General features: G+C 35.6%; 1 protein-coding gene across 1 annotated transcript; it reads left to right on the top strand.

Annotated features, from left to right (window-relative positions):
- The first annotated feature begins 10,302 nt into the window (after positions 1 to 10,302).
- On the top strand, positions 10,303 to 47,591 carry LOC131166639 (uncharacterized). Its single transcript, XM_058125220.1, has 5 exons — positions 10,303 to 10,458; positions 10,987 to 11,150; positions 11,217 to 11,275; positions 19,263 to 19,507; positions 46,888 to 47,591. The coding sequence occupies exons 1-5, from the start codon at positions 10,303 to 10,305 to the stop codon at positions 47,089 to 47,091; spliced, it is 828 nt and encodes a 275-aa protein (XP_057981203.1). The 3' UTR covers positions 47,092 to 47,591.
- Positions 47,592 to 58,805: the final 11,214 nt, after the last annotated feature.

Below are 58,805 nucleotides of genomic sequence, written 5' to 3'. Positions count from 1 at the left end.
TGAACAATATTTTGATCCTATACATCATTAATATTTGACTTTTACATATTTTTAATCATATTAAAATAAATTTTATTTTTAATAACATTTAATATAAAAAGAAAATACAATGGAAAATGAGTTCTCTCATCTTTTTTCTTTACTTTCTTTTTTTCAAGTAAAATTCTTGACCAAAACACAGCCTAAAATTCTTAAATATAGAAGAAATGAAACTAAGAAGAATGAAAGGGAAAGGTAGAATAATACAATTAATAACCTTGTTTCCTTCCAAATCATCCAATATGGAGGTTTTTATTTGGAGTTTTGGGTGCAATAGAAGGAAATAAAAAACATCTAAATCTATTTTTCCTCTTGAAAAATAAAACTAAATAAATAGAGATGGCAAGAGAAGATATTATTAAGCTCCCCTGCCTTTCCTTTCATTCCCCTTTTGCTAAATATAGCTTGAGAGTATTTTTTTTATCATTAATTTTGTAGATTGTAATGCCTGATGAGCTAGTTTTTAACATAGAGTAATAGCATCATTTTGAAGGCAGAAGATCCTCAAAGTGATTGAATCGTCACCAAAACTAATCAAATTATCCTTGATATGACCTAAAATCATATGGAACTCATTTGGTGGAAGATTATATATAAGTTGGGTGGAGTGGATTATTATGCTTTATCTAAATTTAATATTATCCTATATCTAAATTTACGGTGGCTAAAATTATGTTTTTATAAACTTGAAAGCCATTAAAAAAACATATTTATGCATACTTTCTCTTTATGTCAATCTCCATTTCAAACACAAGACGAAAAAAAAAGTCAAATTTTATGGTAGGTCACTATTAATGTTTAGAGTTAAGACTTCAAGATCTTTTAACTTTTCAAAACAAATACAAACATGACCTTAAAAAAATGTTCTTCTTTAACTATAGTTGCTTGTCAAATATATTCTTTTTCAAGCATATAATTTTCCTTTTTTATCATTCAACAAAGAGGGATTGAAAATAATTAAAATAAAAATTTTAATATAAAATGTGAATTATAATGTCATCCTTTTATTTGTGCACATTTGTGTGTCTATATGTGTGTGTGTGTGTGTGTGTGAGAGAGAGAGAGAGAGAGAGAGAGAGAGAGAGAGAGAGAGAGAGAGGATTGTTTGTACAATGTTGATAATTTTATGAGTTAGCAATAACATTAGGAGTGTGCAATCGGTCAGTTCAGCCAATTCGGCCAATTAATCAATTTTTTTTTTTTTTGGTTAAGCTTACCTCATTACTGAACCGACCAAATTGAGCTTTTCAATCGAAACGTACTTGACCGAACCAAATTGTCGGGTAATTCGGTTAACCGAATAAAATTAAAATTAATTATAGGAAAAAAATATGAATGTATAATTTATATGCCGAAATGGGAATGGCCGAATGAGAAGGGAATTTGGGAATGACCGAATTGAATATTGGGAGTTTTAAACCCTAGCCTAAAATCATATAATTTAATAATTTATATTTAATTATTAATTAATTAAAATTTTGGTAATTCAGTTAATTGAATTACATTTTTCTCATAATCAAACTTAAAACCGAATACTCGAATTTACCCCACTCTGAAACCGAACTAAACTGAACTGAGCTATAAATTAACCGAATCGAATCGATCGAATTTGGTCAGTTAATTCAATTAAAACCGAATTATGCTCACCCCTAAGTAACATAGTAAATGGTGCACTTAGTCTTCTCAAGGCTCCTTAATATGGTGTTCCTACAATAGCTCACTCAAGGGAAATTTTCAAATACAATTTTTTTTAAATAAAGAATTATGATCTAAAATTAAAATATATTCGTACTCAAATTACTAAGTAGAAGAAGATATTATAAAATGATATAGGTAATTTCATAAAAAAAAAATAGTTTCAAATAAATAAAACTCGAACAAAGGCTATTTATGCTTTTGAGATAACATATAACACTACTAAACATCTGTTAAATTATCATAGTATTATTTAAAATTTAAATGCTTAAATTTATCTAAATAAAGAAATATATTTTATGAAACAATTTTTTTTTAAAACTTTTGTTGAAATTATGAAACCGTCAAAGTCTTTATCTAAATTTTACAAAATTTTTATTGCATTTCTTTACAGGTTGTTTTGGGGCGTCGCAAAGTGAATTAAACATATAATAATGTAATTAATTTTTGTTGTTAACCTAATATATTTTAATTTTATTTTTTTTGCATTTTGATTGTTCTTGTAAAACTTATTAATTATTATTTAATTCAATAATAAATACTTGTTTAATTGCTTCATTAGGTTGCATTACGCTTAAGAAAATCTAAACCTAAGGAGAGGGGGGGGGGGGGGTTAAGGAACTCAATTCGAAAAGACTATTCCAATGATTGACTCACAATTAAACAAATACTCAAAAAAAATTTCATTAGGAAAATTATTTGCTAAATTTTTAAGCAAGCAATATTATGTGGTGTTCACTGCATAGATTAAATGAGGTTGAATGAGAAACATCCCTAATTTTTTAATGCATGTCATCAAGATTGACTGAATTTTTCCATGTCTATTGTTAATGTTCAAAATTTTACAATGATGACAAAATAAAAAATTATAATAAAATTGTTTGCAGCTCTATTACATGTTCTTTGCTTTGGTTTATGCTTAATTCAACGAGAACCAAAAAAATAAATTTATTAAATCAAAATTTAATATATTCAACTTCCACATTAGAGTCGAATTTAGTGTTGGTAATGGAATTAAAGTCAATCTGATTACAAGATTAAGTTTATTAAATTTAATTTCAAGATATATGGGTCCGCATGGAAGCTGAAGGATGTCAGATGAATTCCAGACCTGAGAAAGAAGTAAATCTCAATTGAACAACTGGCAGATGAGGGATACACCACAACATTCACTGGTGATGAATGGAAGATTTCAAATGATGCGCTAACGATTGCACGAGTTAAGAAAAGTGGAACACTTTATGTGACTTCTAATGCGTGTTGGTCTATTTCAATTGTTACAAAAAATGATGATAATGTAGAGACTCGGAAAATTTATTTATGGAAAATAATAAAGAAATGAAGAAAGGGAAAATTTTTAAAAAAGAAACAACAGTAGGCTTCGTTGATGAATCCCCTATTTTCATCGATGAAGGTCCTTCTGTGGTTCGTCGATGAAGTTCAAGCGTTGTTGACAAAGAAATCCCGAACGATAGAAATTTCGGGATTAGGGTTCGTCGACAAACATTCTTCTGCAACTTGTCGATGAAGACTATATTTCGTCAACGAGGTTGGCCAAGTCAATGACTTATAAATTGAATTTCTTATTTCTTACTAATTAAGAAACCTAAATTCCTATCTTTTTATCTCTCTAAAAACGACGTTTCTCACCCACTCTCTCTCTCTCTCTCTCTCTCTCTCTCTCTCTCTCTCTCCCTCTCTCTCTTCGATTTTGTCATCGTTCATCGCCTGATTCGACGATTGGAAATCTCTACGAGGATCTAGGAGCAATTCTCTATAAGTCTGGCGGAGTGGATTTTTGAACGGGATCTTTCTAGGCATCACCCCAAAGTTGAGGTAAGGGTAGAAATGAACTGTTTGTCTAGTATATGATTATTTAAAAGAGGTGTATGAACTTGGGGATGTTTAATAATTGTTGATTTAGGGTTTGAGCTGATAAACTAAGGTTTTTGAATCAGGATTTGAGTGAGCGCCGCAGGCATCGATTTGGGGTCCTTGCCTATGTAGTTCAGGAAACCAGGTAAGGGGAATAGATTAAGCCAATAAATTTGTAAATTTTACCGGTTAAAATGGAAATTATTTGCGTATTTATATGATTATCTTACAAGTATTGAAAGCCAATCGTTTAAACTAAGATTTCTGAGTCTAGGGTTGTGTTATAAGTTATTATTTATGAAAATGGAATGATTAAAGTAATGATGTGTATTTTTTAGTAAAACAAATGATGAATCTGGGTTGCATATTATTTTAAATGATATAATTATGCGCATTATTTAAATGTGTGGCATGAGTAAAATGAAAATATTGAGTTGAGTTGTGATATATATATATATATATATATATATATATATATGACATGTTGGAAATAATGAAATGTATTGGGTTTATACTACATGTGAATTGTTTAATCAGAGTAGAATGTGAATATTAAATTGCAATGTATGATTTGAGAACTTTTGTGGACTATAGTAGGCACAATACTGTTGCGCGTGATTTCTACAGAGCTTAGTGCACCTACATGTCTTAGAGAGAGTGTGGAGATGAGATGGTCAATTGGGCTAAGAAGGGTAGAGTCCCCCTGGAGTGTAACGACCTGCTTAATCTCCATATATATATATATATAACATAATATTCTACATGCTCTGATACCATATAGGGGTAAACCCAATCATTAACCTAAGTAGTGAGAAGTAGAAATCAAATAAATATAACCATAGGTAAATATATATATAATACCAATACCATACAATACCATAGTGCTACCATATTTCCCTAAAATATACACATATATCAATTTCCCAAAATACCCTCAACTATATTGAGATATACCAAAAATCCTCCACAAACATACCCACTATCTACTGGCAAGGCACTACTGAAGCCCCTCTATCTGTGAGCCTGGTCTGTTCACCTACTTGGATCACCTAAAAAATGATTCAACACTGGGATGAGTCAATGCTTAGTAAGACGAAATATGCTATTACTAGTGTGTGGCAAATGAGCTACAATATTATGAAAATCTGTTTTCATATAAACATGTATAACTGAATATGTAAATACAGCATAAGTAATAAAATTCACCCCCTTTTCATGTTGCTTAACATAACAGTATTATAGGTTACTATTCAAAATACTTCTATTATACATAAGTATGTTCTCTATTTCTGTAAATCTGTACATACGTAATAGTAACTGAAAACTTTCCCTGTGGATAACTGTGTGTCATGATTTAACCCCTCATGACAGGGTTGTGCGGCCGTAGGCGGGATTTACCCTGGCTGGCCAACCAGGAATAATCACTATACTCCATTGGTCTGATCTGCCTACCTTAACCCATATCTGATGGGGAGCCTGTCCACGTCAAGGGCCTAGGTGATCGACCTACTACCATGTATTATCTAAATAGGTGGTTCCACTCATAACATAACATAATATCTGTAGCAACGGTACCGTACTCTGTAACTGCATAGTCCAACAGGGTCTGATACTATATAATATATTTTTATATACAACTATCTGATTTTCCATGATTCTGAAATAACTGTAATAACCATGATGTTGCATAAACTGTAACTGTAATTCATACGTCATAATACTGAGAACTGTATAATCATAACACTGATAACTGCATAATCATAGTACTGAAATTTGTACATGAAACTGAGATTCGTATAATCATAGTACTAGAATTCGTATAAACATGATATTAAAATTCATAAAATCATGATACTGAAATTCATAAAACATATCTCCGTACTATATTCATATTCTCAAGCCACACCATACTTTAATACATAATTTTCATAATTTAATAAACTATATAATATTTCAAAATTTCCTAGCATAGCATATTTCCCTTACCTGACTACTGGAAAGCCCTTATGGTTTACTGGCCTAACACCCGCAGGGGCTCTTACATAACACCCTAAAAACAACATTTTCCAGAATAGAATATCAGTATTTTTTTGCCTACATCATTTCTTATAATTGTCAGAAGGCCAAAAATGGGCTAAAAGACCTTACCTTGAATTTGGGATGAAATCTAACTTCATTTCACCAACGATCCACTCGGTAGACTTGCAGAGAACTTCGCCAGGAGCGTCGTGGTGACTTCAGATTGTCGATCCGACGACTGGTGGGGCCAAAATCGAAGAGAGAAGTGAGAGAGACCGTAGAGGAGAGAGAGAGAGAGAACACTGAAATTTGAATAAAAATCCAAGTTTGCTATATTTATAGGGCCAAATTCGTCGATGAGACACGTCACCTCGTCAACGAGTCCTTCAGTAAATTCGTCGACGAACCCCTGTATTCGTCAACAAAATTCAGAGTAGCCCAAAATTGTCTCTCGGTATTTTTTCGTCGACGAAACCCTGTATTGGTCGACGAAACCCTGTATTCGTCGATGAATTTCTTTATGCACTCGTTGACGAACCCCTGTATTCATCGACGAGTCATGGAAATTCCTTAAAATTATTATTATTATTATTATCTCTAAAATGCGATGTCGTCGACGAACACGGAGCGTTCGTCGACGAAGTCTACGTCCTACTTCTGTTCCTGTTTCCATTTTCCTCCCTCTTTATTATTAAAATATTATTATTCTTCGGGTCACTACATGGAGTCTAGACCAGTATGGGAACAACCAATTTGACTTACAAACTGAAGAGATTGTTATTGATTTAACTTTGGTGGGCCAACCAGAGTTAAATCCAGCCTACAGGCTGCACAATCCGTCATGGGGGGAAGCATGACAGTGGTTGTCCATCAGACAGTGAGTTCTAAATGCAAAATTGTTTAATTTAACTAATGTATAACATGAGAACAGCGTATGTGAAATATTTGCGAATACTAAGTATGTGAAGACAAGAGATGTGAAATGCAAAATGAATTTATGTGATGTGAAATAATGTGAAATGTGGGAACTGAGATCATGATGAGAGGAGTGTAACATAAATATCAGATTTAGAGTAAAGTATAAATGTATTATATATTATAGTATTATATTTATTTGGGGCGAGGTAAACTCTTAACCTGAGGGCTTACTGAGAAAGGTGAGTGCCCTAATAGGTATCAGATGTAGTCATATCAGGCTACATAACATATTAGAGTAGAAGGAAGCTACTTGTATGAGTGGGTAATCTTCCCTATTCTCGAGAACCTTCACTGATAAATAATTGTGTGAATGTGTGTGAATACGAGACAAATTGTTCACTTGAGGGCTTACTGAGTAAGGTAAGTGCCCTGATAAGTGTTAGTTGTAGCCATACCCAATTGCATAAGGTATCGAAGCAGAGGGGTGCTACTTGTATGAGCGGGTAATCACCCTAATCCTTGGGAAACTCTCATTAATAAAATACGTTGCATGTGTGTGAGTAGGGATAAAGAATGATTTCATAATTGTGGATTAATTTGTAAATAATGATTATATTTTGTACACAAACCTCATGATAGCCACACATTGATATTAATCTATTTCGTCTTACTGAAATGTGTCTCACCCGATATGAATTTCATCATTTTCAGGATCCTGCATGATTGAGCTCAGTGAACTCGGGGCGTGGCGTAGCATTTTTGAGAGAGAGAGAGAGAGAAGGTATAGACTTTTGATGTATATTTTTGGGTTTCGTTTAAGTTTTCAGAGATGTATATATTTGTGAATATTTGATGTTAGAGAATACTACTTTGGGATATATATATATATATATATATATATATATATATGTATGTATATAGAACTCTGGTATGTTATAAAGGATGTGTTGGCCTTACAATGCTTAAAATCTTGTTATCTTATTTTGATGCTAACAAACAAGTGAAATTTAATGTATTTGTGTGAGTAGTGATATTTCAGGGTTCATATATGTAAAAGTAAGGTCAAAGTGCTCACAAGGATCAAATGAAACTTAAATGAGTCAAAACATGGATTTAAAGATGATATATTAAACCTTGAAGATTATGAGGACATGAATGAGTTGTTGAAAGCCAAGGAATATTAAAGTCAAAAGAGCCAAAGAAAGGCAAAGTGAGAAAGCTCAAAGAATATGGAAGTTTGAAGAAAAGATGGACTCAATCCAAGGACAAAGTATGAAAACTCAAGAACCTAGAATGAGAAAAATTTTAGAAGTCTTTATGTAAGTTTTTTAATGTTTAAAATATCGTTTGAAATTTTATAAAGCTCTTAGGTTAAATTCTTAGACCTAGATACCTTTTAAAATATTTGGAAAATATTTTTATAAATTCAAAAATTATTTTAAAAATGTTAGAATCATTTTTGGAATGAAAAACATCAAAAAGAGTTTTTCCAAATGCTGTCAGTTTTTATACCTCCGCCTTGAGGTGCATTTTTATCTATTTAAAACCCCTTATTTTAAAGTATGTTCAACATGAAAGTTGTATTATTTTCTATTAGCTTTCTTTTTACACCAAGAACACCTAATTTGGAGCTATACAGAAAAAGTTATGGCCAAAAAACTGAAACGGGGTCATTGCTGTCAAACATCTGAACACTGTTCACGGGAGGGACTTCAGCTGTCTGAACAACACAAAGAACCACTTCAGATGTCTGAACTCGATACCTCAGGAGTCTGAAGATTTTTTGAAAAAAAAATATAAAGAGGCAGTAGCTTTTCAGACGTCTGAACCCTACTTCAGACATCTGACCCTGTGTCTAGTTCATTTTTTAAGGGGTTTCAAAAACTTCAGATGACTGAACTTGAATCTTCAGATATCTGAACATTGTTCAACGAAATTTTATTTTTCAAATTCTAATTTTTTAAAATATAATCGTTTGAACTCCAAACTTTCTAAAAATTTGGGAAACTCTCTAAGGAAACTTTTGCAACATGGAAATAAGTTTGAAAGCCTATAAATACATGGTTTTGCAAATCAAAATATATCTAAGAATTGAAAAATCTATTTGTAAAGCTGAAAGCACTCTTGTTCTTACAAATTCTCTTGCTCACTCATTGCAAAACTCTTTTGCTAAGATATTCTGAAGTGCTAATCCTTCCTCCTCTGAATTCCTACTGCTTAATCCTCGTCTAAGAAGGATATTGGTGAATTATACACTTGAGCTTCATTCTATTTCATATTGATATTTTTACATTGAAGTATATAGACCTGAACTTGTACTAACTTGCTCTTTCTAGAGAGTGTTTCTTGTACACAGCTATTCTTTTTATTTTTCTTGAAGATTGACGATTCCAAGGATTGTTTGGATCGTTGGCTAAGCAAAGGGATATTGCTTAGAAAGGCAGGCTCTAGCCTAGTTAAGGAGTGACCGGACGAGGGGATATCATTTGGAGAAGGCGGGCTCTAGCCTTAACAAAGGAGTGTTGTAATCAGGTTTTGTTCCACCCGTTAACAAGTTTAGTGAATCCTTTGGTGGTTTGTTAAAGTCGAGGACGTAGGCTGGGTATAAGCCGAACCTCGTAAAAATCTCTATCTCATTCTCTCTTTCCCTTACTATTTATTTTCAGCATATTTAAATTGCGTGGATGGTTTATTTGATATTCATATATACTACGTAATATTTGGAAATCAAACAAACTTAAGGTTTAATTTTGATTTGGGTTGCGGAAACTGAAAGGGAGTACATTGGTTACACCATATCTTGCAAAAACCTTATGGGAGTATGTTACTTGGTTAACATCCCAAAGATAAATTTACCAAGAGTTTATTTGAGTTCTAAATATTTAGAAATAGTGATTTGATTCATCTATACAGGGCTTTACATCAGCAAGCATAAATTCTCATTCACCACAGGGCTTGGTTCAAATTCGGCAAATATAAACAAACAACCATCTTGAGTTGTTATATTACCAAAGTGTTGAATATTTTATATCTTGGTTTGGTTGTTTGTTGTTTATCTTGTACTTGGCAAATAAATTGATTGTTTGGTTTGAAGATTGTGTTTAATTAATTGGTTGTTTAATTGTGTTATTGATTGGATAAAAGAATTAAGTTCTTGATTGATTAAAGAATTAAAAAAAAAACAAGTCAAGAATTGGTTAAAAGAAATAAAAGAAGTTTAAGGTATTTTAAAAGGAATCAAAAGAAATTTTTTTTAGAATCCAATTCACCCCCTTCTAGGGAAGCTATTCCTAATTTCCAGATGTTAGTTTAATTTTTCCGCTATGTAATTGATGTTAAAGTATCAGATATAGGTAAATGGGAACACGTGGCACTCGGGTCCCACTTGGTGGCTTCAGGGCGTCACAAGGTGGTATCAGAGCATTACGTTTTAGGTTCTGTAGACTTAGGATGATTAATAGCAGAGTATAGGAGCAAATGACAATGAGGATAGGAAATGGGTAGGTTAGGTGCTGAGAGTTATAAGATTTTATCTTGTAACTTGGAAGCGGAAGTACGTCGATGACTTACTGTGATTTTTCTGAAGCAGTTGATGATTTCAGAAAAACCACGACAAACCTTAGATGATTCTGTTTCTAAGCTGTAGGATTGGTCCTTAAGTTGAGAATTTGGATGTATATTGGATTTTAGTTTAATGATTGTTTTAAGTAGGTTATGATAATGGAATTCTTAACTCTTTTTTGTCCTATTTTCAAGATGGATCCTAGGGGTAATGATGTAGATATTGGAGAAGGAACTTATGACTCAGAAGCATCTAGTGAGGAGGACTTTGATACTTCCACGATGCTGAGGGGTATAGCCCGTCAAGTTAGGGCAGATACTTCCACGATGCTGAGGGGTATAGCCCATCAGGTTAGGGCATAAATGAGGAAGGATCATAGAGAGCATAAATGCCCATTTGTAGACCAAGGCTATAGCATCAAGGAGTTCATGAGATTGAACCTTTCGACTTTTGCGGGAGGACCTGATCCAGTGGTTGCAGAGAATTAGGTTTAGGAAATTAAGGAGATAATGGAAGTACTTGGCTGCACAAACGAGCAGAAGGTCCGTTACACCACGTTTAAGATGACAAGAGATGCGAAACATTGGTGGCTTTTGGTGAAACTGTTAGAAGGACAGAGACTGGTAAAGGTGACACTGACATGAGATTGATTCAAGGAGCTATTCTTTGATAGGTATTTTTCCTTGTCTACCAGAGAAGAAAAGGTTGAAGAATTTACCAATCTGACCTAGGGGAATTTGACTGTTGGGGAGTATGCAACGAAATTTGTGGAACTATCTCACTTCGCACCATTTATGATCCCGAATAAGGCGAGAAAGTCCAGAATGTTCGAAAAAGGCCTGAGACCAAATATCTTTTAGCTTGTGGTGGGGTTCCAGTTCCAAAACTTCTTGGACTTGGTAGATAAGGCCTCGATACTAGAGAAGAGCTTGCAGGGCAGTACAGAGCCGTTAGAGCAAAGAAAGAGGCCTGCACCTCCCAATTTTCAAGCTGAGGCTAGTCAGGGATCGTGGAAGAGAGGAAGGGATACTGTGGGCTCGAGGTAGGAGACGAGGGATCGAGGTTATCCTAGTGATCAGGGTGATTCATCTTATCCTGTATGCCATAGATGTAATATGAGACATAGGAGTGACTATCGAATTGGGGGTCCCAGCTACTATAGGTGCGGTAAATCAAGGCACATTGCGAGGAATTTTTGCAAACTACTGCCTAATGCACTTTCACCGAATCAGATCTGGGAAACCAACACGTACCCCGAGGTGGAGGTGGTCCAACACGTGTGTACATGATGATCCCGACCGAGGCAAATATTGCCAAGGGGGCAAGTACAAGTTTATGTTTAAGATAATGAAGGTTTTATTTAATTTTAGTTAATACAAAAATTTAGATTGTGCTATATACTGAATTGTATGAGATATAGTGAGTTAATAAATTATAGAAATGTGGAAATGAGTGAGTAGCAAAATTTTGAGGACAAAATTTTTATAAAGAGGGGAGAATGTAGAGACCCTAAAAATTTATTTATGGAAAATAATAAAGGAATGAAGAAAGGGAAAATTTTTAAAAAGTAAACAGTAGGCTTCGTCGGCGAATTCCCTATTTTCGTCGATGAATGTCTTTCTGTGGTTCGTCGACGAAGTTCAGACATCATAAGCAAAGAGATCCCGAACGACATAAATTTCAGGATTAGGGTTCGTCGATGAAGTCCTTCTTTTGTCGACGAACGTTCTTCTGCAACTCATCGACGAAGACTATATTTCATCGACGAGGTTGACCGAGTCAACGACTTATAAATTGAATTTCTTATTTCTTACTCATTAAGAAACCTAAATTACTCACTTTTTTTTTCTCTAAAAATGGTGTTTCTCATACTCTCTCTCTTCGATTTTCCTGCCGTTCGTCACCTGATTCAACGATCGGAAGCCGTTACGAGGATCTAGGAGGAATTATTTTTGAACGGGATCTTTCCAAGCATCACCCTAAAGTTGAGGTAACGGTAGAAATGAGCCTTTTGTCTAGTATATAATTATTTAAAAGGGGTGTATGGGCTTGGAGATGTTTAATAATTGTTGATCTGGGGTTTGAGTTGATAAACTAGGGTTATTGAATCAGGGTTCAGGTAAGCGCCGTAGGCATCGTTTTGGGGTCCTTGTCGGCGTAGTTCAGGAAACCAAGTAAGGGGAATGGATTAAGCCAGTAGATTTGTAAATTTCATTGGTTAAAATGGAAATTATTTGCGTATTTATATGATTATCCTGTGAGTATTGAAAGCCAATCGTTTAAATTTAAATTTTTGAGCCTAGGGTTGTGTTATTAGTTATTACTTGTGAAAATGGAATGATTAAAGTAATGATGTGTATTTTTCAGTAAAACAGATGATGAATCTGGGTTGGCTTATTATTTTAAATGATATAATTATGCGTATTATTTAAATGTGTGGCACGAGTAAAATGAAAATACCGAGTTGAGTTGTGATATATATATGACATGTTGGAAATACTAAAATGTATTAGGTTTATACTGCACGTGAATTGTTTAATCAGATCAGAATGTAAATGTTAAATTGTAATGTATGATTTGAGAACTCCTGTGGACTATAGTAGGCACAATGTTGTTGCGCTTGATTTCTACAGAGCTTAGTGCAGCCACATGTCTTAGAGAGAGTGTGGAGATGGGATGGTCGATTGGACTGAGAAGGGTAGAGTCCCCTTGGAGTCCCAATATGGGAACAACCAATCTGACTTACAGACTAAAGAGGTTGTTATTAATTTAACTTTGGTGGGCTGACCAAGGTTAAGTCCAGCCTACGGGTCGCACAACCCATCACGGAGGAAGCATGATAGTGATTATCCATCTGACAGTGAGTTCTAAATGCATAATTGTTTAATTTAACCAATGTATAACATGAGAATGATGTATGTGAAATATTTGCGAATACTGAGTATGTGAAGACAGGAGATGTGAAATGTGAAATGAATTAATGTGATGTGAAATAATGTGAAATGTGGGAGCTGAGATCATGATGAGATAAATGTAATAGAGATAGCAGATTCAGAGTAAAGTATAAATGTATTATATATTGTAGTATTATATTTATTTGGGGCGAGGTAAACTCTCTGCTCGAGGGCTTGCTGAGAAAGATAAGTGCCCTAATAGGTTTTAGATGTAGCCATATTGGGCTGCATAACATATTAGGGCAGAGGGAAGCTACTTGTATGGGTGGGTAATCTTTCCTATTCTCGGGAACCTTCGCTGATAAATAATTGTGTGAATGCATGTGAATACGAGACAAACTGTCAACTTGAGGGCTTACTGAGTAAGGTTAGTGCGCTGATGAGCGATTGTTGTAGCCATACCTGGTTGCATAAGGTATCGAAGTAGTGGGGTGCTACTTGTATGAGCGGGTAATCACCTCAATCCTTGGAAAACTCTCATTAATAAAATACATTGCATGTGTGTGAGTAGGGATAGAGAATGATTTCATAATTGTGGATTATTTTGTAAATGATGATTACATTTTGTACAAAAACCTCATGATAGCCACACACTGGTATTATTCTATTCTTTCTTACTAAGATGTGTCTCACCCGATATGAATTTCATCATTTTCAGGACCTCCGCGTGTTTAAGCTCAGTGAGCTCCGGGCTTGGCATAACATTTTTTAGAGAGAGAGGGTATAGAATTTTGATATATATTTTTGGGTTTCGTTTAAGTTTTCAGAGATGTATATATTTGTGAATATTGGATGTCAGAGAATACAACTTTGGGATATATATATATATATATATATATATATATATATATATATATAGAACTCTGGTATGTTATAATGGATGTTAGTTTAATTTTTCCGCTACGTAATTGATGTTAGAGTATGAGATACAGGTAAATGGAAACACGTGGAACCCGGGCCCCACTTGGCAGGTTTGAGGCATCACAGATGGCAATATTTAGCATCAACGACTCAATCACATGAGTGAGAAAAGACTTAAGGTGATGCACTCAAAGTGAAAGTTGAGTGATTTATGCTCAGTAGAGATTGACATGTGCAAGGATTCCATACTTAGGAAACAGAAGAGGGTTAGTTTCTAGACATACACCAGTACCCCAAAGAAGGAGAGACTTGAACTAGTCCATTCAAATGGATGGGGACCGACGACCGTCTCATCCACAGGTGGAAGGAATTATTTCGTGACATTTATTGACGATCATTCTCAGAAGTTATAAGTTTACTTTCTGAAATATAAATATGATGTCTTTGATGCTTTCAAGATTTGGAAAGCAATGGTTGAAAATGAAACTGGTTTAAAAATCAAGAAGCTGTCAACCGACAACGCTAGTGAGTATAAAGACACTAGGTTCAAAAAATTCTGCTATGAGCATAGTATTGGGATGGAAAGAACTGTGTCAAGTACGCTTCAGCACAACGACGTAGCTGAGTGGATGAACCAATCATTGACTAAAAAAGCTGGAAGCATGTGTATGCAGTTAAACTTACCAAAACAGTTTATGGCAAAAGCAGTCAACACAACAACATACTTGATTATCAGGAGTCCATCGATATCATTGGACCATAGTCTACTAGAAAAATTATGGAGTAGAAAAGAGGTGAGACTTTCACATTTGAAAGTTTTTGGTTGTGTAGCAAATGTGCATGTTAGTGATCATCTCAAAAATGAGCTTGATCCAAAGTCTCGGAAATGCAGCTTTGTTGGTTACGGTGAAGATAAGTATAAGTATCACATTTAGGACGATGAAAACAAGAAAGTGATTAGAAGCAGAGATGTGATCTTCAATAAAAAGGTGATGTACAAAAACAAACACACAACAGAACCCACAAAACCAGTTTAGAATGAAACAACCTATGTAAACTTGGATGATGCCCTAGAAGGTGTCGGGACACAACAGAGAAACACCGAGAATCCTTAGGTGGAGGAGACACAACATCAAAACACTGAAAATCCTTAGGCGGAGGAACCTGTGGAGTAGATCGTCGCACCACTGCCTCCTACTCTAACTCAAGAGCTTAGGAGATCTTCTCGACTGCATGTACCAAATAAGAGGTATATGAATTATTTACTTCTTACGGATGGAGGAGAACTTGGATGCTATGATGAAGCATGTTAGGCGGGAGATTCGAGAAAATGGGAGCTTGTGATGAAGGATGAGATGAAGTCCCTCACCTCCAATAAAATGTGGGAACTATCTAAATTGCCCAAAGGTAAGAAGACTCTTCACAACAAGTGAGTGTACATGATCAAAGAGGAGTATGATGGATCTAGGAGGTACAAAACCCGATTGGTAGTCAAAGGCTTCGAGCAGAAGGAAGGAATTGACTACACTGACATCTTTACACCAGTTGTGAAGCTAACAACCATCAGATCTGTCTTGAGCATTGTTGCCTCGGAGGACCTACATATCGAGCAGTTGGATGTGAAGATGACATTTCTTCACGGTGATCTTGATGAGGAGATTTACATGCAACAACCAGAAGGATTCTCAGTAAAAGGTAAAGATGATCTTATGTGTAGATTGAAGAAGAACTTATATGGTCTCAAATAAGATCCCAGGCAATGGTACAAACAATTTGACAACTTTATGTGTAGGAAATATTTTTAGAAGTGCAATGCCAACCACTATTGCTACTTCAAGAGTTATCAGTCTAGTTATATCATTCTATTGCTATATGTCGATGACATGTTAGTCGCAGGACCAAATATAGAAGAGATTAGGAAATTGAAGTAGCAAATGTCAAAAGAGTTTGATATGAAGGACTTGGGTTCAAAAAAATAGATACTTGGGATGCGGATTGTAATGTCCTCAATTTCCTTATATAAAATGTAACATAATAAATGGAAAAGTCACCCGTGGGTAACGGGGACACCTGTCACTCATAGCGGAAACCTAAGCAGCAGTAAACATAAAATCTCAACATCCAACCATAAGACATAATACCAGAGTTATCAACATTCCTATAATACTGTATTTATTTACATTCTTCTAAAATATTTCAAAATACATCTAGGATCGCATAACCAAAATAATTCTGATCCTAGTACATTGCTTACTCTCCTAACGGGGTAACTTAGTAAACTCAATGGTGGTCACGACCCGCCGGTCACTCAGGGTCTCCTGAAAGATATATTAAGTTTGGGGGTGAGACACTTCTCAGTAAGGAAAAATAAACTAAATACAGCTGTGTGGCAACATCAACATTTAATGCAGATATACATATATAGTACATTTCATATATTGGTAAACATTCATCATAACATACTAAATTCTCATATACTGTCATATTTATTAATAAATCATAATGTACATAAAACATCTGTTATAACTGATAATACTAAAAATATACCCAGGATGAATAGTTAGCTAATGTCATGTATTACCCCCCATGACGGGTTGTGCAGCCCGAAGGCGGGACCCGACAATGGCTGGCTGATCACTGCCGAGTCAAATATGTCTGTAAGTACAATGGGCCCGCCACATCCTGGTCTGGACTACCAGGTGGACGTCCACACTCTACTGAAATTCATATCGACTATCCATCTCCCACCCCCTCTTGGGGTGGTTAGCACTAATCTGATCATTAACATTTGCTATGGTACCAAGCTCCTGAACTGAACTAAACTAACATCTGGGTTTTGATAACATATAGTACATGATTATATAGCATCTTTTATAATTACGACCTCGTGGCGAACATATCATACATATCATTCTGAAATTAAATCAATTACCATGCATTCCAAAATTATCATAATATACTGTACTATTTCATAAATTCACAAAACATATTTCATTCGTATCATCGTCGTATCATGATATTCTTTCATGAAAAATAATATTCATGCTACACATTTGCTATATAAAAGCATACATTATACTTTAAAATCATAGTTTTTGACATCTCATACATACATACTCATTTCAAAAAATAAGCAGTATTTTCTCAATATACAATTCCTTCGTGATATACAGATATAACATATGCTTTTCTAAAAATAAATTTACTCATAAATAATAATAATTTGCATGGAAAATAACTACTTTAGTTTATTCCCTTACCTGACTACTGAGAAAGCTCCTAAAATATCCTAGTCTAACCCCTGTAGGACTTCCTGATCAATACCCTAAAACTAAAAACTCTCAGTATTAAACTTCAGTATTTTTACGTGTACATCATTTCTTATAACTACTGTAAGGTCAAATTTGGCTTAAAAAAACCTTACCTCAACTTAGGGATGATTTCCAATTTGCTTTCACCAACGATCCGCTCCGGCAAATTTGGAGAGAACTTCCCCAGGAGCGTTGTGGTGATTTCGGATTGTCGATCCAGCATAAATCCGGCCCAAAATTGATGAGAGAGAGAGAGAGAGGACTGAAGGGGAGAGAGAGAGAGAGAGAGAGAGAGAGAGAGAGAGAGAGGAGAGAGTTAGCTTAGTAATGAAGTTAAAATTCGGATTTTTAGTATTTATAGAACTAGATTCGTCGACGAGCCACATCATTCGTCGACGAATCCTTTAATAGATTCGTCGACGAAATTCAATCCTTGTCGACGAAATTCAATCGGCTCAAATCTCTCTCGGTATTTCTTTGTCGACAAAATTCAGTCTTCGTCGATGAATTTTCTTAAACCCTCGTTTAAGAATTTTCTCATACCGTCGTCGACAAATCCCCTGTATTCGTCAATGAAGCCCTGGTGATTTCTCTTGGTTATTCCTTCCTAAAGTGCAATGTCGTCGACCTCTTCCTTGTATTACTGTTTTCCATTTCCCTTCCTCTTTATTACTTTAAATATCATTTTTATTCGGGTTGTCACACGGATCTCCAGAGATAAGCAACGGGGAACGTTGCAGTTATCTCAGTTGGAGTATATTAGCCGTGTTTTACAGAGATTCAACATAAGGAGCATTGATGCAATAAATACACCATTGGCCAGTCACTTCCGTCTCTCCAAGGATTAGGCTCCCCAGACATATGAAGAGAAGGACTTCATGGCTAAGGTACCTTATGCCTCAGTCATTAGAAGTCTTATGTACGTCATCGTTGGTACTAAACCAGACATTAGTCAAGTAGTGGGAGCTGTTAGCAGGTTCATGTCAAATCCAGGGAAGATTCACTAGGAAGCAGTGAAGTAGATCTTGAGATATTTACGTGACACTATTAATAAGTGCCTATGTTTCGACAAAGGATACTTAAAAATTCAAGGATATGTTGATGCCGATTTGCTCTACCGGATATACGTTCACTGTTGGCATAACAACTGTTAGTTGGATGTCACAGATATAAAAGATTGTTGTCCTATCCACTACGGAAGTTAAGTATGTAGCAGTGACAGAAGCCAGTAAAGAGATGATTTGACTTCAAGGTTTGTTGATAGAGTTCGGAATAAAGTAGAAGAGAAATGTTTTGCACAACGACAGTCAGAGTGCGATACATCTGGCAAAGAACTTTACATTTCATTCTAGAACCAAACACATTAGACTTCGTTTTCACTTCGTCAGATCTCTATTATAGGACAGCGTGTTCATACTTGAAAAAATCCAAAGTAGCAGGAATCTAACAGATATGTTGACAAAAGTGGTGACTATAGAGAAACTGAATTTGAGTTAAACTTCAGTTGGTCTTCATGCTTGAAAACAAATTTGAGCACATCATTTATCTATATACTAGTTGAGATGGTGTCTCTGTCTCAAAGTGAGAGATTGTTAAGCTAAAATAGAAACGGAGTATTGATGATGAGACTTGATGAGGATGAGCTACGAAGAAACCAGCTTTGATGTGCTGGAATGAGAATGTCGGTGTGCTAATCCATCTAATCTATCCCATTGAATTCTATTAAAATGCCTTCCTTTACTATCCATCTCATTCAACTATATAAAGAGAAATGTGTGCGTGAAGGTGATGTGAGTGAGTGTGAGAGTATTGTGCCGAAGGTAAAAGAGAAATGTGTGAGAAAAGAGTTGAATGGTGTCTCATACTCTTGTACTTTTCCTAAGTTATAGTAAAGTGGGTGTGTTCTATGAACGCAAGTCAGATTAGACAGAACCACGTTAGATCGGGTGTTCTTATTTTGCGTGCTTATTTTTACTTGTCTGTGATTATTGTTTTTAAATCCCTAATACCTATAACATTGGCAAACAGTTTTATTTTTATTGCCTGTTAGAAAATTTTCTATTCTCACACTGACAAGGGAGCTTCTTGATTTCCATTTTGCCATCTTTGCTACTGCAGAGGATTGGAAGGGCTTCCGCCTCGAAAGTAGGAAGTCACTTCTAAATACTTACGTTCATGATTCGGACTCTGACCCTCTTTGGCATGTGCTGATAGGCTTGACTACTTCGGCCTTCTTGCCTCCAGTATGCTTGAAGCATCTGCAGCTGCAACGGGTACTTCATTTCTGAGACCAAGATGCTATTTTATCTGTTTTGTTCTTTTATGATGCTTCAATTAGTGGTTCAAGGTTGTTCCGCAAATGGGTTGCTGTCATGCCCCTGTGATTCCTCCAGTGGATTTTTTGTTCACTTCTCCGTTCATCTTTTTGTGTAGTTTTCCTCTGTTTCCTTTCAATTGTTACCCACCGCCTTGTAATTTTCTTCCATATGCTTCTTTTTTGAATTAGGTTGGGCAAGTTCTCCTTTATTTGGGTTCAGTAAACAAATGCTGGGGAAGTTTTTACTTAGGCCGTTTGGATTAAGGGTTTTGGTGGGGAAAAGAAAGCAAAAAGGAAAATGAGCGGAAACTTATTTATTATTATTATTATTATTTTTATATATTAAAAATTATTAAAAATAAAAAAAATTGTTCTAATATGATTAAAAATTAAGGAAAATTAAACTTAAATGATGTATGTAACCAAATTTTTTGTCCATTCATTTGATATATTTTCTATTTTTCTTTTCAATTTTCTTGATAATTAAATATAAAAAAATTAAATTTCTTTATAATTTTATTTTTATTTTATTTTTATATTTTTTAAATTCCAAAAGGAGCGTTCATTCTGGGTCATGTGATATTCTACGGACTACCCTTTTGTTCATTTTTGTTTCCCCCTATTCATCAGTTTGTTTTGCGTGGTGTGCTTAGAGAGGTGTAACATTATTTACCGGTTCATATGAATTTTTTTGCGCATCTTCCGATTGTTTGCTTTGTGATGATCAGGTTCTGAAGGGTGGTTTGTGGCAGAATTGCCCAAATTTGGGCATCTCAGTTTCTAATTTATTTTGTGTGATTAATCCTATATTGCAATTGGCATTGATGCATCTCCATGTTTTGCATTGAATTCCAATGGGGTTTCTTGCTGTGAGGAGGGAAAATTTTAAAGGGTAATGAAATTTCTAGAGCTAGGGTTAACTATTTTTTTATGTGTGGTTTCTTCGGAGGTGAGGAGATTTTGTGTCGCACGCTAGTAGTGGATGTTCTAAAAAGGGTCTAGAGAGGAAAACTAGGCAATTCCTAAGACTCTCAAGTGTGGATGGTGGTCATGGGCCAAGCGCTCCACACCTTGCTAGCACTCTTTCTTAACTAGTCAGTTGAAAGGATACCATGGTTTCACCACATGAGCAAATTTTTAACCATCTAAGGTTTACAGTTTATGGTTTAGGGTTTTAGGGTTTAGGGTAAACAAGTAAGCAAGTAGACAAGAGTCACGTGGTAAATAGTAAAACAATGTGGTTCATTCTTGACACCTTTGTAGGCAACATGGTCTTAGAGAGGTAGGCAAGTAGGCTAAACATGTTCATAAATTTTAGTGAGTTTTACAATGATTGATGAACATTCACCCTTCCCTAAAGAGCTTTTGACGTTATTATCGCTTTGATGCTAGGTAACATAAAATTGATTGAGGAGTCATACTCCCTTTTATACTAGGGCATTATCACACTCAAGGAATAAAACTTATATTACTATTTACTTGATGGTTACCCATCCTACGTATACAAGATAAGCAGTCATAGAAAAGTATAATGCCCTTAACAAGCTTGGGTTGTTACAATGGTGGCAAGTGACTAAAGTGATTCTCCAAGTTAATGGGAATTCAAGTTAAGGGGTTGGTGAGATAGAGATTGCTTCAACGTCCAAAGATCCCTATTGAAGAATATTAGGGCTATTTATAGGAGAGAAACAAGAAGTTGTGAGGTTGTGAGATGTGATTTTCCAATAAGGGAACTTTATGCCATATCAATCACTGAGAATGTAAAATAAATTATTGGGTTAATAGAGTTGTGACTTATGACACATGGTTAAGCTGAGAGAAAAAGAGAAGGAAATGTGTGTCACGAATGACAAATGGTGGACATTTGAGCAATCTAGGAAAGGATAAGGGGTTAGGATTCCCCTTAGCAAATCTTGATTCAAGCCCACCAAGACAAGTCTTGAGAACATCCCAATACCAAGATTAATAGAAAATTTACTACTTGTCTTTGTAGCCAATCTGGTGAGTGCTACCAATTTTGACTTCTTACAATAATGCAAATATAATATTTTTAATAATTAGTTTATAATTGTATGGATATAAGTTTAACGTTAGTCAATTTCACAATGTAGGGTAAAAATAGTAATTTCACACATTCACATTCAAATCTTCTCAAGAAATTCCCGTGTATGAAACTTTGTTAAATCGAGTAGATGCAAAGTAAAGAAATTTTAGTAAAAGTATGGTAATTCGAGTTTCTAAAAAGAGAGGACTCGCATAATATATGACACAATAGGAAAGATATAATAGACATCGAGAAGGAAAAGGAGATATCTCTATTGTTATTATTCCAAGCACTTCACCTCAAACCTACACTCACAAGTAAGAACTCAAGGAGTAGAGAGAAAGGAGTGAGAAGCTAAGACCAGAGATCAAATCATCTTCAGGTTTTGGCGAAGTTAAAGATTTAAGAAAAAAATGTTTTAATTAAATCCAAGAAGAAGGAAATTTTTGTCCAGCACAACCATTGGTTCTTTGTGGGGGTCAACTTTTGCATTTTTTATTCTGGTAGGGACTTGCTTTTGTGGGCCCACAGGAATTTGCTCATGCAGAGATTGACTCTCTTGGAGTTTGTCCTTGCAGGTACTCGCTCTATAGGACTGGACTTTACAAGGTACTAAACCCTCCCATTTTTTTATTTTTTTATTTTTTTTCTTTTAAGAAAATGACAAAGAATTCATATTGTAGTGGCTCCATGCCTACATCCTTGGAGAAGTCGGCGGTGGGCTTTGATCTCTGGCCTACTGGCTTGATCGCATTGCCTCCACCACTAATATCCATCTTTGCCCTCTTTTTTTTTGCATTTTTTTTTAGGACTTAACCCTTGAGAAAAAATTTGCGTAAAATAGTAACTCATGGTAGAATGTGAACTTCCTTGAGTGTTTTTCTCTTTTTTTTTTCTCAATTTTTTTGTATTGACACTATTCTTCTTATTCGTTTTGGATTACAAGATCCGTTGCATTACAACGCATTTAAAAGTTACCACACAAAGAGTTTGGAGTACCTACAAAAATGGTTCTACATGAAGGAAAAACTTAGTAGGGAGATTCTAGCCTAGAGATCACCTCCTTAGACGAAGTTTCCCATGCAAGGAAGGTTGCATATTCAAGAGGTCATAGTAGGAGACAATTGTTGATTTGTAAGTCTAGTGATTTTTTGACTATTCAAGACAAACAAAGTTGGTGGGACCATATAATATTAAGCAATTCCTTTTGCATAGAGGTGAAGAAGAATAAACAATATAGGCATTGCTGTGAGAAACAGAACTCCACATGATGATGTCAGGACTAAGGCCTGACCTTTGCTTCAACATCCCAAAGAGTTCCTTGTTATGTTTCAAGATGGGAAGATAGGAGCTTTTGCTCTTCATTACAAAGTTGGGCGTGTCAGGAACTATGTATATTAGTTGGAATTGGTTCCATTATGTCTATATTCTCAAGATCCAAGTTATGAGGAGAGTTTGAAACAATTATGAGTGTTGGATGCCATTCTTTTAAGTGCTCGATTTGACATCCAATCGGACGGAGACATAGGCATGTGTCAAAACACCTTGACTCAACATTCCCACTTATACACTAACCACATGTGGTGAAATTGTGCTTACCCTAGAGGATTTATGTGTTCATGAGGCTAGTTGTTTTAAAGATAAATTTGGAGTTGCAAGGCTGACCAAGCAACTATTGCCCTTCTATGAGGGTGCATTAGGGATGGGTAGACAATGAAGGTGACTTCATCCTTTAGATCTCCTTTTTCTATGGTCACTATGATTGCAAGATGAGCAAGTAGACATTTGGTCCAAAAACTATCTTAGCTTGTTGGTTCTCTGCGCCTTTTTGGGAGTACCAAGTAAGGTAATCAGTCCATGGTTTCTTCCAATAACTATAAAGATGGCTGAGGGTTTTTTTTTTTTTTTGTTGGTATTAGGAACCTTTTACTTGGTCCTATATACTGCAGGCTAGATCTGTACCATGAAGCTATACATTTGATATGGCATTTTGTAGAGATAAATTATGTCAACTCTTTATTTTTGCAAATTTTTTTTCTGCAAAATATTTCAAAGTGTGTCCTCCCATGCATAATCTCCTTCTCCTTTCAGTTCAAGGAGAGTCCCTTCCAAATCTTGGTTGTTGTCCAAGGTTCTTCTAAGAGGCAGCTTTGAGAATACATTGATCACAAGAAGTGTTTCACCTTCCATCCATATACAGACAACCTCATCTCCCAATCATGTTGAGATAATTGTAAACATAGAAGCTGTAGGACTGGACATTAGTTTAGCTCTATCTATTTTGACATTATATAGAATTTTAGAGATGTATTTGCTTTATGACAGACATAGGGAAGGCAAAAGTCATGTAGTCTTGATGAGTAAAAAATAGTGAAGACCACTTAGGTGTGTGGGGGCGAATTCCTTGTTGAGCTAATAAATAACAAACTGAACATGATGATCTTCATCACCAAAAATGATAATATATGCTAATAAGTGAATAAAAGAGCTAGTTCACAATGGGATGCCTAGGAGGGACATTTGTGTAATCCTTGATTTCCTTGATGTACTACAGTGAAAGTTGTATTGTTCTTTGTTGCTTTTGATCCTTGACCAGCATCTCCTTGATGCCTGGTCTTCTTAATAATATTTCATCTCTTTGCTAACAAGGGAAAAAAAAAAAAAAAAAACTAAATAAAGTATATATCCCAAAAAAAATGGTAAATTTCTTTGACATTTTCTAAATTATTGCGAAGTGTCTAACATCATTTAGAAAATGATAATTAACTTCTAAAAATTCAATTTTAGAAATAAAAATATAGACCTAGAAGTACATTGCAAATAATAAATTTTAAGTTTATTTGAATTTAAAAAAACTCATCAATTTATCAATAAGTAAACTTAAAAAATAAAAATTATAAAGATTTTAGGTAGAAAATCACAATTTAAAAATTGCAATAAACATCTTAATATTTTCATTGGAAGGAAATCATGTATAGATATTTTTCACAATAAAAAAGGATGTAAATTTTTTTTAAATTTATATAAATATTAAAATTTAGTATCTTACATAATTTTGATTAGAACATTTTTGTCAAATCATGACCCTATATTTTTAAGATTTTATATATCTCTTTATCTACACGGTGTTATATTAATATCTCATGTCTATGTTTGTATTTTATAGTTTAATAAATATATACATTTTTATAAATAACTTCGAATATTTATAATTTACTATTTGTAAACAGAAGGGTTTTAGAAAAGAAGAGAGTACGCAGTAGACATAATGAGGTCATTAAGGATATGTATGATAGAGTAACGACTAGCATTAGGACTATATGCAGGGAACAATCACAATAAGTGTGCATCAAGGTTCTACTTTGAGTCCTTATCTTTTTTGCTTTTAGTGGTTGAGGATTTCACTAGGAATATCCAAAATGAGATCCCTTGGTGTATGTTGTTTGCTGATGATATTTTCTTAATTGATGAAAGTAGGAGTGAAGTGGAATCTAAGTTAGAACTAGAGAGCTATTTTAGGGTCTATAGGTTTTAGGATAAGTAGGAATAAGATAGAATATATGAAATGTAATTTCAGTAATGTAAGGAGTGTTGGAGAGAAGATTAAAATAGATAATCAAGAAATTAATAGCACTGATAGATTTCGATATCTTGGATCTATCATGCAAGCGGAAGGGGAAATTGAAGAGGATGTAATGTATAAAGTTAAAGTAGACTGGGTAAAATGGAGGAATGCATCATGCGTGTTGTGTGATTGTAGAATACCCTTAAAATTAAAAAAAGAATGTTCTATAAGGCGATTATAAGACCTAATCATGTTTTATGGATCAAAATGTTGGGCAACTAAGAGACAACATGTACAAAAAGTAAAAGTTACTCAAATGCGAAAGTTAAGGTGAATGAGTGGTACAACAATAAAAGATAAATTAAGGAACAAACATATACGCAATAAACTAAACATAGCATCGGTCAAAGACAAGATAAGGGAGGCATTCCTGACATGGTTTAGGCATTTGAAATGCAGACTTAGTGACGCACTTGTAAGGAGGAGTGAGCTAGTTATTGCTCCTGGTATTAAAAGGGGTAGGTGTTGGCCTAAAATAACCTGGGATGAGCTAGTGAGGAAGGATTTAATAGCTCTTAAGCTAACCGAGCAATAAGGTGAATTAGTAGAAAAGGATTCATGTAGCTGACCTCACCTATTGGGACTTAAGGCTTGTTGTTATAGTAGTATTCATAATTTAATGTTTGTCAACTAAAAAGTATGTGCAAATATAATATTATTTTGTTTTAAAAATGTATATGAACTTATTTGAAAATTGTAAAAATATTTTACACAATATTATTCACATGCAATCATGTGCAAAGCACGTGCCATTTTTTTGTGTGTGTATATATTGATAAACAAAGAGGTGAACAAAGATAAGAAGCCATTCCTTTACAAAAAAGAAAACAACTTTAGGAACAAAGAAAAGAAATGCAAGACAACTCAATGTACAACCAATGCCTCTTTCTTCCAAAGAAACATGTAAAAGGAAATAGTTTGTCGAGACCCACGGAAACACACAAAACACTACTCTATTCGAAAGTGTGTTAATAGAAGTAGTCACATGTTTAAAAATTCTGGCATTCTTCAACAGCCAAAAAATGTATGCCCATAATAGCAACAAAGCATTCCTATCCTTTCCCTTAGCAAACCCCCTAAACACAATAGTATTAAAAAACCATCAAGTGAAAGTGAAGACTCAATTTTCGCCAAAAATACGAACAATTTCTCAAGAATCAATTTCCAAGTGAAGGCCTTAGTTTTTTTAAGGAACTTTAGCTTTCTAAATCAAAGAGTAAAGGGAAAAAGGAATAATCACGATTCACGAATCAAATAAGAAAAGACCTGCAAGAAACTTAATGTCTCATCATTAAACCGACCACCATCCAGGTCATGCATAGTCTTGCTCACTCTTATGGGTTGTGGAGATATCAATAATGCTTTTATGAATGGAGTGTTAACAAGTGCATATGGACCAACTTCCCAACTTCTGGAACAATCATTGTTCAAATCATGTTTGTTAACTTCCAAATGAATTTTATGGTTTGAAATAGGTGCCTATGGCATGGTTGATGGTTCCATCAATGCATTCTGAGATCACTCAACTTGGTTTTTATGATTCAATTTCCAACGCCCATACCTTTGGCCACTATCAACTTCTAATTAGTGATTATAGATATCATTTTATGCATGATAGCCTGCCATTGCATTACAAACCCCTTTTGTTCCTTTCCTTCCATCCTACCCAAGAAGTAGCAAGTGGGATTAGGGTAAGAGCCCTCCTTTTGACCTTTGTTGGAGTGGATTCCTTTTCAAGCTCTGATCTCACCCTAAATCGAAGCTACAACGACCTACTTCTGTTTGACCATGGAAAGGGCCAAGCTCAGAGGTTCCTGGTCTAAGGTCAGTGAAGAAGGATGTGTTCCACTGATTCCCTTTCCTCAAGGCACAAAAAACACCTATTCATGAGAGTCAAGCCTTTTTTTGTGAAGATTATCATAAGTGAGGATCTTGCCAAGTGCAACCTCCCATGTGCAACCTTTGACAGAGTTGCTGGTTTCCAAATGAGCTTCTGAGGAAAATTGCTGTCACACTTCACTAGGCAACTAAGCTGTTTAGTAGCACTAACTTCCCTCCAGAAATAATATTTCTTAGACATGAAACTCAAAAGCCACTTCCCCAAGAGTGCCTTATCAAAAGTGAGAAGTTATCTGAGACCGAGCACTCCCTTTTGCATGGGTTATTTAACAACCCCCCATCTTACTAGATGATATTTGAATTCCTCTCCCATTGTTCACCTAAAGGACTATTCTTTGAATGCCTTCCAATCTTTTGGCAACTACTCTAGAGATGGGAAGTGGAGACATAAAATAGACAAGGAGGTTGGCTAAGGTGCTTTTAATGAGCACAAGTCTATCACCCTTGGAGAGAGAGCTAGTTTAATACCATTTGCTTATTTTATTTTTTTAATCAAATGGAACTTTTTTTAAGGTTCAAATCTTAACTTATTCAAAACAATTATAAATGTAAACTTCTCTAATTTTTATTAAACTTATTTTTTCAGAAATGCATTTTTTTACTTGACAAAGAAAATAAGTTTTTTTATTTTTTTATTTTTATGAAATTATTTTTATTAATCATGCTTTGTGATATGTATATGCAATGCTATTTTATTTCATTTTTGGTTCAAACATTTATATTATCTATTTTTAGATTTTACTAATGTAATTTCAACTAATTTTTGTTGAATTTACTTTCTTTAAAGAATGTTTGGTCTTAGTTTTAAAATATAAAGATATTTTTGCCATAAAATGGTTTATCATATTCATACTTTTATTTATAATATTGATATAGGTGTATATATCTTTTAATTTATTTTATTTTTTAACCAAATAAATTTTTTTTTTGGGGTTCTAACATTAACTTAACATTCAAAATGCAATTTTGTCTAATTTTGGTTGAATTTATTTATTTATTTATTTTTCAGGATTATTTTGTTGTAATTTGAGAGATAAACATGTCCACAAAATAATTTGCATTATTCATACTTATAGAAAGTTACTTCTTTTAGGAATGTTTGGTATTACTTTTAAAAGATAAGGATATTTTTGTCCACAAAATGATTTACACTATATATATATATATATATGTTCACTTTTCATTAATCATTTGTGTGGTAAATAAACTATAGAACAAAATACATTAGCTTGCTCTATGATATACATGATTAACCTATTAGGCACACAAAAAAAAAATAAAAAAAAATAAGGGCAGCCCGGTGCACAAAGCTCCTGCGTATGCACAGTTTGGGGAAGGGGCGGACCACAATAGGTCTATAGTACGGAGCCTTACCTTGCATTTTTGCAAGAGATTGTTTCCACGCCTCGAACCCATGACCTCCACGTCACACGGCGACAACCTTACCATTGTGCCTAAGCTCCCTTTCCTATTAGGTACATAAAATATACACTAAATTAATTAAGTTGAAAAATTTAATAAATTTAGGCTGACAAGATGTAATATATAATTTAAGGAAAATGAGATTTTGGAAAATGTGGATTTTGAGGCAAAAAGTAGTAGATTCCTTTCCAAGCTTCCCAAGGCATGAGTTTGCCATTATTCCTAAATTGGACGAGTTAAGTGTTAGGAAGTAGGAACCTTGTGCCAGAAGTCTTGCATTACTACATTTAACTTGACCAATATGAACTTGTCACACCTAATGTAAGGACTACCACCATTATTTTAGGTGGTAGAAATCCTAATCATCATACCTTTGGTTGCACACTTTGATGATAGGGAGCCCCATGGGCCATCATCCTAAGTTTTTCAAATGATGGAAATCCAATAAAATGAAAAGGAGATGGACACCATCTTATTGTTTTAAGGAAAAAAAAGCAAAAAAAAAAAAAAAAAAAACATGAATTTTGTCTTTTAACTTTTGAAGGCATTTTAGGGAAGGCTAGGGTTTGGGAATTAAGATGCGAAATTGGGAAGGTTAGTAGGTCTCGGGAAATACCCATTACATGCTCCAATTTGCTCTTTTGGTCTTCTTTTTTGGAAAATTGGTAATTAAGAAGTCCTTTTAATTAAAACGAATCTAATTTGATTTTAAGGTGCTCATCATATAAAAGAATAAACAATATTCACCAAATCAAACATCCCACCAAGCAATGAAATCATTGTTATTAATCATGAATATGTTATTGTCTAGGAGGAATTATGCTTACTTGTTTTTTTAGTACAAGTAGCTACATGGTTTGCTATGACTTTTTACTAATTGTTCTACTGTTTATTCCTTTAATTCACAGCCATAGATGAAATGGAAGGACATCTATTGAAATCCCCATATAAATCCACAACAGTAGTAGGGCAAATTAGATATTCATAAACTTTTTGAACTGAAGAAGGGAAAAAAAAAACCTTATTTTGTTCATCAAAAGGCTTTTCATGAAGTTATGCCATTTATAAAAAAAATTCCAACTTTAATGTGCCTAGACTCCAATCACATGATTTCCAATTTCTTTAGTCTTTCCCAAATCTTCAAACCAAAATGTCTCCGATTTTTAATCAAATAGGGTATTAAAGTCTAAACCTTTCTCTATTGAAGTGCATCCAAACCACAAAAAACAGAAACCTGAGGAGGAACAATATGTATATGTGTGTGTGAGTATATATATATATATATATACACAAAATCTCACGCATCACATATGATGAACTTAAAACAAGCATACTCTATAATGTTCAATCCTTCATGAAATCAACATGCAGGATATCAAGAATACAACTTGGATTAGATGCTTACCTTGCAGAGAAAGTTGTTCCATGCAAGAACTAATGAATACCCAAGCTTTGATTTTCCAAGGAAATAGTAAACAAAGCTAACTTTGATTACAAAAGTATAATCAATCTTGATTCGACAATATCAAGAGAACTCCAAAGCTTGAATCCTCAAGAACATAAGAGGCAACCAAAGATGAAAGAGAGCTAGGGCTTCTACAATTCTCTGTACCAGCCATTACAGCTGTGACTTTCATTGTGCTGCTATAACGTTATGTACTGGTATGGGATCCCAAAAATCTAAAATGTAACAGTGTTACGTAACAGTTTAACTGCTATTCAAAACATGGTTTGTAAACATAACAGTTTAACTGCTATTCAAAACATGGTTTGTAAACTAGGAACAGGAAGTGAGCTAAATTCCAGCTTATGGTTGTTGTAGGGCCCCCATTGGAAGAGAGGCAAGAAATCCCAAAATTTTAAAAACTTTATGATCAGGAGTATGTCAAAAATTTTCCTGATGTAGGGAGATGTGATAAAGGACAAATTAGGATATCTAACTAATGAAATATTCTGCTGTTTCAAATGCATCATCCTGGTATGCAAGGGGCATGGTCCTTGGTGGTTGGCTAGAAGAGTGAAACCTTTTTAAAAAATGTCACAGACATTGTCAAGCAGCCCATTTTTCTCCTTTGCATGAGAAGTTTAAGGACAGGAAATTCTGTGATTTTTCTATGCTTATCAAGAAATGTGGTAACTATCCTATGTCAATGTGCTATCATTTTGAATTTTTCTAGTTTTGTTGAAGTGATTTTCAAACATGAGATTTGAATCTCTCAAAAAATATTGAACGCATCAGATTTTAAATGCGTAAGAAAGAACGAAATATATCTGGTGTACTGGTAGCTAAAATGAACATAATAATGATTGCTTTTATTTGAAACAATAAGGCCATAGGCACTGGAGCCAATACATCAGGTATAAGGTAGATTTTCAAACAAAATAAAAACAAAGGGAAATCAATAAATTTTGCCCATTAGGCAAGAAACCCAAAATAATAATAATATGTAATTTAGTCCCTAGAACTGGCAGTTCATGATGATGAACAACCATTTGAACAATGGCCGATTGGTGACCCAAATAATTACACCAAACATCTATTGAAGCGTGTTCCTCAATCAAATCTAATGAAGAACTCATGACAGAGGTGTAGTGATGATGGATGATGAATGATGAATTTGAAGCAAACTTGTATAGCATGCGATGAAACATCCCTTGGAGCATAATCTTCCCATTGCAATCCTTGACATAATAGTGGGATAGATGAAATCAACAATCATGTTGAAAGTGAGTTGAGAAACATTGATAAATTCTTGGCATTAGAAGGAACATGCAATGAATTGTTTATCCTAAAAGGATGAAACAAATAGTGGGGAAGTGAGGAGTGACCAACATAGAAAATTTGAAGGGACTCACTGTTTCCTTTTTATTTGATCAGGATCCTGATAATCTGATAGTATATGTAATAGATGTACCATTCCCTGTCTTGGAAAGTATGTGGAGTGGAAAAAAGAGCATTGAGTTGTGCGTTTTTGAGCACTTATTAAGTTCAGCAGTTTTTTTAGAAAAGCATTTTTTTTCCAGCAATTGGGACCGTCACATGAGCAGGTAATTGGTACAGTGCAGTTTGACTAGTAAGATGTGATTGAAACTGTGTTTGGGCTTGGGAGATAGTCATCAAGTCAGAGGTGTTCAGTTTGTGGTTGAAGTGTTGTTGGATTCCGTAGCTTGACCTGCTCTGATACTATAAACAAACAACACTCATTGATTTTTGTTAAACTTGAGTATAAAATTTCCATTTTATCTACTCTAAAGACAAAAATTAATCATGCTCTTAATCCAAACTGGCTTGGAAAATGATCTCATGAATTTATGACATCAGTTTATTCAGTTTCTACAGTCCCTAAATTAGCTAATCTTTTTACCATAAAGCATCTGAAATAGCCAATGCTATTAGCTCGGTTTTTTCTCAAGGACTTTACAATGGGAAGCTTGAGGTTCTTCTCAATGTCCTAAATTTCTCTGATGTCTTCTCTGCCTTCGTTTGTTTTCTTTTGTTCATCTCCTGCTCCAACTGTTGATCCACAAAATAATCAAGTTGCTCAGACAATTTACACATGCATGAACTGGCTACAGGAAAAGTGAAAGCAATTTAAGAAGTTTGAATATATATTTTTTTCTATGTAGGTGTTATTATGGAACAACAAATTCTGGCAAGCTTATAACTGAAAAATCATTTAGTTGTTTACTGATGTGTTTAATTTTAGGTCTCAAAGCCATGTGCATCCTGCTATTAATGTTCTGTTGTACTATACTTCTCCCTTTTATGCACATACCAAAAAAGTATTCAGGAAAAATTAAATTTTTAGGGCCTAAAATCTCTCTAAATATTTTCCAGCGCTCTCTCCTTTATTAAGGGCCCCAAATTGGCAGCCTGATGACCATCCTTCCCTGCTAGCGGCCCATCATCTCTACCTATAATGTTCAGGCCATTCCTGAGCCCACCCATCCCTTTTTTGATGCACTTGGATGGTTTCAAGATAGTGCAGAGCTATTAGGGAACACTCTGGCCCATAGCTCAAGATAAATTAATTTTTCCTTTAATTTAAAAAACAGATTATACATGCATGCATACATATGTATATACTTGCATAAATACATATATATATATATATATATATATATATATATATATACATATATATATATATAGATGTATACATATATATGTATATATATATATATAATGGCATTTGGTTTGTAGAATCGAATAGGATGGGAGTGTAAAATCAAGTAGGAATATAATTGTTCACAAAATAAGGCAATGCTATCTTAGGGCAAGCAATCATAGACTAGGAATAGCAATGCGTTGTCACAAAATAAGGCGATGCTATTCCTATGGTATCCCATATTGTTTAGAATAGCAATTACTTTGTCATGGTCATTTGTTAATATCACCGACTTTATTTTTATACTCTATTATATTCTCATACACTAGCTATTTTATTCCTATTTCGTAATTTAAAAAAAAAAAATTTCTACACATAATTACCTCTTGCCTTCTCTTCCTCATAGCTTCTTCCTGGTCCAAACCAAAAGATAAGATAAACCACCCATTAGAAATGATTCAAAATAATGAACTCAAAGAATGACATTTTTTGTCTTTGTTTTACATTTTTTTTTTCCCAGAGAATTAATTTACCTGCCATTGCTTAATGTGATAGTTCTCCTCTGCTAGCTCATCCAATCTTTTTTCTAGATAATCAATATATGCCTGCAGCATTAAACTTTTTCCAACAGTAAATTTTGTAGAAAATCATCATTTTCGTCATTAAATAGATAATTGTAAACAATCAACAAGGGGGAAAAAGACCTGGTTAAATCACACATATTTACCATCAATCCAATCAGTGTAGGGAAAGCATATCTAATTTTTTAAGCACATATTGATAGTCTTTTGTTAGGGATTTATACTGAAAGACATGCTTTATGTAATTGGTTTTAGTATTTATTAATAACTTCATTTATTCCATTTTAATAATAATATTTGTGAGCAATGTTTACTTGACATTATTTATTTAATGATTATGCATGTGTGTCTTTTATTCTATATGGTAGGTGATCTAGTGTGTAGAGTATGACTTATACACAGAAGATTAGATCATCAGTTCTTATAAAATATAAATTTATTGTTCACAGTCTTAAATGAATTGGACACACCATTGGTAGGACTGTAGCACAAAGTTTTAATAGGTTTGTCTGGACTATTGGGAATGGTAACTCCTTGTGCTAGTACACTTTGTGTGTATTGAACAGGATCGTCTTGCGGTAATTGTTTTTATACTGATTATATAAAAGAATTAATGCCTCATGGTTATTATGAGTGCTTATGCTCTTAATCGTGATATGATTATTTGACACGTGCATATAATGTTTATTACTTTGATTCATAGAACAGTGAGATTCTTTATGGGTCAAAATATTCAATGAGTTGGGTGATGACATTATGTGTATGGTAAACATTAATTATTGATGGAATCCACGTTTTGGTATCGGGATTCATGATACCTCCTTGAGGAAGCTTATAAGTTTTGATTGTGTCAAATCCTGCACGTGGATTTTGAATCCGGTACATCAAATAAGTTAAGTGGAAGGTCTCATGAAATTAATATGTCAATTAATTAAATTTTCAGTAATTTAATTTAATAGACGGGTATCTGTAATCTTTACGTGGGGAGATAAATAAGCATGACAGGGAGTACAATTATAATTCTATAGTGGTATGAATTATAATTAACATAATTAAGGATGAATTTGGGTGGGATTAGGAATTCTTAATTACGTGGGAAGCCCTAGTCATATTTGCCCGAAGGTCCCTACTGTAGTCCATATATACATGTGCTCCATTCAGCAGTTAGAGGAGACGAGCAAACTCTCACAGAGGCAGACGTTTTTGTGAGACAAGAAAACCCTAGCAGCTGCTTACGAGTCCACTCTCTCAGGAGTAAGGCGTGTTCAAGGAATATAGTAGAAGATTCCTAGTTGTCTTCAAGAGTTCGTTTTCCTACTTGTAGATTCGGGATCCAACCAGATAGATCTTGCAGGTATAATCCTAATCACGTAATTAGGGATTGCATGATCTAATTATTATTTTTTATCCGTATGTACTACAATATGGGGATTAGGGCAATTCCGCAAGTCCCTTCAATTGGTATCAGAGCCTTGGTTGATACTGTATACAGATAATAATATCGTGTTCTTTCAAAATCGAATCAATGCATGCTTAGGGTAGAATGTGTGTATGTACTAACCTCTGTTTTGCAGTGTTCAGTTCGACAATCATGGTCACATGAATGTATGTTTTGTGATTGCGATTGTTTATTACAAGATTCGTAATATGTGAACTCCGGTTATGAAGACATAGGAATTTGTAATTTGATGTAGCTTCATCACATGAATGTATATTTTGTGATTGTAATTGTTTATTACAAGATTCGTAGCATGTGAACTCCGGTTATGGAGGAATAGGATTTTATAATCTGATGCAACTTCATTTGAGAAGGAGGCACAGTTACGGCGTGTGCATAGCAGTGGCGAAAAATAAGAAAAACCCTAGAACAGTGATGCGATTTTTCGTTCCTTTTTTGAATTTTGAATTTGAATTTGAATTTGAATTTAAATTTAAATTTAAATTTACCTGGACCCCTGTGACCTGACCGGGTAGTTCGAACCCCGTTGGGGGCGCTGGCTTGGGGCCCCGCTGAACCCTAACACTGCGTGATGGCAAACAAGGATTCACGGTGTTATGATGCACGCTGCTTGACCATAATAGCCGAATATTTATTATATCATATTTCTTAATTATATATGCTTACTTGGCGTGTTTGTTGTTCTTGCGTCATGTCATTAGCATGTAAAATTTAAAATTTCAATGTTGGTTTATGCATGTGCAACTAGAGAATAAAATTAATTCCCAAGTAATAATACAAATATAAAAAAAAAAATATTAAGGAAATTTGGAATTTTATTTGTTTCATGTAATTTTGTTACCAATATTGGAATATTAAATTTATTTGAATATTAAACACGTGTTTGTACCCCTCATGAATTAAATAATTAAGTGGGTGAGAGAATTTATTACATATAAGTCCCATGGTCTCCATCACTAGTTTATAGGTGAAGTAATTAATTTTATGTGATGATATTAGTATCTTCCTCCCCATCGGATGTAATTAATTACAGACTCACCAAGTATAAACTCTAGTAATTGTTAGTATTGGGTCACCTCTCCATCTGGGGATTCATTACGGGACAATAGGTCTGGTATTATGTGATGGTATACACTTAGCTATGAATAATAGTATTTTCACCATTTGAGTCACTGCTATTGTTTATAGGACCAAAGTTAAGTCAGTAGTTTAATTTTCCTTGGCGTAGTTACTTGCCTTGATAGTAAAATTAATAGGTCCTCACCTGTCTACACAAATGTTGAATAGTAGACGACCTCCCATCGAGGTATACTACTCACGGTGTGCTAGGTTGCTGATAGATTCTTTAAAAGAAAATATTGGTAGAGGGAACCATATTCTTTTAATTGAATTAAAAGTTTATTATTGCTTATCATATTTGTTATAATATGTGATTCTCAGGATTAAAATGACTTTCAATCCTCTGGCTGTTATTCTCAAAGAAAACAAACTGGTTGGACCTAATTATATTGATTGGAAAAGGAACTTGGATATTGTACTGACTACAGAGGAGTACAAGTATGTGCTCGTAAAGGTATGTCCACAGAAACCCGATGAAGAGGCAACCAATGAGGAAACCCAGGCTTACCGGAAGTGGATTAAGGCTGATGAGATGGTGCGGTGTTACATTTTGGCATCTATGTCGAATGTTTTGCAACATTAGCATCAGTCTATGCCTTCTGCCTATGATATAATGTAGAACCTCAAAGAAATGTTTGAGAATCAAAATCGTGCTATTAGGCAGACTGCTATGAAGGAACTTATGAATACTACTATGGCGGAAGGGACCCTAGTAAAGGATCATGTTCTGAAGATGATTGGTCGTCTCAATGAGCTAGAGATCCTTGGAGCTGAAATTGATGGGGAAACCCAGGTCGATATCGTTCTCCAGTCGCTGCCTGACTCTTTCAAGCAGTTTTCCTGAACTACAACATGAATAAACTCTTTTACTCATTGGCAAAACTACTTAAAGAGCTTCAAGCAACTGAGAGCCTCATCAAGAAGCCAACTATTGCTCTTGTGACTGAGAAAGGTTCTTCTTTTAGGCCGAAAGACCGAAAGAAGTAGAAAAAGGTTCAGAAACCACAAGGAGCTCCTCCAGTAGTGCGTGGATGGCAGGATGGAGTGAAAAACCTAAGGGTAAGTGTTTTCATTGCAAGCAGCTAGGGCGCTAAAAATCACAATGTCCAATTTTTAACGCCAAATAGAAGAACAAAGGTATATCTCATTCACTAGTATTTTAAACGTGTTTAGCGGTGATATCTACCAGTACCTGGTGTGTAGATACAGGAGTCACTAATCATATATTCATATCTACAATTCTTTGCAGGGGTTCTAGCAAACCCGCCAGCTAAGTGATAGGGAGATTTATGTATTTTTGGGAGATGGCACGAAAGTGTCAGTAGTTACAATAGGAGATATTCGCATTTCTTTGGGTAGAGATAGGATTTTAATATTGAAAGACTCTCCTTATGTATCTTCTATTAGAAGGAATTTGATCTCAGTTTCCAAGTTGGTTGATCACGGATATTCCGTTTATTTTAATAACTCGGTTGTTATTAAGTTAAAAAAACATTTTATATGTTCTGGTACATTGGTGGATGATTTTTATATTATTAATCATGTTTTTTCTACAGTGCAACTAAATGAATTGAATAACACCGATAAACTACCATGTAAGAGAAAGAAACCTTCTGAGTTGAACCAAACTTATCTTTGGCACTTACGCCTAGGTCATATTAATTTGAGATGAATTTCAAGGCTGGTTCAGAATGGATCATTAAGTTCATTAGAAGTGGAGACACTTTCAGTCTATGAATCCTGCTTAGAAGGTAAGATGACCAAGCGACCCTTTTTGGCCAAGGGCTATAGAACAAAAGAGACATGAGAATTGGTTCATTCTGATTTGTGTGACCCATAGTAGTTAGAGGCGCGAGGCGAGCCGAGGCGCAAAGGGTCTTTGAAGCCGAGGCGCGAGGCGAAGGCGCGCGCCTCATGAAGGTGAGGCGCACAATTATTAAAATGGGGTAAAATGTCTATTTGGGGTAATTGATATATGAACATATGAATATCTAGTAATATTAGAATTTAAAATGCCAAAAAACTCAATTACAAAATTGAAAATTTAGCCCAAAAGCATCAACAATTCAACATAGTTCAACATCAAAAGAAAAGAGTACAAATCAAAAAATAGTAGCTATATTTCAAATAAATATATAGATATTATGTATTAGTTATAATTTATAAACTCACATTAATTAAACTAAATATTACAAATTAAAAAATAGTAGCTAAATTTCAGTAAAAAGAATAAATATTATGTATTAGTTATAACTTATAAACTTGCATTAATTAAACTAAATATTTAATTAGTAATTACATATAAAGAAGAAGAAGAAAAAGAGTAGCCAAATTTCAATAAAAAGAATAAATATTATGTATTAGTTATAATTTATAAACTTACATTAATTAAACTAAATATTACAAATTTAAAAACAGTAGGTAAATTTCAGTCAAAAAAATAAATATTATGTATTAGTTATAATTTATAAGCTTAAATTAATTAAATAAAATATTTAATTTATAAGCTTACATATAAAGAAAAGAAAAAGAGAAGCAGCAGGCAGCAGTCAGCAGCACGCAGCACGCAACAAGCAGGCAGCAGGAAGAAGAAGAAAAAGAAGAAAAAGAGAAGCAGAAGGCAGCAGGCAGCAGGCAGCAGTCAGCAGCTCGTAGCACGCAACAAGCAGGGAGCAGGAAGAAGAAGAAGAAGAAGAAGAACTCGCGAGGGCTCCTGCTGGTTGGAAAAGAAGTCGCGAAGGGTCGTGCTTCTTCAAAATGTCAAAGACGAACTCACGATCCTGGTTCGAAGCTCGAAGACAAAGTAGCGAAGGCTCCCAGCTGGTTCGAAGGCTCGCAGATGAGCTCACGTTGCTGGTTCGAAGGATCGCGAAGGCTCCTGCTGGTTCGAATGTGCAAGACGAACTCACAAAGGGCTTTGAAGGGCTGAGAGGGGCGAGGGCTATGTTCGTTCGAGTCGAAGGAGGGCTACAGGTCTGGCTGTGGCTATTTCTCTACTTTAAATGACTAAAAATTCACAAGGCGCGACTCACTGCGCCTGTCACCCTAGTGCGGCTCGTCTCGCCTAGCGTCACCTCTTGCAGGTCGCCTCGCCTCACCTGGTTTGAAGCGCAAGCCTCTTCGCTTCACTGCGCCTAGGCGCGCTTTTAACTACTATGGTGTGACCCCTTGAATATCCAGGCTAGAGGTGGCTTTAAGTATTTCGTTACTTTCATTGATGATTACTCAAGGTATGGGTATATTTATTTGATGCGCCGTAAGTCTGAATGCTTTGATAAATTCAAGGTATTTAAGGCAGAAACGGAGAAACGTCAGGGTAAATGTATCAAGACACTATGATCTAATCGTGGTGGTGACCTCTTAGGAGAGTTTGTGGATTACTTATCAGAGGAGGAAATTGAATCCCAGTTGTGGCACAACAGAATGGTGTAGCAAAAAGAAGGAATAAGACTCTTATGGACATGGTTAGATCTATGATGAGTTATTCAGATTTTCCTAATTCGTTTTGGGGGCACGCACTGGAAACAACGGCCTATATTCTAAACTTGGTCCCATCTAAGTCAGTAACTACTACACCCACAGAATTGTGGACTGGGCATAAACCTAGTTTGCGACATGTTCGGATATGGGGTAGTCCAACACACGTGCTAAAAGGGAAAACAGATAAGTTGGAATCAAGAAATTGGCTACCATAGAGGAACGAAAGGTGGTTTATTTTATTGTTTTAAGGATTAGAAGGTCATTATTAGCACCAATGTTCGATTCTTAAAAGAGGACTATGTAATGAATCACAAACCCAGAAGTAGGATTGTTCTATAAGTTTTGAGAGGAGATATACCAGCTATACCAATAGTGCAAGAAGAACCACCACAATACAGAGTTATTGACATCCCATTTCCTCGTCGTAGTGGGAGGAATGTTATAGCTCGAGCTAAGTCTGATCCATCACGTGCAGCTACCATCAATACGCCAGTTGTACAACCAAGGTAGAATGATGGTGCACAAAGATTAGGATCAACACAGCAAAACATGCCTTGTCGTAGTGGGAGGGTTGTACACCAGCCTGATCGGTATATGTTCTTGGGAGAGTCTTATGACAGGATCCCTAATGAACTGGATACTGAACCTGGCAACTCATGTGAAGCACTTCAAGATAAAGATGCAGGACTCTGGAAGAAGGCTATGAAATTAGAGATAGAGTCCATGTACTCTAATCAAGTCTGGGATCTTGTAAAGCCACCTGAAGGGATAAAACCCATCAGATTCAAGTGGATCTATAAGAAGAAGAGAGGAGCAAACAGAAGGGTGGAAACCTTCAAGGCTAGGCTTGTTGCGAAAAGGGTTTACTCGGAAAGAGGGAATCGACTATGAGGAAATTTTCTCGCTGGTAGCCATGCTAAAGTCTATCCGGATTTTCTTATCCATTGTAGCTCATTTCGATTATGAAATTTGACAAATGGATGTTAAGACAACTTTCCTTAATGGAAGTCTTGATGAGTGCATCTATATGGTGCAACTAGATGGTTTTGCAGCATGTTGTGCAAGCTTAAGAAGTCCATTTATGGACTTAAGCAGACATCTAGGTCTTGGAACATTCGTTTTGATTAAGCCATTAAATCTTATGGTTTTGATCAATGCCTTAATGAGTCATGTGTATACAAAAAGTATGATGGAAACGTGGTGGTATTCTTGGTGCTATATGTGGATGATATCTTACTCATCGGAAACGATGTGGGGGTATTATCTTTGGTTAAGGTATGGTTATTCGGACAGTTTGACATGAAGGATTTGGGAGAAGCTGGTCATATCCTTGGGATCAAGCTTTTGTGAGATCGCAAGCAAAGGATGTTAGGCTTATCACAAGCTACTTATGTCAATATGATTCTTGCCTGTTTTAGCATGCAGGATTCCAAGAAAGGGTTACTCCCTTTCAGACATAAAATCTCTCTATCCAAGGATCAATGTCCTAAAACATCAATTGAGGTAGCAAACATGAAGGCAGTTCCTTATGCATCAACAGTAGGAAGCCTCATGTATGCTATGCTTTGGACTAGACTTGACATCTGTTTTACCGTAGGCATGGTCAGCAAAATTCAATCTAACCTAGGGCGGGAACATTGGACTGCGGTAAAACATATAATCAAGTACCTGAAAAGGACTAAGGATTATATGTTGGTTTATTAGGCAGATAGTCTAGTGCCCATTGGGTACACAGACTCAGATTTTTAGTCAGATAAAGATTCCAGGAAATCTACCTCGGGAAATGTGTTTACCCTAGGAGGTGGAGCCATTAGTTGGAGGAGTATCAAGCAATCATGTGTTGCTGATTCCACTAGGAAGGCCGAATATGTGGTAGCCTCTGAGGTAGCCAAGGAGGCCGTTTGGCTCAGAAACTTTCTATTGGATCTAGTAGTGGTGCCTTCGGTACAATCGCCTATTACACTTTATTGTGATAATAACGGGGTGGTTGCTAACTCAAAGGAACCCAGGAGCCACAAGAGGGCAAAACACATCGAGTGCAAGTATCACCTGATACAAGATATCGTGCAAAGAGGTGATGTAATGGTGATCAAGATTGCATCGGCAAGCAACCTGACAGACCCGTTTACAAAGAGCTTACCAGTTAGGACTTTTGATAGTCATGTAGAGGGAATGGGAGTGAGATGTATGACAGCATGACTTTGAGTCTAAGTGGGAGATTGTTAGAGATTTATACTGAAAGACATGCTTTATGTAATCAGTTTTAGTATTTATTAATAACTTCAGTTATTCCATTTTAATGAAAATCTTTGTGAGCAATGTTTGCCTGACATTATTTATTTAATGATTATGCATGTTTTTTTTATTCTATATAGTAGGTGATCTAGTGTGTAGAGTACGACTTATACACAGAAGATTAGATCATTAGTTCTTATGGAACATAAATTTATTGTTTAGTCTTAAATGAAATTGGACACACCATTGGTAGGACTGTAGCACAAGGTTTTAATAGGTCTGTCTTGACTATTGGGAATGGTACAGTTCCAACTCCTTTTGCTAGTACACTTTGTGTGTATTGAACATGACCGTCTTGAGGTAATTGTTTTTATACTAACTATATAAAACAATTAATACCTCATGGTTATTATGAGTGCTTATGCTCTTAATTTTGATATGATTATTGGACACGTGCATATAGTGTTTATTACTTTGATTCAAAGAAGAGTGAAATTCTTTATGGGTCAAAATATTCAGTGAGTTGGGTGATGACATTATATGTATAGTGAACATTAATTATTGATGGAATCCACGTCTTGGCATCGGGATTGATGATACCCCCTTGAGGAAGTTTATAAGTTTTGATTGTGTCAAACCTTGCAGGTGGATTTTGAATTCGGCACATCAAATAAGTTAAGTGGAATGTCTTATGGAATTAATATGTCAATTTATTAAATTGTCAGTAATTTAATTTAATTTAATAGACGAGTATCTGTAATCTTTACGTTGTGAGATAAATAAGCATTTAATAATAGAAGCTCGAAATTTAATTTCGAATATGACAGGGAGTGCGATTATAATTCTTTAGTGGTATGAATTATAATTAACGTAATTAAGGATGAATTCAGGTCGGATTAGGAGTTCTTAATTACGTGGGAAGCCCTAGTCATATTTGCCCAGAGGTCCTTGTTGTAGCCTATATACACGCACTCCATTCAGCAGTTAAGGGAGATGAGCAAACTCTCACAAAGGCAGACATTTTCATGAGAGAAGAAAACCCTAGTAGCCGCTTACGAGCCCACTCTCTCAGGAGCAAGACGTGTTCGAGAAATACAGTAGAAAATTCTTAGTTGTCTTCAAGAGCTCGTTTTCATACTTGTAGATTCGGGATCAAATCAGACAGATCTCGCAGGTATAATCATAATCACGTAATTAGGGATTGCATGATCTGATTATTTTTTTTTTTATTATCCGTATGCACTACAACCAGATCTTAGGGCTATTTCGCAAGTCCCTTCATCTTTATATATCAATGTGTTGTGTATCTAAGCCTACTTGCCGCATGGCTCATGCAAATGCACCAAATTGACTCATATCCAACTATTTGTTTTTTTGTCTCCATCATCAAACTTCTTACTGTCCCGACATTCAAATTCATGCACTTATCCTGACCTTGTATAATTCAATAATGAAAACAAAGGTGGAGTGAATAGCCACCTTGCATAAAAAAAATTGTTATGGTATCAGACTTGGAGCCATTAACTTCACACATCATGAAAAATCTTCAAACAATACTACTGCCGTTGCCAATTCAAGTCAATGGCTACCTCTTCAAACTGTTGCTTCATCATTGACAATGAACTTCAATCAGTCTCTTCCCATAAAATTGGCTGAATTTTCTGCTATGGAAATCCCAAACCTATCCTTTTCTTTGACATGGTTTGTTAGGCTTTTGTTAATGGCACTAAACCATGCCCTTCTCAATTCCTTCCACAATCAAATAACTCCTCCAGCTTGAGAACGCCATATCTAACTGGTGCATGGTTTGTTAGGCTTTGTTAATGGCACTAAACCATGCCCTTGTTAATTTCTCCTGCAATCAAATAATTCTTCCAGCTTGAGAAAGTCATATCTAACTTGTGCATGTTTGATCTTCTTGGCTGGAGGATGAGCATATATGCAATCATCAAGACATAACATTTCATACACAAGACAACTATGATGTATCAAGTTTAGGACAATGCATACAGAATACTGTATTGACAAGTATGTAAAACTCTACTTAGGTGTTTGAGAGGTTTGTTATACTTAGCGTGCATGTTCCCTAACATGCACCCATGCTTTTGTATTTGTCACCAACACCTGTGACATTAGACTTTCTGTTCCCTAATTAACACACATAACACAAGTATTTTCTATTTGGATTTTGAATGGCTAGTTGATAATCCTATGACTAGGAGTGTTTTTGGAAACAAGTGGTGAGAAACATGTCTTGTCCAGAACTTGTTTAGGGTTTTATTTCCTTAATTTCTATGCTATTGACTAATTCATATTCTTGATTAAATGTATGCAGGGATATGGAATTCTTGCCTTTTTATCAATTAGGTGAATATGGAAATGTTGAATGTAAATGCCCTTTGCATGGTGTCGCTAGATTTAAGTCTAGGGAATACAAGATTTGAATACACTGACACCACGTTTAGGAGCATGGATTTCAAGCCTTGGATTTGGATTTGTGTGGATTTGAATACAATGTAGTACAAAATTGTATTTTCTTCTAAATCCACTCAAATTCAAATCCAAGCTCTGAAATTCATGCTCCTGAACAATAGCCTTCAGAGTTTGTCAACAAATGATCTCACTTTGTATGCTATCTGCTGGCTTAAACAGCCCCGTGGGCATAGTTTCAATGTCTCAGTTATAGTCTTTTGCAATTGGATTTCATGCTGCTTTCTTGGATCCTCATTATTTATTTGCTTTGAATATAGGGGAGCTACTTTTCTTCACATATATGTTGATAGTATCAAGTGGGGAATTATTTTACCTAGCATCTGTACTTTAGTTCATCAGTTGGGCACCAAATTCCCTGTAAAAGATCTTGACTGATGTGATATCTTCCTTGATACATATTTCCACAGTGATTCCAACAGTCTCTCCTTGAACACAATCTAAACACATTAACTACATGTTTGGTGCAAAAGAATGGAATGAAATCAAGTGAAATGGAATCAAATTTATAACTTGATTTTTTCATGTTTCCCATTCAAATTTTCCATCCATTCCTTCCCTACTCCCATTCCATCTACAAACCAAACATGATATAACTTGAGTTGTTTCCTTGTCTTCACATATGTGCTGATAGTATCATTAGAGTTGGGAATTATTTTACCTAGCATCTCTACTTTAATTCATCAGTTGGACACCAAATTCCCTTTAAAAGATCTTGACTGATTTCATATCTTCCGTGAGACATATTTCCACTGCGATTCCAACAGCCTCTCCTCTAACTCAATCTAAATACATTACCTACATGTTTGGTACAAAGGAATGGAATGAAATCGAGTGGAATGGGATCGAATTTATAACTTGATTTTGTCATGCTTCCCATTCAATTTTCCTTCCATTCCTTTCCGACTCCCATTCCATCCACAAACCAAACATGATGTGATGTGAGTTTGTTACCTTATCCCATGTCTGTTGTCAGCAGCAATCAGCTTTCCTTGTAACAAGGTGCTCCAATACCATACCCCTCTGAATATCGGGAGTTTGGTGCTTACACTGTCAATACCACGCGGCTAGATATGTCTTTTTTTCTGTAACTAAAGCCTGCCTGCCTATTCATACATAACCCTGCTACTAGTCAGCAGCAGGCTTCGAACCCTCTTCTACATTAATTAAAGGTCACATCTCAGCTTGTCCTTCAACTTTTTCCCTCTACAGTCTGATTGCATGCTTTCTTGGATGCTATCTGGGATGGTTGTCTTGATGATTGCCACTTGGCAACCAAGTTTTCTGTTTTTCTTGGTACAAATTTGATCAGCTGGTGTTGGCTTCCAAAAATCAGCCTACTGTTTCCCAATCCAGTGCAGAGACTGAATATTGAGCACCATATCTTGCTGTTATCAAAGTTGTACAGTTATGACAACTTCTTTGCGAGCTTTGATTTTCCATCCCTTATGCGCCCACTTTGTTGTGTGATAACCCAGGAGCAAACATTTTTATCCCTAGCCCTGTTTTTCATGCACACACTATAGAGCTAGATTTTAAGTTCATCCACGGGAAGGTTGCTTGGCATGTACTGCAAATTTATTTTTCTCTCAGTAGTCATTCATAATCAAATCACGGACATCTATATAAAGGGGCTATTATCTTATTGCTTTACTGCCCTGGGTTCATGCTCATGGATTGGTCACCTTGAGTTTTTGGGGGCTATTGAAGCCTACTTGTTGCATGGCTCAGGCAAACATACCAAAAACCTGTTTTTTTATTTGTTTTTGTACAAAACTTGTCACTCCTATACATTCAATTACATCTGCTTACCTTCATTTTCTAGGCCTATATATTATTCAACAATCAAAAACAAAGGTCTGGAGTGAAGGACCACCTTTCATCCAAAATTTTCTATAATGATGGTACATACCAACATATTAATCATTTAGCCATATAGGATGACTGACTACATCTCAAGTTACTGGAAAACCAGGTTGTGCGCTGTGCTAGGGAGCTACACATGCATGTACAAAGACGACCATCTCTATAGTTGTCTGATGGATTATGACTCCAAACTTTCCAAATTGACCTCATTTTACTATTACATTACATGTAAAAATCTTTAATCTACTATCAGTGAATTGCAGTTCTCTTTCTATATCAAATATTAGGAGTCTTGAGAGTCAGTGTCTGAGTATTCTGATCCATTGTTCTGATTACTAAAAACATCTTTTAGGTTACATTTGGATTGTAGAATGCCTATTCTTAGGAATTGAGTAGTTACAATAGAAGAATTTGAGAAAGTTTATTAAAAAAATATGTTATTATCTTAAAGCAAATAACAATCTAAAACTTTTTGTGAATCCATACAAGGAATAGATAAGAGATAACTATTCCCAAATTTCATGTTGGATGAAATAATAAGAAATAAACAAGGAATAACTATTACTTATATTCTCAAATTTCTCATTGTATTCCATCTTGTTCCTAAGAATAACTATTCCATGGACCAAACTAACCTCAGTATATTCTTGATTTTATAAAAAATTACACATGCTATTCTGAGTAGTGAGAATGCCAGCTCAAATACAAACTTGGAATGTGGAGGGTATTGCTTTATATATAATTGAAAAATGATGGGACTCTAGATTTTCTATATACCCTGACCCAATCCATATCCTTATTTTTATTAAGGTAAACATTTACCATTGTGCATAGTTGGATGCTGGGTCAAAGCACAAACTCAAAATGAATAATATTGCTCTCTCTCTCTCTCGCGTGTGTGTGTTCATTTAATTTGCGAGTATTTATTGTACATACCTTCTTCTTGGCTCTATACTTTGCGGAAGAAAGTCTATTCTTGATCTTGTTTATTTTACTCTGCTCTGCAGCCTCCCCAGGATTTGCCGAAATATTCCTTCTCTGTCTTGATGATCTCCCATTGCCAATCCGCACATTATTATTACTGCCTTGTTGAAACCCCTGAATCAGGCGTTGCTGGCTGCTTCCTCCTGGCCCGTTGGTTGCAGCAGCAACCGAGAGGTGTTGACCCGCTGGTGCTGCTGGCATTTGTAGCTGAACAGAAGCATATATAGGTGGGTTAAAGGCTAACCCTTCATTAATTATATTCAAAGAAGCTCTTCTGTCTGTGATGGATATATCGTATTGTTGTGATGGTAATACTTGGCTTCTATGAGTTTCCATTAATGAGTCTGTTATTGCACAATCAGCAGTTTGCATTTGACTCGACACAAATGATGTTTCTTCTGTACCATATGGTGTAGCATAGAAGTAGTCATCCCAGTCTACTTCACCTTGGCTCATTTTCTCATCACATAAAATATATACCTAAACTGCTGATGGTGGTGGTGTTTGTAGCAGTAGCCCTCTTCACTCCTGAACACAAGAATTCTGAAGTGAAGGCCTATCTCTTACCTGTTCTGTCACGTAATATGCAGGAAAATTTTTCTTCTTGGATCTGGTAGGTACTTGTATAAAGACAATGAATGAGAGACACAAATACATGTGTATACATAAAATAATAACACATTATAAATATGGAAGGAAATTAAGGGAGTTGATATTTTTCATGCAATTGAGATATTATTATTATTATTATTATTATTTGTGTTTAATTATTTTAATTTTTCTGTATAAAGAAAAGAATAAAAATCAGGGAATATATATTAGCGATTTCTAAAAGACGATATATATATATATATATATATATATATATATATATATGTATATATATGGCCAAAAGAATTTGAAGAACCCAAATGGAAATTTATTCTGGGGTGAAGTCAAATAAAGAGAACATTCATTAAATTACAAATAAAAGAACTCAACACAGCCAATTAAGATAAAAGCACTAATAGGAAATGAAGATAGAGAGTATGGATTTTCTTTCTTGTTATTTTGATGAGAATGTTGTTTCCTCAATTTAACTAGCATTACCCTAAAAAAGCACACTTCTCATTTGCAGCCAACTCTCTGATAATAATAATAATAATAATCATGATGATAATAATGATGATGATGATGATGATAATGATGATGGTGGAAGATGAAAATTTCATTTAAAAAAAATAAAATTATTGAACTTTAGGTAACTTTGTAAATGCCTTTCTAAGGATATTTATTCTTACGTTTTAGAATTTTTATATTTTCAGGAAAAAGAAAAGATTTCCTCGTTATCTTCTCAAAATAATAAAGTTAAGGCCCTCGTTAATTTTTAAAGTTTTCTTTTTCAACTTTATATTTTTATAAAATTCAAAAATGTCATTAATTTTTAGTCTTTTACCATTTGTATAAAAAATTTTACTAAACCATATTTTTAAAATTTTGAAATATTAGAAAAATAGAGAAGGTAGTCTATGTCTTTTTTTATATTTTTCAAAAATAAAAAATAAATTTTTTTTTTTTTTTTTCACAATGAAAATGAGGGAATGAGAGAGGGAGAGAACTACAACTTATTCAATTTCAAAAGAACCACATTATGTCCCTTGAGATGAAACTTATTTTGGTACTATGCACCAGGAGGAGGATTTATTGTCAGAGATGGAGTTGGCATCCTCTCTTCTCTTATTCCTCATGTGGTCCCCACCTACAAAAGAACATCATTTTAATGACAATTTAACCTAAAAATGGCAAAAGTAACAACAGCATTTATGTAAATAATCTTCACAAACGCACTCCTTTTGGTGATGCATTAAAATGCATTAATGTACCTTAAATGTTAGATTAACATAAATTAATTATAGTTTATGCAAAGCATGATAATCCTGTTGAAAATGAGGACCATTATATATCCTTCTTGCTATTCAAATAAAATGAAAATGATGATCATGATTAAGATGAGTGATGATGGTATGTTATGATGTGTGTATTGTTATTTATGTATGCTTTTGAAATATCACATGTGAAATATGAAAGAAAAAAAAAGAGCAAGTGGAAACTTTACAAACAAAAATGTGAAATTATACTCTGGTTGGATTTATACTTCAAGACCAAACTTCAAACCTTGGAGAGAAAAGACCTCACTCTTGTGCAAAGAAAGAAGATTGAGGCATTGAGAGGCCTTTTCCTAACACACAGAGAAGAGATTTTTTTTTTAAAAAGAGGACGACACCTCCATTTATTTATTAATATACCATCACTTTTGACGGAGGAATACTGTAGTTATAAGATAAAACAAAAGGAAGAGTATAGAAAAACCCTCCCAAAAAATCAACACCAGCAACCAACCAAACTATGTCAACAAAACTAAACATAACTAACAAAGAAGATAAGAACATAAATACAACCAAAATCAAAATAAAATACACCAAACGAAACTCTAGAGATGAACTATCGACGAAAGAAAACGAGACCCCACTTATCCATCCGAAGAATACCTTTCAGATAACATGGTAGAAGGTGTTGTTCTTCGTAAATTACATTATTTCCCATTTCTCCTTCTTTAACAAGAAAATCAACCACACTATTGTTTTCCCTATATTGATGCATCACCATGACGTTCACTCCTTCTAATTCTACCATGAGCTTCTCCCAAAATTTCCAAAGATACCACAAAGTACATCTACCTTTCTAAAGCCAATCAACTACAATTCACGAATCACTTTTAATAATCACATTAAAATAATGCAAACGTTTGCACAAACGAATTCCTTCCCTGATTGCTTTTAGTTTCGCACTATTATTCGTACCATTGCCAAAATATCTTAAAAAAATCGCTTTTACCATGCCATGACAATCCTGAATAATTCCTTTACCTCCTAAAGTACCCAAATTGCCCCTACAACTCCCATCACAATTAAGTTTTATTCACCATATTGGAGGTTTAACCCACGAAATAATTTTTCCAGACCTGTCACAAACTCCCTGATGCTTAATTTGAAACTCATTCAATATCTTAATGTCCGACTTCTTCAATTTTTTAAAAAGAATTGGTGCTCTCAGCAATAAAACTAACCCAGAATCGAACATTTCTCCATATCTGATCTGCACTTTGATAAACTCCTTCCATTCTCACTTTACATTTTCGATTCCAAAGGCACCACGTAATCAAACACGGAATCAGCACGATTAAAATACCTTTAATAGACAATTTTTGAGCATAGGGGGAACTAATTTGCCATTTTATTTTTTTAGTGAAAGGATCGTTGGAAAAGAATCCCCAATGCCACACTAGCTCGACGTCAAACATCTGAAGCCACCTCACCTAAAGAAAGAATATGATCAATGTTTTCTTGACTTCTCTGAACGTAGTAATCACAAGCCAAAACCATCGATATTCCTTCGACCTGAATTCTATCATCTACCGCCAAACATCTAAACTAGGCTCTCCATAAACACATTGAGATTCTTCTGCGTAATAAAGAATGTCAAAACCAGTCATTTCACACAAAATTATCACTTATTCTCCTCACCGCCTCCCAAGCCGTTTTTGTAGAAAAATTACCATCAGGGGCAGGCTTCCAGAAAGGTTAAGGAAAATAACAAGAAAGGCTATGTCATTCATGCAGTCATTTGCTTTAATACACAATGAGACATGTCAAGAGCATATAAAAATGCAAGCAATTTAGTGTTAAAAAATTATTACTGTAATGATGATTAATTAGGAAAATTGCACTTAGCTAATTTTTGTATTTCAATTACTTTTTTGTTTTCTTTAAAAATGGTATCTGAGACCTTTTGGACACTCGACAAATCCAATAGATTTGTCCCTCTATCCTTCTCCACTTAAATATCAAGATATTATCTTAAATGGAAAGTTGTAGACCTCAAGACTCATTTAACCAAAAGAGCCTTAGCTTATCACCTTATCCACCCTTGAAGGGCAATTGTGTTTCAATTTCTTATTCTACGAAGGGTTTTGGAGTATTTATTTTCCTAATATATTGTACCATATATAGTGGTCTTTGTAGTAGAATGCAAGTCCGTAAAAATATCCTCATTAAATAGTATAAAGAATATAATATATGTGTGTGTGTGGAGAGAGAGAGAGAGAGAGAGAGAGAGAGCCTTTAAAAACTATTTTTTCATAACATTGTTCAAATATTTAACAGTTATATTAAATGGATTAAAGTTTTTTCCAAATATATATATATATATGTGTGTGTGTGTGTGTGTGTGTGTGTGTGTGTGTGTGTGTATTAATAGACTATTCACTCCAAATGAAAAAAAGAAAAAAATCTCTATTATTCATCACTTTCCAAGTTAACTTTTGTATTATTCACTTTGTTAAAAATTAAACATTCTCTTCGTAAAATAAAAATTGTCATCTATATATTACATTTACATTTTTCTTTTTAATTAGGATTTTAAATGCACCTACCACTTCATGAGTAATTTCATGCATGCTCAACCTGTAAGAACCCGACCCGAGATACGTAGATTGACTAAATAGAGTAAGGGTAAAAAGGTAAATTTTGCAGGCTTCGTTGACGAAGGCCCTCGTACTCTTCGTCACCAAAATTTAGACCCTCGTCAACGAAGAGATACCGAATGTGTTGTAAAATATCGGAATAGGGTTCGACGCCGAAGGAGCCGGTTCGTTGACGAAATGTGTGGATGACTCATCGACGAAGACGCCGTTTCGTCGACGAGGTTGGCTGGGTCAAAGGGGCTATAAATATCCTATTTCATTGCTTCATGGCTAGTAAGCTAAAACTCTCTCTCTCTCTCTCTCTCTCTCTCTCTCTCTCTCTCTCTCTAGAACCAGCAGGATCTCTCTTTCTCTCTTCAATTCTTCATTGTTCGTCGCCTGATTCGTTGATCCGACATTACTGCATGGATCAGGGGAGGAATCTCTACGTTTTTAGCGAATCAAAAAGTCGTTTCGAGGATTTTTGGGTTTTGATCCTAAACCAAGGTAAGGGTCCGATTTCAATTTCGTTGCGGTTTATATGTAGCAGTAAGAATTATAGTGAAGTATAATTCTTGGATGTTGAGGTTTTGGTGTCTCGGTTCGTAGCTTTGGAGCCGTAGAGTTCGTATTTTGGTATTCGAGAAAAGGTAAGGGGATCTATTTATATCAGTTTATTTTTGAAATCGGGATCGGTAAACCTGTAGTTTACGATCATATATATATTTTGATTACTTATTTGAGAAAATCTATAGAGTAAAAATGTGGGAATTTCGGGTTACAGTTTTTGGAAAAATTTGGGGGTTTCAGATATCATCTCTATTTTGTTGGAGAAACCATATGTTGTATTAAAACTGTAGTATTGAGATGACCGTACCCATATTTGTATTAAACTGTATTCTTGAACTGAAAACGATAGAATTTGTTGTATACCAAATAAGTGTGGAATGAACTGTTATATGTAAAATGTTCCAAGTTTTGTAAAAGCAGCTAGGGGTGACTAATTACCGTACACTAATGAGTATAGGGACATAAGTTCCAAAATTGTTCCAGGTTTTGTAAATCAACTAGGGGAAGCTAATTACCGTACGCTGACGCCATGTCTCGGCTAATTATGGGCAAAAGTGTCTGGCTTTATATCCGATGGTGTGAAATATCGCCTATTCTTTCCGATTGGTCACTGATGGGTGTGAGCTGCATTGTACTGGCAGTGATATCGCTGTGAGACTTCGGCTATTGCAGGGTATCAGGTGCTTGAGTGTGACGACACTGACCGTATGTTTGGTATCGTATGTACTAGAATGGATTTGTGAAAAATATTGGAACTGTATTGAACTGTATTGTGTTGTGTTATGTTTTACGTCGAAATAATACTCGTATGCCACACACTGATATAACCTACTTTCTTCTTTACTGAGAGGTGTCTCACCCCGAATATACAAATATTTTTCAGGTCCTTCGGGTAGCCAAAACTAGCATCCTAGCGTTCGGAAGTGGGGGTGTCATTTAGCTACGTTTAGTACTTGTGTAGGTACGAGTTTTGTAACCAGGTGGTCAGTGTTAGGTTTTGTAGACACCCGGAGTGTGTATTGTATTTTGGGAACGTATATTCCAGTTCTATATAGACTTTGGTATGGTTTGATGTAGAAAGAATATTTTCCGTTGCGTATTTGATGAGTATGTATATGTATGTGAATGAGTATAGGGTTTACGTGCACTCCATGTGGTCGGACCTCATTCAGTATTGTATTCACACCTAGGACCCATCTGTGGGTTTGGGGCGTGACAACTTGGTATTAGAGCAAAACCAGGTTGTTAGGTCTTGTAGACTTGGTTAGGTGTAGCTTTGTGTACATACTAGAGTATAGGATGTTGGAAATGGGTAGAGTAGGTTGAGGGTTGTCTTGTAGCTAGACGGGGACTCATTGACAGTGTTCTGTGTTTTTCCTGGAATGACGATTTCAGTAAAATCATGACAAACCATTAATGATTTCGTGTCGGTGTGGTAGGATAGACCTGGACCTGTGAGGGTAGTAGTTGACATGATTAGTTTTCAATGATTGTGTTAATTGTGTACGATATAGGAATTCTAACTGATTCCTATATTACTTTCAGAATGGAGCCCAAGAATAACAACTTGGATAGTAGTTCCGAGTGATGGGTCTCCTTCCTTGCCTCGGGGTTTGACAAGGTAGGTTATGCGAGAGATCGGGCAGAGTGCTAGGATACGTGAGCAATCTCCTACTGCTATGGGTTGTACCATAGAGAGGTTCACATGCATGCACCCTCCGACATTTACGGGAGGACCCGATTTAATAATAGCAGAAAACTGGGTGCAAAAGACCGAGAAGATAATGGAAGTTCTGCACTGTATTGACTAGGACAAGGTTCTCTATGCTACCTTTCAACTGGTATGGGAAGCAGAAAGATGGTGGATGACTATGAGTCTGCTTGAGAAGCAGAGAGCTGGTGCATTTGGTATGACGTGGAGCCGCTTTAAGGAGGTATTTTTTGAGAGATACTTCTTGACTTCCACTCGTGACGTGAAAGCTGATGAGTTCTCGAGCCTGACGCAGGGAACCTTGACGATGTAGAGATATGCTGGCCGATATATCGAGTTATCTCATTTCGCGCCGTACCTGGTCTTGAACGAGTATAAGAAGGCTCGGAGGTTTGAGGAAGGACATCCGCAGACTTGTGGGGATGCTGCAGATCCGAGAGTTTTTTGTTTTGATGGATAAAGCCACCATAGTTGAGATTAACCTCCAAGGGGATGAGGTGCTACAGGATTAGAGGAAGAGGCGAGTATCTTCTGGTTCTCAGACTGGTCCTTGATAGGGACAGTGGAAGAAGAAGAAGAAGAACTATAGTTCGGGTTATCACCAAAATACCGAGCGACGGAGTTCTCAGGTGGATTGAAATGACCCGAAGTATAATGGTATTTTAATAATAATTAAAAGAGAGAAAAATGCGAATAGAAAAGAGGGTGTAGTAGACTTCGTCGACGAACGCTTTGCGTTCATCGACAACGTGGCAATTGGGCTCGTCGACGAGGGTATGTCTCGTCAACGAGAAAATACCGAGGAGGATTTTGGTAATTCTGAATTTCATCGACGAAGAGTGAAGGTTCGTCGATGAGGTAACGTGTCTCGTCAATGAATCCGACTCTATAAATAGCCTAAAACTCGGATTTAAATGCAGAAAAATCAGAAATCACTTCCTCACTTTCTCCTTATGGTTTCTCTCTCTTCTCTCTTTGATTTTGGCTCCGTCGTTCGCCGAATCGAAAATCTGAGGCCACCACGACGCTCTTGGGAAAGTTCTCTCCAAATTTGTTGGATCGTTGGTGGAAGCGAGTTGAAATTCATCCCTGAGTTGAGGTAAGACTTTTTATGCCAAATTTGGTCTTTTCATTGTTATAGGAAATGATATTCACGTGAAAATACTGAAGTTTAGTTGTGGGAGTTATTATTTTTAGGGAGTTGAACGGGGAACCCTGCGAGTGCAAGACCGGAATTTTTAGGGGGTTTCCTTTTAGTATCAGGTAAGGGAATAAATTAAAGCAGTTATTTTTCCATGCAATTAGTATTATTTATTAGCAAATTAATTTTCAGGAAAGCATGTTTTATATTTGAATATTATTGAGAAAATACATATTTAGGAAAATACTGCTGTTATAAAGGAAATGAAATTTTAGATTGAAAAGTATGATTTTACACAGCATTGTGTGGCATGAGTATTATTTTTACGTGATACGTATTATATTAGGCAATTTTACGAATAAGCATGTTTTCAGGAATTATGAAATAATGCAGTATATGATGATTTTGAAGTACATGATAAAAGACTTATTTACTCAAAATGATATGTATGATATTTTCGGCACAAGGCCGTGATTGATAGCTGGTGCAAGGTCGTGTATGTTATATGTTTCCGGCACAAGGCCGTGTTTATGAAATATTCGGCACGAGGCCGTATTTACGAAATGTTTGGCGCAAGGCCGTATTTATGAAAGTGTAGAAATTCTATCAATCCATTTATGTTAAATGCTATATTATCATATACTACACGTTATCAGAAGCCAGATGTTAGTTTAGTTCGGTTCAGGAGCACGGTACCGTAGCTATATAGATCAGTTATCTATGTTCAGATTGGTGCTAACCACCCCACGAGGGGGTGAGAGATCGATAGTCGATGTGCCTTTCAGTGTAGAGTTGTAGACGTCCACTTGGCAGTCCAGACCAGGGTGTTACAGGCCCATCGTACCTACAGATATTTTTGACTCGGCAATGATCAGCCAGCCATTGTCGAGTCTCGCCTTCGGGCTGCACAACCCGTCATGAGGGCTAATACATGACACCAGCTAGTTATTCATCCTGGGTATATTTTCAGTATTATTAGCTATACTAGACATTTTATGAACTATATGATTTATTAGAAAATATGAAAGTATATGATTATTGAGTATGTTATGATGAATGTTTCAGGTATATGAAATGTACTGCATATGTATAATTGCAATAAATGTTCATGTTGCCACACAACTGTATTTAGTTTATTTTCCCTTACTGAGAAGTGTCTTATCCCCTCGAACATTAAATGATTTTCAGGAAACCTAGAAAGACCGGTGGATCGAGGCCGTCGTTGAGTTAGTGTGTTACTACCCTATCAAAAGGGTAAGTTTTTTCTAGGAATAGTAGATTTGAGTTGTGGGTTCCTAGATATGCATATATGTTTTTTATTCTGGGAGATGTATATAAACACCATATTTATGGATTATAGTTAACTCTGGTATTATGTATTTTGTGGTAATGAGCTTGATGATTTACATTTACTGCGGCCTAGGTTTCGCTGTGTATGACAGGTGTCCCCGCTACCCATGGGTTCGGGTTGACTTTATTTATTAAATTCGTATTATTATATGATAAATTAAACAGGACATTACAGTTTGGTATCAAAGCCTAGGATACTAGGTTCTGTAGACTCTAGAATGCAGCAGTAATAATACTAAAGTATATGAAAAGAGAATTTGAGGTCTAGTTTTGTAGTCTAAATGCAGGACTTCCGTGATGGTTTGTGTGATTTTTCTGGGGTGACGATTTCAGGAAAGTCATGGTAAACTATCGTCGGGTTGGGTATCTAGGTTGTAGGATTGAACCTTGAATTAAGATCAAGAGAGATGAATTAATTAGGAGTATATACTATATTGGTTGGGTGATATGTATAGTGAAGGGATCCTGAGTTAAGTTATTTGTTTTTCAGGATGGACCCTAGTGGCAGTAGTGCCTATACCAGTGGGAATGAGGGTGGTGGACCCTCAGGTGTTACAGGTGGTGATTCGGATGCCATCTTACGCAGCGTGGCATAGCAAGTTATGACAGAAATTTTCAGGAGTTCAAGGGAACAGGGTGGTCTATCGGTGGGTCACGGTAGCTTGATAGAGAAATTCATTAAGATGAATCCTACGACTTTCTTAGGAGAAACAGATCCTGCAGTCGCTGAAAACTAGGTGCAGGAGATAGAGAAAATATTTGTAGTGCTGCAGTGTTCAGAGGAGTAGAGGGTGCTATTTGCTACCTACAGACTGACTGGAGAGGCTGAGAGATGGTGGTCGACGGTGAAACTTTTAGAGCAGCAGAGGACAGTAGCTGTAAAGATGACATGGGAGCGATTTAAGGAGACATTCTTCGACAGGTATTTTTCGACTTCGTTAGGGAAGCTAAGATAGAGGACTTCCTCAATCTGAAGCAGGGACAGCAGATCATACAACAGTACGTGGCGAAGTTCATCGAATTATCTTGCTTCGCCCCATACATCATACCAGATGAAGCAAAGAAGGTAGAGAGGTCTGAGGAGAGAAATACATAATCAAGTATCGATATTGAAGTTATAGGATTTTACTAAATTGGTGGATAGGGCCACTATAGCAGAGGTCGGAGAGCGGTTAGGGGCTAAGGAGCAAAGGCAGAAGAAGAGATCTGCACCTTCTGGTTCTCAGTGGGAAGTTGGCCATGGTTCGTGGAAGAGAGGTGGTTACTATAGGGATCGGAGGCAAGAGACTGAGAATTATGGTTTTTTGGGTGTGCAGCCATCTCTAGCTTGCCCAACTTGCGGGAAGAGACACCTGGGGGAGTGTCGTGCCAAGCGAGGTGTCAGCTACTGGTGTGGGGATTGAGAGCATATGATGAGAGACTGTCAGGCTCAGATTGGTGCTGCTCCTGCTCCTAGACTTGCTCGAGGAAGCTACCAGGCACCAGGTGGAGGCTAGTAGCGGAATATAGCCCTAGCCAGGGTTTTCGCTCTCTCACTGGATGATGCTGAGATAGCCGACGACGTCATAACAGGTACGATTAATATGTTTTCATTTAAAGTTATTGCACTATTTGATTTAGGTGCCACACACTCGTTCGAATCTTCGAGGTGTGTTAAATTATGTGGAGCTGAAACACAATCACTAGATGTTGAATTAGTAGTGGCTACATCGACTGGGTCAGCAGTGAGGTGTAGTAGAATGCTCTAGGGTTGTCCAATTGATATTCAGGTGAGGATTTTATCTGCTGATTTGATAGTGCTGGACATGCATGAGTTTGATATTATTTTTGGCATGGATTGACTAGCAGCTAATTTTGCCAATATAGACTGTCATGTGAGAGAAGTAATATTTAGACCGCTAGGAAGACCAGAATTTAGATTTACAGGGTCACAAGTGCAATCTCTACCTTAGATGGTCTCAACTGTTTAGGCGAGGAGACTGCTTCTGAGTGGTTGTCAGGGATTTGTAGCCTCCGTGAAAGAAATGTCAAAGAATGAATTGAAGCTTATTAACACGCCAGTAGTGAAAGAATTTATAGATGTGTTTCCAGATGAATTGTCGGGTTTGCCACCTGATCATGAGGTAGATTTCCCTATTCATCTACTTCCAGGTACAACATTGATTTCTAAAGCACTGTATCGAATGGCGTCAGCAGAGTTGGTAGAATTGAAAAATCAGTTGTAGGATATACTTGATAAGGGTTTTATATGACCTAGTGTATCTCCGTGGGGAGCTCTAGTACTATTTGTGAAGAAGAAGGACGGCTCTATAAGGATGTGCATAGATTACAGGGAGATTAATAAAGTGACAATCAAGAACAAGTATCCTCTACCCCATATCGATGATTTGTTTGACTAGCTCCAGGGTACACAGGTGTATTCTAAGATCAACCTTAGGTCAGGCTACCATCAAGTAAAGGTGAGAGCAGAAGATGTATCGAAGACGACTTTTAGGACCATGTATGGGCATTACGAATTTCTTGTTATGCCATTTGGTCTGACGAGTACTCTTGCGATATTTATGGATTTGATGAATAGGATTTTTCATCCATATTTAGATAAGTTTGTGGTTGTTTTTATTGATGATGTACTGGTCTATTTGACAAGCTATGAGGAGCACGAAATACA

This window comes from Malania oleifera, chromosome 10, assembly GCF_029873635.1.
Source record: "Malania oleifera isolate guangnan ecotype guangnan chromosome 10, ASM2987363v1, whole genome shotgun sequence".
Classification (NCBI taxonomy): Eukaryota; Viridiplantae; Streptophyta; class Magnoliopsida; order Santalales; family Ximeniaceae; genus Malania; species Malania oleifera.
The sequence above is the reverse complement of the archived record's forward strand: the minus strand, read 5'-3'. Positions and strand labels throughout refer to the sequence as shown.

Excerpts from the sequence above, each read along its gene's own strand:
- LOC131166639 (XM_058125220.1), top strand. The coding sequence starts at position 10,303 with ATGGATCCTAGGGGTAATGATGTAGATATTGGAGAAGGAACTTATGAC. Across the intron at positions 10,459-10,986 it reads TGAGGGGTATAGCCCATCAG|TTCCAAAACTTCTTGGACTT; the intron begins GTTAGGGCATAA and ends GTGGGGTTCCAG. Across the intron at positions 11,151-11,216 it reads AGGGATACTGTGGGCTCGAG|ATGTAATATGAGACATAGGA; the intron begins GTAGGAGACGAG and ends TGTATGCCATAG.